At 34.8% G+C, this 72089-nt stretch overlaps 2 protein-coding genes and 1 long non-coding RNA gene across 4 annotated transcripts; all 3 read left to right on the top strand.

Moving 5' to 3' along the window:
- Positions 1-15198: 15198 nt before the first annotated feature.
- On the top strand, positions 15199-47758 carry LOC18442362 (prolyl oligopeptidase family protein). 2 transcript variants are annotated; one of them, XM_088869713.1, is made up of 6 exons: positions 15199-15695; positions 16646-16840; positions 38630-38659; positions 38754-39869; positions 46326-46519; positions 47208-47758. In XM_088869713.1, exons 1-6 carry the CDS (start codon positions 15267-15269, stop codon positions 47563-47565), a joined length of 2322 nt encoding a protein of 773 aa, XP_088725839.1. In that variant the 5' UTR covers positions 15199-15266; the 3' UTR covers positions 47566-47758. The 2 variants fall into 2 exon arrangements, with proteins under 2 accessions (XP_088725839.1, XP_088725843.1); XM_088869717.1 differs by lacking the exons at positions 38630-38659; positions 38754-39869.
- On the top strand, positions 34305-35227 carry LOC148783891 (uncharacterized). The gene is made up of 2 exons (XR_016057744.1): positions 34305-34714; positions 34948-35227. It is a non-coding gene; the product is annotated as an uncharacterized LOC148783891 (long non-coding RNA).
- Positions 47759-63883: 16125 nt separating the features above from the next.
- Positions 63884-67777, top strand: LOC18442363 (phosphatidylinositol 4-kinase gamma 4). The gene is made up of 2 exons (XM_006852582.4): positions 63884-66144; positions 67000-67777. The coding sequence occupies exons 1-2, from the start codon at positions 64774-64776 to the stop codon at positions 67375-67377; spliced, it is 1749 nt and encodes a 582-aa protein (XP_006852644.1). The 5' UTR covers positions 63884-64773; the 3' UTR covers positions 67378-67777.
- The last annotated feature ends 4312 nt before the right edge of the window (positions 67778-72089 follow it).

The following is a 72089-nucleotide window of genomic DNA, read 5'->3' on the forward strand; positions in this document are numbered from 1 at the left end:
TTCGTGTTGAAGTGTTTTAATATTTCATTTTGTCCATCTTGGTTTTATGGGTAATATTTTGGTTTTAACCCCATGACCGGACTTTAGGGACTAGGTTTAAATCTGTAGATCCCCATAAATTTGTCGATTTTCCGTTAGACTTTGTTACTTACTTTCTAAATTCTTCATAATTTTGCTGACTAGGTTGGATTGTGTTCTTTTTTAAATTAGTAAGCATAAGAATATTCATGACTGGGTTTTTTGATGTATCATTTTATCTGACTTGGTTCTTTGCATTATCTATTATATCTAGTTTTAATTCAATGATTAGATTTTAGGGTCAAGGGTATAAATATGTATATCCCCATTTATTAATCGATTTTAGTTCATCTTTTCATTGTGTGATTTGAAACGCTATATAATTTTTATTAATTAATTTAATTCGTATCTATTTATTTTTATAATCCTAAAAGATAGTTTATGACTGAGTTATTTCTAATATCTTTTTATTTGCTTCGGTTCTTGAGACTTTGTTTCTTTCTTTAAGAATTTAAGCCTGAGAGCTTGCTTACCTAGGTTTTTTATATATCATTGTTTCCATCTTGATTGTTTGTATTATTAGTTATAACGAGGTCTTAATTCAATGACTAGATTTTGGGGTTAGGGGTGAAATCCGTATTTCTCCATTTAGTAGTAGATATTATTTCTTCTTTCAGTTGTTTGATTCGAAACGATACATAATTTTATTAGCCTACTTGTATATTTATATTTTTATAGTCCTAAAAAATTGGTATATTTTTGTTTGCCTGATTGGTACTTTTTTATTTTTATAGTTGACATTCGTTGTTTAGTTTTTAATCTTAATAATATTCATTACTATGGTGTTTTAAGGTATTCGTTTATCTTTCTTGGTTACGTGTATTGTCTTGAACAACTTGTGTTTAAATTTATTGATTAAAATTTGGAGGCAATGGTGAAATCTATAGATCCCTTTTACCTAGTCATTTTTCCTACTAATTTACTTTTTTTAAATTGAAATTATCCATAGTTTGTTTAATCATTTAGTTGGTATTCCTTTTTAATTTTTTAAGCCAAAAACATATTCATGGCAGGGTTTTTTAACATACCATTTTATTTGTCGTGGTTCTCCGCATTATCTGACATTAGGATATTCGTGGTTATGTGTTTTAATATTTTCGTTTATGCATCTTAGTTCTCTGCATTATTTGGCAATTTTTCGGTTTTAACTCAATGACTAGGCTTTGGTGCAAGGGGTGAAATCTATCGACCCCCAAAGATCTGTCAATTTTCTTTCAGACTTCTTTTGTTACATTTTGAATTTCTTATATTTTTGTTAACTTAATGGATTGATGTTTCTTTAAGATTTTTTAGCCTGAGAATTTGCATATTAGGTTATTATGTATCATTATTTCCGTATTGATTCTTCTTATTATCTGTTATAACGAGGTCTTAATTCATTGACTAGATTTGGGTTTAAAAGTGAAATTCGTATTATGTCCATTTAGTAGTTGATTTTATTTCTTATTTTAGTTGTTTGATTCGAAACGATACATAATTTTATTAGCCTAATTTTTATTTTTATTTTTTATAGTCTTAAAAAATTTGTTCATTTTTGTTGGCCTAATTGGTACATTTTTATTTTTATAGTTGATAAGGATATTCTTTATTGTAGTTTTTTAAGATATTTGTTTATCTTTCTTGATTACGTGCTTTATCTAGAATTGCGAATGTTTTAATTTATTGACTAGAATTTGAGGGCAATGGTAAAATATGTAGATCCCCATTAACTGGGTATTTTTCCTATCAATTTACTTTTTTTTATTTTAAATTTTCTATTGTTTATTTAATCTTTTAGCAATTAATTATTTTTAAAATTTTAAGCCAAAAAGTTATTTATGGTTGAGTTTTTTAATGTTTCATTTTATTTGTCGTGGTTATTTGTTTTAAAAATTTTGTTTATGCATCTTGGTTCTCTATAACAATATTTCAGTTTTAAGTCCATGACTAGACTTTGGAGCAAGGGATGAAATCTGTTGATCCCCAAAGATCTATCAATTTTCCTTCAGATTCTCTTTGTTTTTTTTTTTAATGCCTCATAATTTTATTGACTTATAGAGTTGGTGTTTCGTTTAAATTTTTCAGACGAAGAGTTTGCATAACCAGGTTTTTTATGTACTTGTTTATTTGTATTATTTGTTATAATAAGATCTTAAGTTAATGACTAAATTTTGGGTTCATGGGTGAAATCCATACATTTCCATTTAGTAGTTAATTTTTTTTCCTGTTTTGGCCATTTGATTCGAAATGGTACATAATTTTATTTGCCTAATTGGTACTTTTTTATTTTTATAATCATAAACAATTTGTACATTTGTGATGGCCTAATAGGTACATTTTTATTTTCGTTGAAGATATTTTGTGTTTAATTTTTAAGCCTAAGGATACTCATTATTGTGATTTTTTAAGGTAAGCCTAAAAGATAATCATGGTCAAGTTTTTTAACGTACCATTTTATTTGTCATAGTTCTTTACATTATCTGAATATTCGTGGCTATGTTTTTTACCAATTTTGTTTATGCATATTGGTTCTCTATTGTATTTGGTAATATTTTGGCTCAATGACTAAACTTTGGGATAAAAGGTGAAATTTGTCGCTCCCCAAAGATCTGTCAATTAGTTTCAAACTTTTTTTGTTTCATTTTAAATTCCTCATAATTTTGTTGCATTTATAGATTGGTCTTTCTTTTTTAGTTTAAGCCTAAGAGTTTACATAACTAGGTTTTTCAAGTATCATTGTTTTCGTCTTGATTCTTCATATTTTCGGTTATAATAAGGTTTTAGTTCAATGACGAAATTTTGGGGTCAGGCGTGAAATCCGTATATCCCCATTTAGTATTTGATGTTATTTCTTCTTTTGGTCATTTGATTCGAAACGATACATAGTTTTAATTGCCTAATTGGTTCCTTTTTATTTTTATAATCCAAAAAAATTGGTACATTTTTTGTGACATAATTAGTACATTTTTATTTTATTGTTGATATTCTTTGTTTAGCTTTTAAGCTAAAGGATATTCATCACTGCAGTTTTTTAAGGTATTTGTTTATTTTTCTTGATTGCGTGTTTTGTCTAAGATAACTTATGTTCTAATTTATTGATTATAATTCTGGGGCAGGGGTGAAATCTGTAGATCCTTATTAACTGGTTATTTTTCCTCCCCATTTTCTTTTTTTATTTGAAATTTTCCATAGTTTGTTTAATCTTTTGTCTTGTAATCCTTTTTAAGATTTTGGCACTATTTGGCACTGGATATTCATGGTTATATATTTAATATTTTTGTTTGTGCTTGTTGGTTCTTTGCATTATTTAGCAATATTTCGGTTTTAACTCAATGACTAGACTTTGAGCTAGGGTGAAATCTTTTGATCCCGAAAAGTTTTGTCAATTTTTCTTCAAACTTTCTTTGTTTCATTTTAAATGCCTGATAACTTTGTTGAGTTAATGGATTGGTGTTTGTTTTCAATTTTTAGGCCTAAGAGTTTGCATAACTAGGTTTTTTATGTATCGATGTTTCCGCCTTGATTCTTTGTATTTTATGTAATAACGAGGTCCTAATTCGATGATTAGATTTTGAGATCAGGGGTGAAATCCGTACATCATCATTTCGTAGTTGATTTTCTTTTCTCTTTTGGTTGTTTGATTCGAAACAATACATAATATTATTAGCCTAATTGGTATGCATTTATTTTTATAGTCATAAAAAATTGGTAGATTTTTGTTGGCCTAGATGATACTTTTTATTTCTATAGTTACTCTTTGTTTAGCTTTTAAGCCTAATGATATTAATTATGTGGTTTTTTAAGGTATTTGCTTATCTTTCTTACGTGTATTGTCTAGAATAACTTATGTTTTAATTTATTAACTAGAATTTGGAGGAAGGGGTGAAGTCAGTTGATTCTCATTAATTGGTGATTTTCCAATCGATTTCCTTTCTTTTATTTTAAATTGTCTATAGTGTGGTTAATAATTTAGTTGGTATTTTTTAAAATTTTTTCAAGACAACAAGATATTCGTGGTTGAGTTTTTTAACATATCATTTTTTTTCGTGATTCTTTGCATTATCTGGCACTAGGATATTCGTGGTTATATTTTTAATATTGATGTTGCTTCTTGGTTCTCTGCATTGTTTGGCAATATTTCGGTTTTAACTCGATAACTAGATTTTGGGATAAGGGGTGAAATTTGTCGATCCCCAAAGATCTGACAATTCAAACTTTTTTTTGTTTCATTTTAAATTCCACATAAAATTTTGCTGACCTAATGAATTGATGTTTCTTTTCAATATTTAAGCCTAATAGTTTTCATAACTAGTTTTTTATGTATCATTGTTTCCATCTTGATTCTTTGTATTATCTGTTATAACAAGGTCTCAATTCAATGACTAGATTTTGGAGTCAATGGTGAAATCCGTGTATCCCCATTTAGTAGTTGATTTTATTTATTCTTTTGGTTGTTTGATTGGAAATGATACATTATTTAATTGGCCTAATTGGTTTATTTTTATTTTTATATTTATAGTTTATGTTCTTTATTTAGTTTTTAAGCATAACGATATTCATTATTGTGGTTTTTTAAGGTATTTGTTTATCTTTGTTTGTAACGTATTTTGTCTAAAATAACTTATGTTTTAATTTATTGGCTAGAATTCTAAAAGAGTTGAATTATGCAGTTCTCTATTAACTGGTTATTTTGTCTACCTATTTTCTTTTTTATTTGATATTTTACATAGTTTTTTTAATCTTTTAGCTGGTAATTATTTTTAAAATTTAAAAACAATAAGATATTTATGGCCGAGTTTTTTAACGTATCATTTAATTTGTTGTGGTTCTTTGTATTATTTGGCACTAGGATATTCATGGTTATGTATTTTAAGATTTCTGTTTCTTTCAGATTTTTTTTGTTTCATTTTAAATTTTTCATAATTTTGCTGACTTAATCAAAATTTTTATTATTTTGAAAGCAAAAAGAAGGAAAAACTATTGGGAGAATTGGTTCCTTATCATATCTAACTTAGTACAATGATTTGTGATCTAAAGGTCCCACATTACATTATTCCTATCACACATAGCAATAGTATATATAACTACCATGGCCTCACCATTATTCCTATCACACATAGCAATAGTATATATAACTACCATGGCCTCACCAGTTCTATGCAAGATGGGAATAGAGGAACAAGAAAAAATTTAAAGGCACCTAATCTTCATTCTCCCTCAAGGGTTTCTAATTCTCACCTTTCAAAGGGAGATGTAGAGAAGCCTTTGGGGAGGGTGGATGCTAGGTGTTTTGCCTTCTTTTAATCCTTCATTAAACATTGCTATGCTACATAGTTCATAGAATCATGTATATATTGCTGTAGTTGTTCGACCTTTTTTATCATCCCATGACACTAGTGTTCTTTTGCAGTGTATAAGTAAACTCAAAATACTTGCCAGCTTCAAATAGTTCCAAACAAGGTTTAGAAAATTGACTTGGTCAAGGTTATTCGGATTTTGGCCGAGGCAAGTTCTTTAGCGAAGTCCAAGTAACTCGGTCGAGTCTAAAAATTGTGGTTCCAAGCTAGTAAGCAATGAGTCTTGATTGGAAAATTGTGGGTCTCTATGACAAATGGAGTAAATTAGTTCTATTTGAGATTAGGATCTCATTGTTATTTTCCATGTATGTCGTGATAGTTCTCCTACCATTTAGGGTTAGAGTGTGAATTCACTAAGGGGCTGTTTGAATAGAAGGAAATTACGAATTTTGGATATTAGAAATCTAAAGAAATCTATGGATATGGAATACCAAGGATTCTTGTCATAGATTCGTCAAATCTCTTGTTTGGATATACAATACAAAATTCATTGATGCCTTACAATCATTTCGATACAAAATTCATTGATGCGTTACAATAATTTCGATGTCCATCTTTTTGTAATAAAATTTGATATAGTTTCTCTATCTAAAATTGTAATATACTCTCTCTCTAAAACTCAAGATTTTGAACAGTCTCTCTAAAAATTTTGAGATAGTTTTTCTTTCTAAAATTTAATATGGTTTTCCTCTCTAAAATTTTAATATATTTTCTCTTTAAAACTTAAATTTTGAAATTATCCCTCTAAAATTTTTGAGATAGTTTCTCTCTCTAAAAATTTGAGGTGTTTTTTTTCTCTCTAAAATTTAATATAGTTTATCTTTCTATTATCTTTCTAAAATGTTAATATACATTCACTTTAAATTTTAAAATTTGATATAGTTTCTCTCTATAATAATTTTGAGGTAGTTTCTCTCTCTAAAAAGTTTCAAAAGTTTCTCTCTCTAAATTATGATATGGTTTCTCTTTCTAAAATTTTATAATACTCTCTCTCTCTCAAACTTAAAATTTGAATAATTTCTCTCTATAAAAAATTTGAGATAATTTCTCTCTTTAAAATTTTCAGATACTTTCTCTCTAAAACATAAAATTTTAGGTACTTTCTCTCTAAAACATAAAACATAATATACTTTCTCTCTAAAACATAAAATTTGAGTTAGTTTCTCTCAAAAAATTTTGTGACAGTTTTTCTCTTTCTAAAATTTTTTTTGTAGTTTTTGTCTCAAAAATTAGATATAATTTCTATATAAAAAATTGTAATATACTTTCTTTATCTAAACAAAAATTGGAGACAATTTCTGACAGTTTCTCTCTCTAAAATTTTTTTGACAGTTTCTCTTTCTAAAATTTAATATAGTTTTTCTTTCAAAGATTTTACTTTCTCTCTCTAAAACATTTGAGATAGAAATTTCTATCTCTAAAATTTTTAAGTATTATCTCTAAAATTTTATATAGTTTCTCTCTCTAAAAATTTTAGCTACTTTTTGTTGGGTTTATGTGACCTTTAAAGGCCTTATGAGAGTTTGTATGAGCATTTTATATAGTGAAATATAAACTTAGTGGGCGTGTGGTCCTCTTATGGACCATACTAGGCAAATGTGATTTGCCGATACTCAAACAAGACTTGGTGTGCTAGGCCAGCCGAGTTTGGAAAAACCCAAGATTTTTGGGCATAGGGATCTACCGATAAAGGCTTAATGGGTTAGCCCTTGATGAGTTCGGAGGATACCCAGATGAGAGCCAAGGGACTGTATGGCCTTTGCGTGTGATAAATAGCCTTTAGGGACAGGGCTAAAACTCATCGTTATATCATCACATCGTATGTACATAAATAGTCGTTTTGAAATTCACCAATTAGGGTAAAACGTGTACATGTATACACCATAGAGTCGTGGTTGCATCATGGTTTTGAGGATCATGATTTTTTTTTGTCTTTAGGGGAAAACCTAAAATCCATAAACTGGGATCACATCCTCTAGTCTATTGGCTGACTTTGATGGTTTAATCATGAGCCCATACAATGGATTGTGGGTCCTGAGAATTGCTGTGTCAGTTTGAGAAAGTTAGGTGGATCACGGTCCGCAGTTGAAGGTAAAGTGCTCCCGTATATTGATAAATTCTTATATCTAACGAATTCGATTCCCATTAAAATTAATTATTTGTAATTAATTTTATGATATATAATTTTTAAAATGCTTTTTGAATTTTGTGAATCTTCTGATATTTTATTTTTGTAATTTGGATTTATAAATTAAGATAAATTAATTTTCAGTGTTAATAAAATATAAGATTCAAATATTCTAAATACAAAATAAAATATTTTCCAAAATTATATAAGGCTCTCCATAAATATATTTAGAACATGTGGGATTGGGTGGGGCCCACGTGTAGCTACCAAAGGGTGGCACGCTTCACCCATAGGGAATAACTTGTTATTGGGTGATAGTTATTGTTTGTTGGCTTATCTTTTGGGTATAGCCAACCTACATGATAAGGTTGAACATTTGAAATATTTAGTAAATTTTTGAATCAATATTGCTTAATCTAGGAAATAATGATTGGATATACTAAAATAAAAAGTAAGATATGTACTTTTTTTTATTTAAAGATTTGATAGGAATAGATATAAAAAAGGGAAGATTTGACCCTACGAATTGAGGTAAATCCCAAAGCATAGAAAATCTATATAAAGAGTTCTCCCATCACATAAAATCTGGACACCTATTCTCTCATCACTTTAAGGGTTTATTACTCTCTCTCAATCTCTCCTCTCATCTCTTTAAGGGTTTATCTCTCTCTCTCAATTTCTATAGGTGGCACGCCCCACCTAGGGCTTCAAGATCTCTCTCAAGTTTTTCTAAAAGGGCACACCCCAACCAAAATCAAGATCTCTCCCAAGTTTTTCTAAGGGGTGCCCCCCAACGAAAATCTCCCCAACGAGGGACACCTAAGTAATCTCACTAATCGAGCAACACTGTCGATCAATACTTTTTTTACCACCGCAATACTGCTACTAGAAACATAACCTTGAGAGCAACAGAGAGATTTCTCTCTTTAGAAATGAAAGCTAACCAACCCAAAACTCATGAGAATACTCTTTACCACCGCAATACTGCTAACGGAAATATAACCTCGAGAGCAATCGAGAATTTCTCTTTAAAGAAGTGAAAGTTAACCAACCCAAAAGTGATGAGAATATTGCCTTTCTTAGAAGCCTTGTGCTCTCTCTCTTTCTCTTGGAGACCTATCTCCTTCTTGGAGATCCATTCCCATAACCCAAAAAAGGTGACCCTCAAACTAATGGGTATTATGTCTTCTTTGAGCTCTTATATAGATATCACTTTTTTGCTTATCAAGAAAATCTATTTTCTTTTTACAATAATACCTTTAATCTTTTAAAAGAAAATCCATTCTCTCAATGTTTCTCTCTTTACAAAATCACCATAATTGCCTTGGAGATCTTCATTAGATAAATTTTTTAATTTCTTCATATTTCTCCACCTCAAACCATGTATTCATCAAACTTTGTCATTCATCCTTTTTTTATTCATAAACCTTAGCCATGTACACACCTTGTGCTCTAATACCAATTGTAAGATTCTCGAGAATTCCTAGCTTGTGAAATCGTGAATCACAAATACTGGGATCCCACCCAAAATCGTATACTCAATTGGCAAATACAAAGTAGATGAATAAAACTATAAATCGAGTGCGAGAAATAAAGCAAATATAAAAAAGCACACCACTACAGCACATAATTTACGTGGTTCACTTTGTAGAGCTACATCCACAGCCTCGAAAACTAAAAATCTACTATTACAATGAATAGTACAGTTTCAGATAATACCTATATTACACGGTGAAGATGAGAAATGAACGGTAGATTCTACATGGGATTCTTCATGCCCATGAACACAATTGGAAACACTTTGTTGACTCCGAGCGGTCTCAGCCTAGTGCCACCATTGAGTCAGTTCTGCCGCCTAACCGCCTCCCGACCTGACGATGAGGAAATGAACCTACCGCACTTCCAAACTTATCCTTGCCCGGCAGAGATGTGAGTGAGGATGCTCCTAGGGGAGTGATGCGATACTCTTACCCGGCTCAAATGTTTACTCTCTCTCTCCACACTTTTGCACTATAAAATGTTTAATGTCTCTCTCTCAAGCAATTATAATATTAAAACTTATTCACTAGATTTATGTATATAAATAAAAAAAAGAAAAATTTTATATAAGGTTATAACTTTAAAATGTAGAATTATAGATGCATTTAAAAAATTTATCGAAAAAATTATTTTAATGTTGAAAAACTCATCTCGACATTGACATGTATGAATATGAAAAAAAAGTTTTTTGAGTCTTGAAAATAATGCACCTTGTAATACATTACTTAGACCGTCAATTTTTAAGATTTTAATATGTTTATAGATCTACTTGATTTTAACCATTTTTTACATTTAAAATTTTTTAATTAGATATTAAAATAAATTTTCAAATAATTTTAAAAAAAAAAATTCACCAAAATTGGATAACATGATAAAATTTGTAAGTGCATATTAATTGGATCGTTTAAGGTTGAAACCTTTTATAAACCACGAATGCCGTCTTGTTTAAGTAATCTTGCATTGGGAAGTGGTCCCCCTCAATCTCTTTATTTCCAACGCAATGGAATTATGCCTTGTGCCTCCCATTACTAATTTTAATTCCTACCAAACCGCGTAGTCTGCTTTTTGAAGTGGCTGCAATCCGTCATCAATGATTACGCTCCAAAGCCTCCTAAAGGAGTAAGTGTACAAGATACTCGGGCAGAGCACTATTTCATTCTTTTGTGGTAAAGTCAAAATCCTAATTTTAGGAGGCCCTTTTACATCCATGTAAAGCAACCTTTCCATCTCTTTTTTGTTTTCTTTTTTTCATCTGATCTTGGTGGAGAAAGCATGTGATGTCGTGGAAGAATCTGAACCCTTTATCGCATCCCCTCTCCCCTCTAAGTTCGTAACGGGTCATAACTTTTTAAAAAGCTTTTCAAACATTTTGAAAAGGACACGTGGCGGTCCGATTTACACAAAACCTTCCCTTGTTCGGGCCTTAAAAAGGTCACATCCTCGAAGGCGAAATTTTACCGCATCGTGGATGTCGACTTGACGAACTTTTCCAAAATTTCGGCGAAATTTACCTGCTGTTTCCTATATTTCGTCGTGTTGGGGATAAAATGGGCAATTGGTACATTTTGTTTTCTGTTTTTGCCTTTTTGATAAAAAACGTTATAGATTTATTCATAAAAACGAGGTCGAGAAGAGTTTATAAATTGGTTTATTTAATTGTGAGATTTTCGTTTTTTTTTTTACCCTGGATGCCCATTCAATTTTTCAAAATGACTGATTTATGCCAAAGTTGAAAATTGTTTCATGCCGGCTACACTGCATTTCTACAATATGCAAACCCAAGATAAACAGCATCCATCTTAAAAATAGATGCAAATAGGTGATCCATCTAAAAACAATTGAAATTAATGGTCCAAATGTCTTTTTAATCAAATTAATATTTTTCATTTTTAAAATTTATTTATTTATTTATATTCATGATTTTCATGTTAGTTATTGAAACTAACGGATCAAATGTTTTCTTAATTGAATTATTATATTATTTATTTATTCATATTCATGATCTCCATGTTAGAGATTACATGTCTTTAAAAACTAAGTCGAAAAATCCATCTCAAAATTAGATTTTAAAGAGGTGACTCATTTCGACATGGACTCATAAGAACTGTGTCCTTTACAAAATGGTGTGAATTGTATAAAGTTGTCGACCTTAAACAATCCAAGTAAGTGCACATCTAAATTATGCTAAAAGACGTATTTTGGCGGTGAAAAATCTTTAAGATGGTCAAAAAAATATTTTTGCCCATAATCGTGAAGTTTAAAGTTCTAAAAATATTGGAGATCAAGTAGATCTACAAATACTTGAGAAACTTAAAACAGACGGTCTAGATAATACATTATAAGATGTCGCATTATGAATACTTGAAATCATTCTTTTCACTTTTTATATATATGTATTTTGAGATCAAGATGATCAGGGATTTACTGTGTCAAAACAATCTATCTTGGTGGGTTTTTGAGTTGGATCTAACTTCTATAGTAAGATCTTTTCCTTTAATACATGGCCTTTATTTTAGTATGACAAGTTTGATGTTCATTAGTCCAGATGTTAGGGGCCGTCTACTTAAATGGGCTATGCTGATTCTTTGTCCCTTGTAACTTTGGATTTTCTCGTTGTGTTGAACTTTGAACTAATAAATAATTACTTCTTTTATGACTTGTGCTTTTCTCTTTTAACTTTTTATGTCAAATATTCTCTATTTTGGTATGTAGTCCGCCGCTTTATCAGTATTTTGAATAAAGTATTCTCATATAATCATACTTAAATGTCCAGAGTCGCATTGGCCAAGTCTTTCAAGGGAAAAAATAATAGTGATATAAAGTAGTTTCATCAATTGAAGGGAAGAATACAGGAATAATATTACAAAATATGACTCCCGAGTCTTTCTCTAAACAACTTTATTGTCTTGTTTGAACTTTGAAGTCCATGTTATTTGTGGTCCATCTTTTAGGCGGTTCTTCTTTTAACCCATCCCCTTTATTCTCTAAATCTTTTTAATTATCTTCTCTCCTTTCAAGGGTTTTTCTCCTTCTTATTTTCTTTATCCTTCCTTCCCCTCTGTTATATATGATTGTACATAGAGGTCGCCACTCATTAAATGTCAAATTGGTTGGCTTTGTGGTACGTATTGAGAAAAGTTTTTTTTTTTTTAACTTTGTCTCTATTCAATGACACTTTTACAAAAAAATGATTGTGACCTTCATATACAAAAGATAAGGGAAAGATGGTCTATTTTTACAGACAATCCCCTCTTATATCCTACTTGAGTTTCACCCATTAATTTCAATTGTCATCATAATGGATATACCCTGGACATCCAGACTTGTCTCTTTTTTTTTTGGGGGGGGGGGGGGGGGATAAATAGCCTCACCTATTTTTAAGTGTTTACCAAAAAGAGATCCAAACATAACAATTTTTAACAAATATAAATATCAAATTTCAAAATGATGGGGTTGTGTTCATCAGCTCACACACATCATCCAAGTGTAGTCTTCTTCCTATATAATGGATTTTGGCTCGGAATTTAGCTAGTTGATTATCTCAACCTCAACAATTACAAATCTCAAAAAATGGAAATAAATTTGAAATCTTAGATTGATGTTTTAAAACTTTTTTTTTTAATCATTGTTTGACCTTTCATATATTTTTTTATTTCATTTAGAACAATCTATATTTAAAGTTTAAGTTCCATATTTTAAAATTTGCTTGGAGATGTCGTTCGCGTGGCAGAAAACTTATGGTGGCTTGAAAATCTATTTTCATAATACCTACTTATGGAATTTAAAGTATAAAAAATGATACCATATCAAATAGATCTATATTTGAAAATCATAATACTAACAGGTCTTACAATATACACAATTATTGTAACTTGAACTTCTTGTTTTTCTTCCATAGCTATACATCTCGAGGTCGAGATGATCAATTGGAGGTTCTCTAACATCGTTACACTCCCTCATCGTACAAGATTTTTGAGGTGCACTTTACTTCAGTTGCAACCTTATATAAACTATTTCCTCTTCAAAATTATGGACTAGATTATCACTACATGATATTTTAGATCCCAAATTCATATTTAAGATGTGTTTTGATCTTCTTAGAACATTAAATGCGGCCATAGTTTCAAAAAGTGCTAGGTGGGTCCTAGGCCCTAGGCTGCCCAGCTCAGCGGGCGCCCAGAACCTGGGCGGCTCAGTTGAATCCAAATAAGGATTCTGGCATTCTACAGTTATGTCAGTATTAGTTATATGTATCGCAATACGCAATTCAAATTATACTACATATTATTTAGCATTTAGCACACACTCCATAAGTATAACTATAATCCATAAGTCGGTTCATACTCTATATCCAATTAAAACTTAAAATTTTCCAACCAACCAAATTATCAAATCGTATCACACAAGTACTACAGTACACCACCATGAGGAAGAAAACAATATAGTTTGAGTAACTTTGAGTAACCCTTTGATCCTTAAAAATTCACTACAATGTAGTTTTTTGGGTGCTTTTTTTCTCTAAATTTGGCTCCAACAAGTTTTCGGTTTCAAATGAACCTACCATCCTAAATTTTGCCCCTTAAAAACAAAAAAACGAAAAATACTCTCGCCGAATGGTTTTTCTGTCAGTGAGCGGGTACAGGCCCTGGACGGCGGGCACCTAGGGATTGACTGCCTAGATTGCCCCCTAGACGGCAGGTGATGTGCCCAAGCCTTCCGGACCGCCTAGGTCTAGGCGCTAGTCGTCCGTCAAACATTTAAAACTTATATTCATAAATCATTCGGTTTAAGGCAAAGTAACCCATTTTTAAGTATTAAATTAATAACTAAACCCCTATTAAGACTTCATTATTTGTAGTTTTAGCATTTTGTATTGGAAAAGTTTATATAGAGCCGAGCCTCTAAACAATCAAATTTGAGCTTATCCCAAAAATTTCACTAAAAGAGGTTGTTTTGATGTCCAAATATCTTCAAATCGACCATCTCGACATCAAGATGCATGGACATGAGAAAAAAATAGATTTGAAGTTTTGAAAATAATGTATTTTATAACACATTTTTGGACGGTCAATTTTTAAGATTTTCAAGTTCTCATAGATATGTCAATCTACATTATTTTTTAAATTTTAAACTTTATAAATAAATATACAAATATATTTTAAAGCTATCACAAAGATTTTCAATATTAAAACTATTTGAAGGTAGGCTTTAATTTGATTGTTAGAGCCTAGGCTCTATACAAACCGCACCCTTTTGTATTTATCGATCTATACTTAACACCAGCTCCAAATCAGTGCCACAATTTTATTCAAAAATGGGAAAAATTTCCAGGTTGTCATAGGGGGGCGTGTTTTCGATCTTACTGAAAATGGCAAAATTGTGCAGTCGTTGTAAAACTCTATTGACTTGCGGTGTAGCTAATGGTGGTTCTTACTTCCGAGACGCAGTTTTTAGTGGGTAGAATTTTTTTTTCATACTTTTGAATTTTGATATTTTCTTCTCTTTTTCTTCGATTTCTTTCTTGTTTTGCCTGTTTTCGTGATGGAATTGTGGTGATATTTAAGTCTTCAATAGAATCTTGAAAATTTTTATGGTAAATGGGAAACTCTGTGTTTCTCCCTTGTGTTTAAAATGCTTAAATTGGGTTAATTTTCTGTTTTTTATGGTAATCGGTTGTGTTTCTTTCGCGTGTTTCAAGTCTTTGATTTGTGTTCGTTTCTTGTTTTCTGCACGGAGGTATCTGTAAATTGATTGATTGAATGTAAAATTCTGAAAATGGAAATGGACACGCAGTTATGAGTTAAATAGAAATGATTCTCCAGAACTGAATGTTGGTCTCAGTCAATGATCAGTCTATGGACCAGTGCTGCTATGTCTTCTAATATTGTTTTGTTATTTTAGTTCCTCCTTTACAATCGTTTGAATGACAAATTTCACCAGAAATGGTTTAATCTTGGAGCCCTGTGTTCATATGTTTTGATTGCTCTTTAATTGGGCTAAGAATGTCGGCTTAATTCTTTAATTTTTAATTTAATCAACACATTTTTGCAGATATGAAATCAATGGACCAGTGGATTGAACAAGATCAGTTTCTACAGCAAGTGGCATTTGCATTCATGGGTTCCATTCAAAACTGAACCTCCCATCTCTTTATCTTACCAAACATATATGAAAATTATTCGGTAATGCATTCCGTTTCAAATAAGAAGCCAAAGTTTGATATACCTTTGTTACTAAAGATGCCTTTAACTGATAGCCCGTCAAACCAGAGCACAGAGGAGTGTTTCTTGTTCCCTGTAGAAGAGATTGTTCAATACCCGTTGCCAGGCTATGAAGCTCCGACTTCTATCTCTTTTAGTCCTGATGATCGATTTATCTCTTATTTGTTCAGTCCTGATAATACTCTTAATAGGAAAGTTTTCGCATTTGATCCTTCAACTTGTCAAGACAATCTTATATTCAACCCTCCTGGCGGTGGGCTTGGTGAGAGCAATCTTTCATCAGATGAGAAATTGAGGAGAGAGAGGCTTAGAGAGAGAGGGCTGGGTGTTACTCGATATGAGTGGACAAAGTCTTGCTCGAAGCCTGCAATCATGGTCCCTCTGCCTGATGGGGTTTGTTTTCTTAATCTCATAAACTTTAATTGGTTTGTGCTCTATTGAGAATTTTTAATATTTATTACATTTTGCATATAAAGAGTAGCAACTGACTATTGAACAAACAAGGGAGAGAAACTAAAGAAAAATCATTGGTCATCATTTGAATTTTGTGCAATTCTCTTTTTATTGGGATATTTTGTGTATAGATATTCATTGTTGGAATGAGGATGGGTCTTTTTGAGAGCAGCACCTCTTGAGTTCATGGGGAAAATCATTGATTCAAATGTGGGTTAGTGACTTCATTATATCATGTTCTTTGAATTTTCTCCTTTTCATTTATTCATTCGTCCATTTTTTATTTTGATTGCCCATTTATTTCCTTCTGAATTTGTTGCATGTAGTATGTTGGTATAAGTGCTGATGTTTTTTAAGTTCTTATATTTGCATGACTGATTGAACCTTGTTTTGAAGTATAAAACTGAGTGGTATCAAGTATCAACATTTTCTTTCCTTTTTTTTAAATTATTTGTTTTCATCATTCGTCTTCTTTAGCTTATTGCCTTTGTATGATACTATTGAAATGGGGCCTTTGAGTTCTGTAATCTCCCCCTATAGTATGAATCTTTGGAAATATGGAGCCTCTAATAATATGATTATGGAATTCCAAAGCTCACTTCGATCTAGTTTGTAAAGCTATGCCCTGCCTTATTGGAGAAAAAGCCAAAAAAGAAAAAAAAAAAACATCTCTGATTTTTCATAGGAATCAGAAACTGATTACTGTTATACAAAAGCATTTCTGCATTTTTATTAGCATATTTGTAATCAAAACCTTAATCTTACTCAAAATGTTTATGGTTGGAAGCAAGGATATTATCTGACATGTGAGGCAGAATAATAGAACTAATATTTCTTTTTCTCCTTTATCATGTCATCTATGAGTAATGCATTCCTTTATGGTTTGACAGGTCTATTTCCAAGATGTTACTAGTTCTAGTCCAAAGCTTAAGCTGCCCAGTACATCTTCATCACCGATTATCGATCCTCAGCTTTCTTTAGATGGAAGTATGCTTGCCTATGTTAGAGAGAGTGAAATCTATGTCTTGAATTTGTCATTTGGAGAACCAAAACAATTGACTTATGGGACCAGAGAAAATTGTAAGGTAAGTACGATTTACAAGTGTCTTTTGATGGTCTTGACACTCTGTTTTTTAAATTGGTTACAGGGTTTTTGTATTTTAATTGGGATCTTGGGGTTTTAGAGTTAACACTATTTTATGTTAATGTTTCTTGATTACTTGAAAATGGACTTGAAGATACAAGCTTTCATTTCTGCTTCTCCCACAAGCTATATGGTGTATCTGTCCTATCAGATTAGGGTTTATGTAGAGATAGATTATTACTTTTAATATTCTCACGTGTATTGGGCCCTCCTTTGCCTCTTCTATTACTTGAAAGAATTCTTTATGGCTGTGGGTGGCTTATCTTGTCTGGGAATTTACTTACAACAACATATTATCTAGGAGTATAGGTTTGAAATTGGTGCTGATATAATTTAGGATCATATAGATTTCTTGATACAAGTAAAGCAAGAAATATTAGAAGGTTCTCCAAATAAACAATCTCGATTTGTCGCACATTAATCATGCCCTTAAGTTAATGCTATCTCACACATCTTTTACTAGACATGTGAAGAGAGCATCATTTCCTGTGACCTTGTTATCTGAAAAAAATGAAACTACTTGATTCACTGTGCATTTTGTATTGGAAATTTTGAGTTTTACTTCATTTATAGCCCTAAGAGAGGCAGCATGGTTCCTCTGGGCTGGAGGGTTCTATGGGTAATTTATTGGAATTGATGAATATTTAGTACGAAAAATCTTGTTTTCACTGCAATTATTCTCTGTTCAGATCATACTTGGATAAAGTGTATGCTGCATTTATATGATGGTAATCTGAGGGCGACCAGGCAGCTCTTTATGTTGCCAAAGTCTTATTTGATAGTGCAATAGTTGTCAAATGCGGATGCATAATGCATTATGGGGCCGCATAACACGTTATGTGGCCTTATGGGGCTGCATAACATGTTATGTGGCCTTATGTGCATCACCGCCACCCGCATGCAGAAATTTGCGATGCGGCCACATGTGCCCCGGCTCATGGGCAAAAATTTAGTGCACGAGCAGGGTTAAAATGGTAAATCCTCAACTCCCATCCCCCCAACAACAAAAAAAAAAAACAAAAAGAAAAGAAGGGAACCATACCCACCATAAAAACCCCTACAAATTTTTTTTGCTTCCAGAATATTTGAAAAAAGTTGGGGTTTGTTCTTGAATTTATGAAAAATATTGTTTTGAGCTTGATTTTAGAGATTTTATAGTTAAGATTCAAACAAGTATTTGAAGCATTCAAGGCCCTAGAGATTAAATCCTAGAAATTGAACTTTTTTCAATTTGGAGTTTGTTATCCGAACCTTGGATTATTATTTTTGGTGCATTTTATTTCCTATTATTATTATGGGAACAATGTCTTCTTCATCATCAACTAACAGAGATCTGGCTTGGAAACGTTTGAGACTCAACAACCCAAAGGATCGAACTGGTGTTTTTTGTATGCTATGTGAGAAAACATATACAAGGGCGAATTTTCCAACAAAAACGACGCTTGCCAGAAATGCTGGGACTATGAGGGCATGCCCTTAATCAATGGATGAGATTAGAAGAGAGACTAGGGCATTTTTTGATAATAACTACTTACTAAAGTTTCCTGGAATGTGCGGGCGTGCCCTCAAGCAAAAGTAGAGATTAGAAGAGATTTTAAGGCATATTTGGAATCCCTTTGTATTACCTGTAAGACAACAAACTCTGTTACTCTTTATCAGACTATCATGCTATTAGATGACTCTCAGCTAATATATTAGAGAAAGTTATTAAATTAAAATTTCTGCTAATACGTAAATAACACATTGTTTTTCTAGGCATTCTTATAGTTTATTATTTTTCCACCTTTTAAATTTATTGACTGCATTGCATTTGATACGCCTGCCTCGGGACCTCAACGAGCCACATTTTGCATCAAAGCCTCGACTGCATCGAGTTCGTATACGCATTTGATAACATTTAGTACCCTTTCCAACTTGATTTCCAGTACTGTCCTATTTAATAATTTATACTAACTTTAGAGGATGGACAATTGAGCATCTTGACTATTTGGAGGTCAATCCTACTTCTCAGCTTTTGTATATCATTGGCATCTTCTACCAGCTTGTATACACATGGACCTAGGCATTTTCCCTCGCTACCTTAATTCATGGGTTAGGCTCGTTAAGTGATATACTTGGAGATCCTGGCTTCTTCATCTCAATATTTGAAAGCTGAGTAATGCATTTTGGTAGGACGGAATTTATGGCCCGCATGGGAGGTATGTTTCTATTTGTTTTGCCCGTAGCTTCTTGTCTTATATAGTTGAAGATTTTGTATGCAATTAAAAATGCAGCAAGCAAGTAGATAATTGATAAAACACGAGAGATAGATTGAAGTCTAGAAGGTCAGAGAGTTTATGAGATAGAAAGAGTGGGAGAGGGGAAGATAGAATCGCGTTGAGGAGAGGAGACAATGGGAGAGAGAGAGGGGCATGGTGGTGTCGAATTGAACCCCATGCCCACTTTAAATTTTTATATATTATTACCAAAATATTATAAGAACAAATTTTCCCTTGTAAAAGGAAAAGACAACTATGTCTGTATAAAAGGAGAAAAGACAAATAAGTTCTTAAGAACTTAAATATGAGAGATAATAAATATAAACTCTGGTAATCATAACACTCCCCCTCAAGCTTGTACATAGAGATCAGTCATGCCTAGCTTACTTATGATTACTTGTAATTTAGGTTTTCCAACAACCTTGGTAAGAATGTCTACTAACTGGTCTTCTGTTTTAATATATGGTAGATTTCTCTGTTGCAACTCTTTCTCGAATAAAATGTCAATCTACTTCTATATGTTAGTCCTATCATTTTGGACCCGATTGTTAGCTATTCTTATAGCTGCCTTGTTATCACAATTCAAGGACATTGGCCCCTTTAGAGGAACACCAAGTTCTCATAAAATAATTTTTAGCTGGAGTAATTTGCATGCACTATAAGCCATGGATCTATACTCAGTCTTTGCACTTGATCTGGCTACGTCTGACTGCTTTTTACTCCCCCAAGTTATGAGGTTACCTCCAAAAGAAGTGTAATAGCCTGGTGTTGATCTTTGGTCCATAATAGAACTAGGCTAATCTGCATTTTTATAAGCCTCAACTCGTAAATGCTTATGATTAGCAAATAACAATCCTCTATCTGGTAACTATTTTAAGTACTTGAGGAATCTGACAAGCAACAACCGTAAGATGGATAGTCCATGGGCATGCATAAATCGCCTAATCACAATCATAGCATATGCAATGTCTAGGCATGTGAGTGAAGCATGATTTTAAAATGCAGCCGCATCGCCGCATATGTGGCAGCATAATGCGTTATGTGCTGGCAACCGCACCATAATGCACTTTGGAGGGATGCTCCCGCACATGCGCCGCATCTCGCATAGCCCGCATATGCGCCCAGCGAGTGATGTGAAAAAAAACCCCCTCGAAAAGGGTATTTTTTACTTTTTAAGCCCTAAGAAAGGAGCGAAAGGGTTTGGGGGGTTACTAAACCCCCCAAACTACCAAAACAGCCACATCCGTGGCCTTTACTTCATCAAATTGATTAAAAAAAAAAGTGGCGAAAATTTAGTTTTTTGAAATTCTTCAAGGTTTCAAAAAACACTAGGCGGCCCGTAAGCAGCCTTCTTGGCGCCCAGTGCCTAATCGGGCACCTAGGCGGGCGCCCAAAACCTCGGGTGCCCTATGGTGCAAATTCTTAGCATTTTTTTATATATTTGCTATCCAAATGCACATATATGCATAAATTTGTGTCAAATTTTGTAATTTATTTCATTTGAAAATATCACAAGTTCGCAACATATGTTTTTATATACAAACATATTGCATATCTCAGATTGAGAATAAACTTATTCAAAATTTCAAACCATACAAAACATTTAAAAGTCTAATAGGCTATTGTAAGGTCTCCAACTCTCATATTCTCCATATTCCATATCGAAAAATTCCTTACGGCCCTAGGCGCTCGCCCAGAACTGGGCGCTGGGGGCTTGCCTAGCCCGATTTGGCCCCTGCCCCGGTACAACTGCCTGTGTCAGGCTGCCTTGGTTGAGGCGTGTCGTTTTTTTGTTCGGGCCGCCTGGCGGACTGTTTTTTAAAACATTGAAATTCTTATGTTTTTGTCTTGGTTGATATTTGGTTGTTGATTTGTTTCTTTTGAGTGTTGATTTGGGGAAGTTTAAGCGAAGTTTTGACCACAAATCGAGGGTTTCAAGGGCCGAGAAGAAATCGATATTTGCTTCAAGTTATTAGTGACATTGTTTTCCTAGTACAGTAATACTTTTTTTTGGGGCGATGTCTTCTTCACAATCTTCTAGTAACAAGGATCCGGCAATCCGAAAGACTGAAATTTTGTTAGTTGTATGCTTTGTGGGAATACTAATATGGAGGGTATTTTTTCGGCAAAAAGAACACTTAGCCGATATTTCTTATTAGGATTTGAAGTTTACAATCTCAAGACTTGAGAAATGATGATAATTTGTCTTGACTTTTGAACTTTTTAATCTTCATAGACTTTTAGTTTGTATTTTGTAACTTTAAAGTTTGTGGTTACAAATTTGTGATTATGGTTGTTGAATGTTTTATGAAACTAGTTTCAAGTTTCTAGTTTCTATCAAGGGATAGTGGATACATAATCTCTGACAACTGATACTTTTGGAGTTAATGAATAAACTAAATACCTAGTATCACATAAATCATCTCCATATTTTTTTCTATGCATTAATCTATTTTTTTAGATTTTTTAGATTTTTATTTATTTATTGACCGCATCGGGGTGATGCACCAATATTTGGACTGCATTGAGCCGCATTGCTGCAACAAGTTCCCCAAACGCATCGGGCCGCATCCCGCATTTTAAAACACTGAGTGCAAGATATATTAGTCTATCCGGTATTCTTTGAAACATACCCACGTGTTTAAGAGTTACACCCCTTTGATGGTCAAGTTGTGATTTGTTCTCTAAGAGTGTCAGTGGTTCAACGCTGAGCTTTCTTGTCTCCTTAAGAATGTTTGGTACATACTTATCTTGGGAATTAAAGACTCCTTTGCTATACATAGTTATGTAGAAAGAATTTTGCGGGGAAGGAAATCAAATAATCTATTATTTGAAAATTAAAGAGGAGGCTTACAAGCTAGATTTTAATGGCTTTTCACTAGTTAAACCAGAAGAAAGACATAAATACTCCATCTCTCTACGAAAAGCCTAATAAAACTCCTATTTATAATAAAACACTTTACTTAGAACCCACGAAATCTTAACTCTAATTAAACTAAAAACCTAATTAAAATAAAATTCTTAATGACATTTTTATCCCTTGTAAAAACAAATAATTCCACAAGCACTCTAATTACTTGTCTAAACAACTATTAAAATCCTAAAAATATTTGAAAACACAAGAATCCCTAAAAAAAATAAAAAACCCTAGAAATAAATCCTAAAAATTTTAAAAATACATCCCTAAAATTGAATCATCATCATCGTCAAAGCCTTTTCCCAACTAAGTGGTATTGGCTACACGAATCCTGGTCCGCTATTCTGCTCTATTAAGGGCCATACCTCAGTGAGGCCATAAATCCCCGTATCTTTTCTTACTACTTAGCCTCTCCTTTTGGGGCTACCTTTTGCTATTTTTGAGCTTTCCACTTGAACAAACTCACACCTCCTAGTAGGTGCTGTATTGGGTCTGCGACATACATGGCCAACCTATCTAAGTCTATTATCTCTCATCTTATAACCTATTGATGCCATACCTAAATTTTTTCAAATGTATTAATTTTAAATTCTATCCCTTCTTGCCTTGCTACTTACCATCTTAACATCCTCATCTCCGCTACACTCAATCTATGAGTATTTTGTTTTGTGACCGCCTAGTATTTTGCCCCATAGAGCAAACTTGGTCTCATAGCTGTCCTATAGAACTTGCCCTTCAGCTTCATTGGTATGCGGTAATCACATAAAATTCCAGTTGCACATCTCCACTTCGCCCACCTAGATCTAAGTATATGTGCTACATCTTCTTGAATCTCTCTATTTTCTTGGATTATCGACTCAAGTTATCGAAAGTGCACTCTTTTTGGTATTTCCTAGTCATCAATATTAACTACGTCCTCGTCTCTACTCCGATTATTATGGAATTGGCATTCTATATACTCTGTCTTAGTCTGACTAATTTTAAAAATTTTAGATTCTAGAGCATCCCTCTAAAGTTCTAACTTTGTGTTGACGCCTTTTCGGGTATCATTGATCAAAACTATGTCATCTGCGTACAACATGCACCATGGTACCTCATCCTGTAGGTGCCTAGTTAAGTCGTCCATAACAAAGACAAAAATGTATGGGCTCATTGCTAATCCCTGATGTAGACCTTTTGTCATTGAAAACTTATTCGTCGCTCCGCCAGTTGTTTGTACACTAGTTAGCGCTCCATCATATATATCTCTCACCAAGTCGATATAGTGTCTTTCTTTTCCAACGCCTACCAAATCAAATCTCAAGGTAGTCTATCATAAGCTTTCTTTATATCAATAAAGATCATGTGGAAGCCTTTTCCCTTCACCCTTAACTTGTCAATCAGTTGTCTAAGTAGGCAAATAGCCTCGGATGTTGATCTCCCTGGCATAGAACTGAGTTGGTTTTCTAATACACTCGTTTCATGCCTTAGTTGTTGCTCAATCACTCTCTCCCAGAGCTTCATAGTATGACCCATAAGTTTGATCGCTCGATAGTTTGCACAATTTTATATGTCTCATTTGTTCTTTAAAATAGGTACCACAATACTTTTTGTCCATTCATTTGGCATTTTTTTTGTTCTCAACACCTTGTGCAATAGCTTGGTCAGCTAATCAATGCTAATCTCTCCCATGGACTTCCAAACCTCTATTGGGATACCATCTAAACGTAAAGCCGTTCATATGTTCATCATTTTCAAAGCTTCTTTCACTTCTGATATCTTAATCCTGTGAATGTATCTATGACCTCTGCCCTCATTTATGCCAACGATTTCTTCTACCGCTATGTTCCTATTGTGTTCGTCATTTGATATTTTTAAAAATAAACTCTTCACCTTTTGTTGACTTCTTCATCCTTCACCAAGACCTTTTGATCCTCACTCTTAATGCATTTAATATGGTCTAGATATCTGCACTTTTTTTCTCTTATTTTTGCTATTTTAAAGACATCTTTTTTACCTTTTTTTGTTTCCAGTTTGTTGTATAGATTATAATATGCCTTACGTTTAACAATACTTTCTATTTGTTTAGCTTTTTTTTTAACATTTTATATTCTTCTGAGTTGTAATCATCTATAGTACAATGCCATGTTTTATAACATGATCGTTATTCGCTAATGGCATTCTGAACCTTATTTACTCCACCACCAAGTTTCCTTGTCGAAATTTTTTTTCCCTCTAGATTCTCTTAAAACTTCTTTTGCCAATTTCTTAATACAGTCAGCCATCTCATTCCAAATAACATTTACCTTATGTTCAGAGTTTTATTTTCCTTCTCGACTAATTTATCCCTAAATAAATCTATATTTGCATTTTTTAAATTCCACCACCTAGTTCTTGGACACCTATTAATTTCACCCTTTCTCTTCCATGTCTTTATGCAGACGTCCATAACCACGAGCCTATGTTGTGTAGTCAAACTCTCTCCCGAGATAACCATCCCTAAAATTTAATAGAAAAATAAAAAAATTTGCGGCATCTTGTCCTGCATCAATCTCTCCTAGTTGGAGAAAACTCATCCTCGAGTTTTGAAATAGGCTAAGATGTTTTTTTTTCTATTGATCTTCAACCCAAATATTACAAATAGGATCATGTGACTTGTAGATTATTGGACTATCGTGCATTGTAATTAGGCATTTGCAGTTAGTTGATATATTTATAAACATTTTTGAGAAACCTCGATGAATGGGTCATTATTTGTCGATGGAATAACCGTGATACCATGCTTGGTTCAGTAATATAAACTACCTGAAATTGCATCACCTCAGCTATATAACCTTGCTGGAATTGCCGTGGCTCAGCCCTAGATTAGAGCAAACAAGAATCTTCTAGATGAGCACTGGATTCAATGATCCAACTGTACCTATTGATTTCCTTGGAGCTATCTTTCTTTTTCTTCATCAAAGATCAGTTCAGCTACAAAATCTTGTCCATCATCGTAGATCATATCTTCTACAATACCTTATTCTTTATCTAAACATGTAGCAAAAATTGGTGGTGGATCCCAATCTACAACTAACTGATTTTTGATGCAACCTGTGTCAAAATCGGGAATGTCCACCTTTAAATCGAAAATCCTAGAGCGATGTCTTCCACCTCTAGGTCTTCTATCACTTTCCTTGTCACTTGACTCCTCACTTGGAGCCTACAGTGGAAAGGGTTGTAATTGACATCTTCTTGGGCAGAAAGATCACTGTCTTTCCATGCAAGTTGCCGTACAAGCTATTAAAATTACCTCCTGAAATATTCAATTTCTTCATCTTTGGCATCATGGTGTAGATCTATGAGAGCTCCCCCTTCATGTCCCGTTCTTGCTGCTATAGGTTCACAGAAATCACAAACTCTAGGCAGGAAATCAACAAACCCTACACTGAATTCCATAAGTTCTAGGCTGAAATTAGTAAACTCTAGGCTGAAACCAACAAATCCTTGGCTGATATCAGTAACCTTGGTCTAAAGTTAGCAAAACCTAGACTGGACCAAAGATTCCTGTCCTTGTTGACCGTGAAATCTTGGATCTGATTCCAATTGATGCATAAAGAATCTCGCAGGAAAGAAAATCGGATAATGTATTGATTTAAAAATTAAAGAGGAAGCCGACAAGCCAGGCTTCAAAGGCTCTAAACTGGTTAAATTAGGAAAAAGATAATAAAAAATCAACTCTCTATGAAAACCTACTAGAACTTGTATTTCTAATAAAAAACTTCACTTAGAAATCCTAACTCGATTTGAAATAAGAACCTAATTATAATAAAATTCGTGATGACATTTTTACTCTGCTAAAATAAATTATTCCATGAGCCCTCTAACCACTTTTCTAAACAACTCCTAAAATCTCTAAAATAATTAAGAAAACCCTGAATCCATTCGAAACTTAAAAACCCTAAAACTTTAAAAAATAAATCCCTAAAATTTAATAAATAAAAATTCAAAAATAAGAGGCATATTGCCAATTGTATTCTAAGAAAAGATCTTTCAGCAATCGTAACTTTGCCTCTACAAGAACAAAGGGAATAAGAAAAAAACAAGGGAGACATATGAGGCATATGATTTGAAGCTCAGAAATCAATTATCTAGAAGTCTAGACGGATAAAGAGAGACCTGATTAGCAGAAGTATGATGACTCGAGTGAGCAAAAGATGAAGCAGATGTCGTGGATGGGCCATGTAGGCTCTCACTTTCCTCATTAGGAACTGAATCATCTCCTTTGGGGCAGAGGGTGAGGGTTGAGTTGCATTAGGTAGTCTTTAATCCTTATTAATAACTGTTGAACTCCCAGTGGATATGCATTATGTGCATTAAAGTGGTCAGGGCGATTAAATTTTGCTGGCCAACCTACTAAATCTTAACCATTTTCTTTGATATGACCATTTCTACCGCAATGATCGCATTTCAACTTGCTTTTTATCTTCCTAATTGGGACCCCTTTTCCAAATTTTGTAGATCCACCCCCTTATTGTTTTTAGGAAGTAATGAGACTGAGTCAATGGGAAAACGATCCATTACTTGTGTAGGCAGCATGATACTCTTCCTACTTTCTTCACTTTGCATAAGGTTTGGGTGATGGAGGATCATCCCGGCTGAGTATCTAAACTCTAGCTAACTCAAACTCGGGGTTTAATCCAACCAGGAACTCAAAGATACGCTTTTGTTCCACAAATTTCTTGTGTTTATCCTCATCTTCGTTACTGACTGGTTTACACATTTGATAATGAAACTGTGAAGTAAGGAACAATATGCTACAAGAGACCGTTCCCCTTGTCAAAGATGGGATATTTCTTGCCTTAGTTGGAACACTTGAGACCAGTGGTTTAAAAAAAGGATCGGTGCCCCGGATCGAGCACCCCAAAAATCCATCCGGATCAGGAATCGGCCGAATTGCACAGATTAAACTTTAAAAAAAATCCAAAAAAATAATTAAAATTCATTATAAATGTTGTTTTTTAGGAATCCAATAAGAAATGGGGGTACTACATTATTAACTTTCATTTTTTTTTATCAATTTGCGAATATTGAGATGTTTTTTCCCTGTATGAACTTTTATTAACCATTAAATTTACATCACACAAAAGAAAGATCATAGAATTATCATGGATGAAGTATATAATCATACATGGACAAGCAAAATATGATACTTGTTGTATTACCTTTTATTTTATTTTTTTGACAAGAAATACTTGTTATATTACTGTTTATTTTTTGACGAGAAAAATAAGAAAATAACAAGAAATACTTGTATTAAGAAATACTTTTTTTTTACAAGAAATACTTGTTGTAGTACTTTTATTTTTTTGAAGAGAAAATAAGAAAATCACAAGAAATACCTTTTACTTTATTTTTTGAAAAGAAATACTTGTTGCATTACCTTTTATTTTATTTTTTGACAAGAAAAATAAGAAGATATTTGTATTGCCTTTTTTTTTTTTTTAGTTTGACAAGAAAAACAAGAAGAAAATGATGGATTTTGGGGTGCCCGATTCGGGGCACCGATCCGTGTTTTAATTATAATATAATATTATAACTATTAGTTATATTATAGTATTATAATATTACATCAAAATAATTTAAAATATTAGAAAAAACTTCCATATAATTTTAAAATAATTTTAATGTATATAAAAATAATTATATTGACATAAATTTAACATAATTATATTTAAGTTATTAACATAAACAAACAACAATTTCATATAATTATTTTAATTTTTGAAAATCATTATTCTTGTGGACATCAACTACACCTAAAAGTAAACAAAATTGATGAAGGATCACTTCAGTTGACTAAAGTTCACCCTCACGGACCACACAATTAGGTGAAGTTATATTAGAATAACGGTTAGTCAATAACCCTATGGCAACCCATTGCATGATGGAGCCCTTGCTGGGAAATACCCCACCTCTAAGCCTTAAGGAAGAATGATGTGGTATAAATTGTCCGTGGCAAGGACGCGTTAACGTGTGCGTGTGTAGAGGCTTTTGACGTTGTCGCCTTTAATGATGCATGAGCTTGGGAGTGACGTGTCCCGTGTCTTTGCTGACCATGGACAACTAACGTAAATGCCCCTAGTTTTTCAAAAAATTTCAGACTCTACCCTTACCAAGTCGAAATCGCCGGTCATTGTTGCGACTCGCCGATTCACTGTAGCGATTCGCCGAGTTATCGTCAGGGATCGCCGGATCGCTTCTAGACATGCCCGATTTTCGGTTATGTGTGAGAATCTGCACGGGATGACTGATTCTCGGGTCGGATCGATCGATTCTGACTCGACTCGACGAGTTTTAAAACACTGCTTGAGACACATTCTTGATTTGAGAGTGAGTTTGGTGTGCTGAGTCACAAATCTCCTTCGTAGTTTGAAGGAATAGAAAACCCACACTAATTGAAGGTTAAATTAAGAGTGTAACAACCAAGACAATATTGTCAAATTTTCAATCTCCCGCATCTCATATAAGATTTGTTTTTTCCGATTCAATAATTTTGCCATTGTTATATCCCAACTTCCGCATTCGACTACTAAATTTTTTGCAGATTGTGACCATTCCAAATAGTTCATCCTATCAAGTTTAACGGTTGTAATTTACAATCCAGGGTAGTAGAGTTGGTAAAAAATGTTGAGGTTTTGTGGCCATTTAAAGGTCTTATAAGAACTTGTGCTGAAAATATATAATGAATTATTGACTCCAGTGGGAGTATGGTTCAGCTTGGACTGTAGGGCATTGATAATGCCTTAGACTCACACGAGTTTTGACTGGTTATGACTCAATGTGAAATCCAAAACCTGTAGTCTTAGGCATCATGTAAGCACAACCGATAAGTATTTTGATGTGGGGGTATCCCTAGATGAGGTCGGAGATGTGCCCAGGACAGTTGACCAAGGAACATGGATTTGACCCTTGTATGTGATGGATGGCCTGAGAGGACAAGGGCCTAAATCATCATCATTACTATTACACAACATGTATACTAGATAGTCATCTGGGAAGTGACCCTTTGGATAAGGGTGTGTAACATGTGCATGTACGAAAAAGATGACTCCCTGCAACAGTGTTGGAAGTACCCATGAAGCATATTACTGAAATGGGCCCTGGATTTGTCCTCAGGGTGGGACTTGTAATCTATGGTCTAAGATCATATCTTCTACAATCATTGACTGACTTTGATGGTCCAATCATGAACCCCTATGATGGGTTGTGGGTTGTGGGTCATGGGAGCGGTTAGTGGTGAGAATTGACCCGATCCGGATCCGAAACCCGAATTTTGGACCCTATTCGGATCCGGGTTTGGACCCAAAATTTGGATATGGATCCAAAAATCAGATCCGAATTGAAACCTGGATTGGATTTGGGTGCAAGTGGATCCAATCCGGATCTAACCCGATTTTCTTTAATAGTAAATTTTTATTTTATATAAATAATTTTTTTAAAAATAGTATATAAATAATTCAAATTCGGATCCGATGTATCCGGATTCGAATATCCAAGATCTGGTTGAACCCGGATTTTAGCCCGATCCGATGTATACTATTTAGATCCGGATCCAGATTTGGTCAGATCCCGCCCCGATCCTACCGGTTCTCACCCCTAGGATTGGTTGGGTCAGTTTGAGAAGGTGTAGTGAGATGGAGTCCTCAGTTTATTTGTTGTAATTCTACCTCTATGGATCCAATTCCCAACAAACTTTCTTAGATATGTTTTAATTATTTTTTAGATAATTAAAATGAATTTTTAGACCTCGCTAAGTATTTTATGTTATTGAAATATGATTTTAAATAGAGAAAAATCAATTTCATGTATTTATTTTAATCAAAAAGAAAAATAAAATAGTTGGAGGTTTTATAAAAATTATTTTATTATCTGAACATTATGTTTAAGATATTGGGGGCCCATTAGGTTCATTGGGCCCACCATATTGTGGGAGTGTGGGGCCCACATGGCCACCCACTTCCTCTATACTTTCCTAAATTGAAAGATGGCAATTATGCCATATGTTGACTTGATATTTTGATTGATTTCAAAATAGGAAGGTGTAAGAAATTAATTATGATTCATTTCAAAATAGGATGGTGTAAGAAATTGATTGTGATTGATTTCAAAATAGGAATGTGTAAAAAATTAATTTTGATTGATTGATTACATTCTTTGCACAAAATATTTGATGGGAATAGAGTTATGGAAACTGAGGGATAAGGTTCCACATCATTCTTTTAATCATGATGGCTGATTTAAGGAATGAATGGTTGAGATCTCTTAATTACCCAAAAAAAATGGTTGAGATCTCTTCACCCCATAGGTCTCCAAGATCAAGGGTCGAGATTAAACTTCATGATGATGGCAAAACCCTAACCCTAGAAGACCTTGCCTCTTGTCTATATATATTACTTATGGGGTTTTATTTTCTAATCTCTCTATCTTTCTCTCTATCTAAGCAACCAAAGGGGGCACACCCCACTCAAGCCTTCCCTCGCTTCTTCTCTCATATAAATTAGGGTTTAGGAAAGAGTTAACCCTAAGGGGTGGCACGCCCAAGCCTCATATACCCTAGCCTTAGGTCCTTGCCTCATGCTCTTGAGCTCTGGTCAAGGAAATCACATGTGATGCTCTCTAAGAGTTTTGCCTAGGCTTCCCTAATCGTGAGGTGTGTTCTTGAACCAAGATCCCGTGCGCCATTGGTGGAGGAGACCCGGTTTGGGGTGTACGAAGTCCTTGGGCATAACCTGAGGCAAGGTACGCGTTGTTTCATATTCTGTGCTTCTGTTGCTTCCATTTCTTTCTTATGTAATTTTCAGTTCTACATGATGAATGTGATTTTCTTGTAATGGCATGCAGTGAGTGGTCTTGGCTATTTCATCTAAGTCAAATTGTATTTTAGACACTTTTAAGTGATCCGGGTGGCAATACGTATAAAAGAGTAAAAAAATTTTAATCGGTATTGACTTTCCCGGTCACCTAGTCCACCTTTCAAAAGAATGCTCTAAATCACTAATATCAGACATATCAATCACTACACAGCTTGTGCACACCACAAAAACCTGCTGATCAACATAACCGGCTACTCGAAACTTGCTGATTAACACAACCAGCCACTTGAAACTTGTCGATTAAGAAAAGAACTTGCCGATTAACAAACCCAAACACTTGGAACTTGCTGATTAACCAAAGAACTTGCTGATTAATACAACCAATCACTTGAATTCACTCCCCACAGAGATTTAAGACTATCCATACAGGGGATCTCAATAAATTATGAGTTTGACATCTCAAAACATATTACAGGGTCCAACACAAATTTGAAACACCGAATCATCCCAACCAAATCTAGGGTTATCATACCTCTTTTTTAGATTTAGGATTTCTTACTATACGGTTGATGAGGACCCACATATAGTCAGATTGGATTATTAGGATTGTAAAAAAACATCCCAAGGTCTTCGCTTTGATACCAAGTTAAAAATACAACAAACAAGTAGATAGGTGATAAGAAGAGTGAGAGAGATTGAGATCTAGAAGGTGAGAGAGTTTAGGATATAGAGGAGTGGTAGAGGGGGAGATAGAGTCATGTGGAGGAGAGGAGAGAATGGCGAGAGAGGGGTCACAGTGGTGTCTAATTGACAAAACAACACCCCCCCATGCGACTGCCCCACTTTAAAGTTTAAATTTTTATATATTATTAACAAAATGTTCAAGTACAATATTGCTCTTACGAAAGGGAAAAAACAGCTGTCCTTATGAAAGGTGAAAAGACAGATATGACCCTAAGAACTTGAGTACAAGAGAAGATAAATATAAACTTGGTATTCACCCATATGCATCTATCGATGGTAAGTTGTTGGTTGTCCCAGGCCTCCTGGCCTCCCAGGTTTGTTTATTTATCATGTGAAAGTATTTATTAATTGGAGCATGAAGTGTGTGAGCGTGATTATGATTCAACCTATTTATTAATTGGAGCATGAAATATGTGAGTGTCATTACGATTCAACCTGATGATATTTTAATCATTGGATAAGATATCCTTGGTCCAAGTCTAAGTGATGCATTGACTTGTATATTTTCCTAACGTGACGAAAATGTCTTTGGTCCCATTTTCCAGATTTTAAGATTTTTTTAGTCTGTTTTGATGGAAATCATAGACAATGCGTGTAACATGGCACCTGCATGCACTTTAGGATTAACCTGAGAGGTTTGTAGGGCCCTAAGGCATACATTTGTACTTTTCAAATGGATGTCTTACCACTACACAAAATTCTAAAGACCCTTTTAGATACAACTGTAATCTGATATCTCGACTCTCAGTCACATGCAAAGAGTGGGAAGGCTGTGCAATCCATGTGCAGCGTGTAGAGATGATTTGAAACTGGTAGTTCATCCAAGCTGATGGTGTGGCTTTGCATTATTTGTGTGACAGGACATAACATAAACATACACAAATAATGCATCCTCATTTTCTTCTGGTAACAGATGCTGGAGATCCTGTATTATGGCAATGGACTTTCCATTCATGCCATGTTTCATCTTCTCTAGGAATGAAAGGTGGATGGGCACTGCTTGTCTATGGTTATAACATACACAATGTGTATGCTAGGTAATAATACATGCCAGTTGGATTTCATGCATCAATTACCCCTTAGGCAATAGTTTTGTTATGAAAAGTGCCCCTATTCTGTAACTAAGACTTTGCTCCAAACTGCACTCATTTTTTTTACAGATAATTTTGTTTTGAAATTGTTAAAACCTTTGTTATCTAAGTTTTGGACCTATGTGTCCTAATTCTATTTGTATGGGCAGTTTTGTCCATATCATATTTTATTTTAATAAAAAAAAAGGCTGAGAGGTGCGTGGGTATTTGTTAGACCTCACGGCACTCTCTCCTTGCTTGTCTTTCATATCTTTTCTTCTTCTTCTCTTCTCTTTTCTCTTGCTATATTCCCTGACATGGTATCCGAACATAATATGAACTGATCTTTTCATCGTCCCCTTGTTTTTGGAACCTTTTGTCTTTTAATCTTCCCCTTTTTTGGAACTCTTTCCTTTCCCCAAAAAAAAGAAATTGTGATCTCTTTCCCCTTTCTTTTTGTTTTTTGTTTTAATCATAAAACCCTAAGACTGTTCGATCTAGGATTGTTTGATCTAAACTCTAGCGCTGTTTCCTAGAGTCCTATGTGAAAAAGGCCATGTAGATCTGCAATTACTGTGGTGATGCTGCTGTGTGTATGATTTCTCTTCTGAGATCAAGATCTATAGAGAGATCGCGACCTAGTTTCAAGTTGCTGCCAGTCTATGCTGTTGTGGGTGTATTTCTCTTTCAAGATCAATGTCTACACTCTACAGAGAGATCATGACTAGTTTCAATGTTGGCAGCGTGGTGATGCTCATGTGTTCAATGCGGTGTTGCACTAATTTGTTGAAATGTGAAAATGTGACCAGATCTGAATTATAATCATCTCTCTCCTTTTAACATTGTGCTAGTCTTGAGTGATTGCAATTTCCTGACTGTGGTGTCCTTTTTCTCCATATTATATGCCCATGGATAAGGAAATTAAACCTAGAATCCTTAGTCTTCTTGAAACTGTATGAATACAAATCACCTCGGTAAAATTAAATGAGTCTAATTATGTTGTATGGGCTCAATTTGTCAAAGTATCTCTTGGTGCAAGGGAGAAATTGAAATATTTGATTGAGGAAAAGTTCAATAAATTTGGTTTTCGATATGAAGAATGGATGAGAGTGGATGAGAGAGAATTACATAATTGTAACCTGGTTGTAGTGTAGTATGGAACCCCAAATAAGTGCCAAAGTGATGTTTCTTGAAACAACTAAAGAAATTTGGGACACTTTGAAAGAAACATATACATCTAAAAGAATATCTCTTGGGTATATGAGCTGTTTGAGAATATTTTCACTTGCAATAGGGTAATAAGAGAGTCTGAGTGAGTATTATAGTACCCTTACGAGTCTGTGGAAAGAGCTGAATCTACATCAGCTTATACATGGTGATGTGGAATTACAGAAGAGGCTGTGTGAAGAATTTAGGGTCCCCGAAATTTTATTTGGCCTTCATCCTGAGTACCGTTATGTACATGGATAGATCTTGGCAAGCAGTGAACTCCCATCTAATATTTACTCATGCATTCAATGGGTAAATATATCTGCTTCTCCCTCTCCTTCTGATACTAGTAATGGATCGGCATTGACTACAGTTGTAGGGAGAGGTGATGGAGGCAGAGGTAGGGGACAGGGTCGTGACTCAGGAAGACGTAGAGGTGATGGTGGAAGGGGTGGAGGAACTCGCAAGTGTACACATTGTGGACATACAAATCATACACTTGATACGTGTTGGGAAAAGGTTGGTAAGCCTACTTGGGCAAACCGGGTTCCTTGCACATCTAAGAGTGATGACCTTTATCTGAATGGACTCAGTTACTGCCAACAACAGTCAAATTCTGCTGGTGATTCTGTTGTGCTCTCCAAGTTAAACAAATATAATCATCTATGGTTCCGTCTTCCTCTTCTACTGCCACCCTTGTCAATTCAGGTGCTTATGTGGTTCTAGCCTCTCAGAAACCTGCTCCATGGGTTATTGGCTCAACAGCCTCTGATCAAATTACTGGTGAGTCATTTGTTTCTATATCTTTAAATAAGTGTATTCCTAATTCCTTTGTTACCCTGGCTGCTGGATTGCCGTCCAGTGTGTCAAGTACCGTACAATTATGCCTAATTCCCTTTCTCTATCATTTGTATTATATGTTCCAAAAGTTCCCTTTCAATTTATTAACTGTGAGAAAATTAACCAAATCTCTTCATTGCTCTACAACCTTTTATCGTTCCCCGTGTTTCTTTTAGGATCTAAAGATGAAGAGGACGACTGTGGCGGGTATGAGTCAGGTGGCATGTGCTACTTGGATCATAACCTTATTGGTGCTGCACTTCACTCTGCTGATTCTCCTTATAGCATTGTCGATTGGGTCAGCCTTCTCTCAATAACTTGAAGTTGTTAGTCCCTTCTTCGGAATCTGTATCTGCTTTAGTGTGTGAAGCATGTAAGGAAAACATCATAGGGTGTCATTTTGTCCTAGAGCTAACAAACAGAGACTTGTTTCTTTTACTGTGTTTCATTTTGATGTATGGGGTCCAGCTAGAGTACATATTTTGTCTGGTCATAGGTATTTTGTAGCTTTTGTAGATGATTATTCACGATTGACATGGTTATACTTGATAAAAGAGAGATATGAGATTTTCTGAATTTTTAAATTGTTTCCCTAGGTGATTCTGAGTCAATTCAATAAAAATGTGTATATTTTATGTTAGGGTGTGGTTTCTATAAGGTCGCAACCTTAAACAATCCAATTAAGGCGCACCTTAAAATTTTATCATAAATGTAATTTTGTTGTAAAAAATTCTTAGTATTAACTTAAAATCTATTTTCACACCTAATAGGAAATTTTAAATTCCAAAAATGGTTAAAATCAAGTAGATCTATAAATATATGAAAATCTTGAAATTAGACGGTCTAGATAATGTGTTGCAAGATGCACTATTTCCGGGATTGAAAAACTTTTTTTTTTCATGTTCATAGATCTCGATGTCGAGATGATTGATTAGAGGGCTTTTTCAACATTAAAACAACATTTCTGATAGATTTTTGAGGTGTATCTGTGATTCTACATTTTAAGGTTGCATCCTTATATAAACTTTTCCCTTTATGTTATCTGATAATGCTAAAGAGTCTCTTTTTAGAGAATGTTAGACTTATTTTGTGCGCATACTCCTCAACAGAATAGGGTTGCTGAAAGAAAATAATAAACATTTACTTGAAGTAACTTGTTCTCTGCTCGTTAATATGCATGTTCTAAAGGGTTATTTAGGGAGATGCCTTACTGATTGCAGGCTATTTCATTAATTAGATGCCCTCTTCAGTCTTAAATAAAAAACATCACACTCAGTCCTCTTTCATGATGCTCCACTATTTGTTGTTCCTCCTTGAGTGTTTGGGTGTGTTTGCTTTGGTAATATGTTAGGTACCGGAAATGATAAGCTAGATCCCCAGGCTGTCAAAAATGTCTTTCTATGGTATTCATGCTACCAAAAAGTCTATCGTTGTTATCAAAAGAGATTCATGCTAGATACATATATTTTTTATCCTATTTCTAAAGAAGTCTCAAAAGTCCTCGCCTTCTATGTTTCCTCTTCCTGCTTTTGTTGATACTTCTTCTTCACCCCTTGAATCTAGTACACCTACACATCATAATGTTTCTCAGGAGCAACCATAAAGGTTTACACCAAAAGAAGAATGCAGGGTGGACATCCACCAACAACTCAGCCAACCTCTCAATCATCGTCTTGGTCTACTGATCCACTTCCTTCTTGTGATTATGATGTCTTCAGTAAAGGTATTAGGTCTTGTATTGAACATGCGATTGAACATTTTGATACCTTTACAAGTTTGTCTCCATCATATCAAAGCTTTAGCCATTTCATCTTATTTCTGTTCCTAAGATCTATCAGGAAGCACTTTCTCATACTGGGTGGAAGAGAGCAATGGAAGAGGAGATGGATGCCCTTCATTCAAATAGTACATGGGAGCTCATCAAATTACCCGCTGGAAAAAGGACTGTTGGGTGTTGATGGGTTTATGTAGTTATATATCAACTTGATGGCACTGTAAAAAGATTAGCCGTTGTGGGAATTTGATGTCAAAATACTGTCCTCCATGGTGATTTATAAGAAGAGGTATACATGGAGCAACTATCTACGTTTATTGCTCAGGACGAGTGGGATAAAACGTGAGGTAAAGAAAGCGATTTATGGTCTGAAACAATCCGAGTAAGTTTACGAAAGCCATTTATGGCCTGAAACAGTCCCCATGGGCATGGTTTTTAATGTTCAGTGAAATTATCATAGCATATGGTTTTCGGTAGTGATGCAGATCATTTATCGTTTATTTGGAAACATGATTCTAGAATATTTATTTTAGTTGTCTGTGTTGATGATATTGTTGTTATTGGCAATGATCAAGAAAGAATCAGTCATTTGAAGAGACATTTAAAATCATATGTTTAGATTAAGGATTTAGGCTAACTATGAGGTATTTTGTAGGAATTGAAGTAGCCAAATCAAAGCATGGCATTAGTTTGTCTCATAGAAAACATGTGACTGATTTGTTGACAGAAACTGGAATGTTGGGTGCTGGACTAGTGAATGCTTCTTATGGATACAAATACGAAATTATTGGTTGATCAAGGGCAGTTGTTTGAGGATCTAGGAATGTACAAAAGAATCAGTTTGTGTTGTGAGTCTATTTATGCATGCTCCTAGAATTTTCCTCAGATTTTGTTCGTAGAATTTTAAGGTATCTGAAGGTAGCCCTAGGTTGAGGTTTAATTTACTAGCTAAATAATCATATAGTCATTGAAGGTTACTTAGATGCTGATTGGGCAAGTTCACCATCTGACAGGCGGTCTGCCACAAGTTATTGTACTTGAGGGAAATTTGGTAACATGGAGAAGCAAGAAGCAAAATGTTGTCTCTTGATCAACGCAGATAGAACAATGGCTCATACTACATTTGAATTGATGTGGCTGAAAACAGCCATGTAGAAGATGGGGTTAATTGATGAACCTATGAAGATGTATTGCAATAATGCATCTGCCGCCTATCTAGCTAGTAATCTGGTGTTTCATGAAAAGGATCACTTCATATTGAAGTAGCTTGTCATTTTATCTGAGAGAAAGTTGCTGATAAGCGTCTACTCCATATGTAAAATCTAGGATCAGCAGGGAGATATTTTGACCAAAGGTCTTCGTTGTAATATATTCCAAACAATTTGTTCATGCTCGGCATGGGCAACATTTATGCTTCAGCTTGAGGGGGAGTATTAAAACCCTTTGTTATCTAAGTTTTGGACTGAAGTGTCCTAAGTCTATTTGTATGGGAAATTTTGCCCATATCATATTTTTAAATGAAATATAAGGCTGAGAAGTGCGTGGGTGTTTGTTAGACCTCACGGCACTCTCTCCTTTCACATCTCTCATCTCTCTTCTTCTCTATCTCTATGCTTTGGAAGAAAGGTTGAATGATGAAATTTTCAAAATTTTTAAGAGTTTTTGTTCTTAACAGAAGGAACAAATACAGTGGCAGCATTACTGGAAAACTTAAAAAGTATGAAAAGAAGAGTGGCTGGTTTGAAATCCTAACTCTGGTTCTGTCAATCATCTTCACTCTTCAAACTCCAAATGAGATTTGTCTTTCTCCTGGCCCTAATAGAAGGTCATGAAAGGGGAGTGCTCCAATCCTACTGCTCCAAGGAAACTTAAAAAGGATACATTTCCACACCACTATCTATTTGACAGTTTTATGTAAGGAGTAAGTACTTTGTTTTGGTATGGAAGGAGCAACAAGATTTGGAAATTTGTTGGGAGTTACTTATACGATGTCTATGATATTCATCAAATTAGATATCATCATGTAGGTATTTGATAATTCCGAAAATGCAATATGATTTGATGATCCTGTATGTATTTTGCAGGCTCATGGAATTGCGGAATATATTGCACAGGTGAGACTATTTCAGTGTTGTTTTTCGTAAACCATGATATGTTAGCATCTTTTCCTAGTGTTTGATTCTCGTGCTCTATTTTGGCATACTACAGGAGGAGATGGATCGAAAAACAGGATTCTGGTGGTCCCTTGATAGTAAATACATTGCATTCACTGAAGTTGATGCTACTGAAATTCCCATCTATAGAATCATGCATCAAGGCAAAAGCCATGTTGGCTCTGATGCTGAAGAAGATCATGCCTACCCATTTGCTGGAAAAGCAAATGTTAAAGTTCGCCTTGGCGTGGTTCCATCTTCAGGGGGTGAAATCACTTGGATGGACCTCCTCTGTGGAGGACTGGATGTTCCTTGTAACAGCGAGGAATATTTGGCTAGAGTATCATGGATGCCGGAAAACATTCTCATTGCTCAGGTTTTGAACAGACCTCATTCAAGGCTAAAGATTCTTAAGTTTGACATCCATTCAGGCAAAAGGGAAACACTCTTTGTTGAGGAGGCAGAGTCAGATACATGGATTAACTTACATGACTGCTTGACTCCTTTGCTAAAGGGTGTTGATAAGTTTACAGGGGGGTTTATTTGGGCCAGTGAGAAAACTGGCTTTAGACATCTTTATCTTCATGATAAGACTGGGACATGCATGGGACCTATCACAGAGGGAAACTGGATGGTTGAGCAAATAGCTGGCGTGAATGAAAATACAGGGGTTGTATATTTCACTGGAACCATGGATGGACCTTTGGAAACCAACTTATATTGTACGAAACTATACCCGGATTCAAGCCAACCTTTGCAGAGACCACAGAGATTGACATTTGGTCCAGGAAAACATGCAGTCATCCTAGATCATCTTATGCAGAGGTTTGTTGATGTTAATGACTCTTTGGAAACTCCACCTAGGGTCTCGCTTCATTCATTACCTGATGGAGCCTTATTAAGGATCCTATATGAGCAGTCTTCTGTTATCTCGCGATGCAAAAGACTTCAACTTGTGTCCCCTGAGATTGCAGAGATAAAGGCAAATGATGGAACAACTCTTTTCGGGGCTATATACAAGCCTGATGCCAAGAGATATGGACCGCCTCCATATAAAACCTTAATCAGTGTCTATGGAGGCCCTAGTGTTCAGTTCGTATGCAATTCATGGATCAATACAGTTGACATGAGAGCTCAGTATTTACGAAGCAAAGGCATCCTGGTCTGGAAGGTTAGTAGTTTCAGTAATGTGCAGTTTTGAGAAGATTCAAAAGTTTTTCGTTGAATTATCCTATGTTCCTAAGGGCACCATATGTGTCTATGTGATGTGCGCCAAATTATTACCTTGTGTTATTTCAATCATAATTGTTTGCCTATACAATAAATTTATACTTGTTGTTTTTGTGTAATTTAACAAGCGATTTGCAGCCTCTCTGAATGCTGTTGCTTCACTGTATTTGGGGATGGATGCTTATGAAGGACCAATACTTAGCAGACCAAATGTTTGCTCCAACTTTCTTTCTAAATTGGAGTTTAATCATGTAGCTATTAGTGCAACTGGTTTTCATGCATGCTTTACTACATCTTTTAATGTGATCCGTGGTCTTTGAGGACATTCTGACGAGAAGATACACTCATGTTCTCATCAATATTGCAAGTTTGAGAAAAGCATCATTTTATCTCGGGAAATTTATGAAAAAATACTATTTTATTATTGAAATTAAAAGTTAGTCCTCCATATTTTATTTTTTACATCAAGTCCCACTTTTTAAAAGTGTGTATTGTATTTTAATTTTTATATTCGTTTCTATAAGCCTGATTGAGCTCAAATTTGGCCAATTCTATTTAACTTATTATGTTTTTAATATTTTTTTAGTGTATTGTGGTGGGAAGTAATAATGCCCAAAATTTGTGCTTAATCAGATATATAAGAAAAAAAATAAAATTAAAATAAACATTCACTATAAAAAAGTGGGACTTAAGTATAGAATATAAAATACATAGGGCTATTTCTAAATTTGAAAGATAGAAACGGATTTCTCTATTAATTTCCCTTTGATCTATTATAGCCTCGAAAGCCCTTGAAAGTCATTACAATCACTGAATATTACTTTTAGATGCTATGTCCTAGTGTCCATTTTGCGGTTATACATTTGGATCACCTTGGGTTTGTGAACTAGCATGAGTAAAGATTGGAAGCTTTGGTGTGGGGATAGAATATGTAGATCTCCTTCACAAAGTTTTGGGTGCAATGTATTTGGGTGCAGGAATGGAATGTGGATCTCTTTGGGTCTATAGGGTTAAGGAAGTTTCCATTCTTAATGAGGTTGTAAATTGGGCTGGGGCAGAGAAATTGAATAATGACAGGTGGATATAAGGTCAGGTTCTCTCCTGTTCTGGATCGATAGTACAAGAAAAATGTGTAGAGATTGCAATACAGCGCACATCGGTTCTGTCCTGCCTGTTAGGATTGAGCAGATACAAGACCAAGAGGCCAAAAAACCCTAATCCATTTTGTATGCTGTGTATGTAGCTTCCCCCTTCCCTTGCCACCTCTCTATAGTAATTGATTTCTCCAATAGAAAGAAAAATACTTTATCGATTCCAATCATCAAATCTCTTTAACCCCACTTTTAAACCCTAGTATTTACTCTAGCACTTCTTTTCTTGCTTAGTATGTCTTGCTGGAGGAGCTATTCTACAAGGGCCTAATTTAAACTTAGATTGAGGTGTTAAGGAGGTTTTCTTGAAAGACTAGGAAATTCATGATCGCATTTATTGAATACTCCATGGCTTGTAATCATTTGAGGTGGGATCTCTTATGGAGGGCAAAATTATTCGTATTTTTTATTTTTATTCAATTTTAAAAGATGTATATTATTGTTTTAGTTTTAGGATTTATTTTTAGAATTTGTAGTTTTTTAGGAATTCTAGGGCTTTTATCATTTTCTTTGTTTATTTCATGGGTACTATTCACAAGTACTGTTTACGGGTACTGTTCGCAAGGGTAAAACTGTCATTACAAAATTTAAGTTTAAGTCAGAATATATAAGTCATTTTAATCAACGTATGCACATGTAGCGTCTTGAACATTGAATTATAATATATAAGAGGTGTGTGGGGCCTTGAGAGGGTCAATTCCATATGATTTTTAGAAATGGAAAGAGAGAAGCTTAGGCTTTTGGAACCCTAGCTTGGGGTTTGAAGAAGAAACCCGAGGTTTCTTCGACTTGTGCTTGTGTTTGGTTTGCTCCTTGCTATTTTTATTGTTTCCTTCAAATTCCCCTGCATTAAATTGGTATCAGAGCCCGCGATCTACACAGAAATCATTGTAGCAATGTATACGGAGTCACTATAGCACAGTACAGAGTTATTGTAGCAGTGTTTGGAGTTACAATAGCACTGCGTTTTTGGTGCCCTAGGTCAACAACAAAGAGGGGAAGTTACAATAAGTCTAGGTTTTGCTGATTTTGGCCAAAGTTTAGCCAAAACAACATAGATCTTGTTGATTTCAGCATTTTTGTCGATTATTTGTCTAGGGTTTATGATTTTGGCGAACCCATGGCAGTAAGAAGAGGCCGTAGAAGGGGGATTTTCGTAGATCTACTCTGTGATTGCATAGATGACATAATTAAGGAACTTGAAAGGCAAGTACAACAGCTATCTCAACAGTTCGTGAGCTACATTAATAGGCAAGACGGTGATCTCTTAGACAAAGAGGATCTCGAGTACAAGCTTTTTCACTTTTGCGCTTCGTGTGTTGAGCCGAATGATGAGGATAGTGACAGAAGACCTATATGTGGGAAACATCACTATAGGGTTTTTGATTTGAAGGATGAATTTTTTGTTTTGACATGGATTGTATGGAAAGTTAGCAAATTGTAGATTGGGATTCATCACCATTCTTCAATATATACTCAGATATACAACAAGATTTCTTAAGAGATCCGATCTATGATAAGGATCAAGATGATGATGAAGAGATTTTGAAAGAGGATGAAGAATATGGAGAGCAGGTAGAAGGAGGGCTGATCAAAATCATGACCTTTGAAGATCTCATTAAGATCGAAGATGTAGTGCATTCAAGAAATTCAGGATATTGGAATTAGAGTAGTGCAGTGGCAGCATCGTTGAACCAGAATTTGTAAAATGTGGCCCTGATTCCACAATATACGTATTAGGATCCATTTCTTGAGGAATTATTTTTAGCATGAATAATCAGTGAGCCAACAAAGAAGAAGAAGGTGGTTTTGACATTGAGTTCACCTTATCACACTTCAAAACTTGAGGACGAGTTTTCTCCAACCAGGAGAGAATGATGAATGGAAAAATTATTCTTATTTTTTATTTTTATTCAACTTTAAAAGATGTATATTATTGCTTTCGTTTTAGGATTTATTTTTAGGATTTTTAGTTTCTTAGGAATTCTAAGGTTTTTATCGTTTTTTTATTGATTTCATGAGTATAATTCACAAATACTATTCATGAGTACTGTTCACAAGGGTAAAACAATCATTACGAAAATTAACTTTAAGTTAAGGTATATAGGTTATTTTAATCATTGTATGGACCTATAACGTCTTGAACATTGAATTACAATATATAAGAGGTGTGTGGGGCCTTGAGAGGGTCAATTCCACATAATTTTTAGAGATTGAATGAGAGAACAGGCTTGGCTTTTGGAACCCTAGCTTGGGGTATGAAGAAGAGAACCTAGGTTTCTTCACCTTGTGCTTGTGTTCAGTTTGCTCCTTGCTGTTTTTACTATTTCCTTCAAATTCTCCCTACATCACTCCCACTCATGCTGAACATGAATGGAGCTTTTGGCCCTTTTGTATGGAGAAGTGGCAATATTGGGTGGCCTTATTTTGAGGGGAAAGATGAGGGAGTGGCTTGAAATAAATTGCCAACCCCTTGTGGTTGTCTTGCTTCCTTTTCTTGGCCTTGCCGGGAGGAAATAGAACAAGGGCTGGAGATTTTTAGAGAATACCATTCTCAATCTACAATCATTCTGATGTAGTGCTGCTTTTTCTTTCCCTTGTTGGTTCTGAGATGAGTGGGATAGAGATACTTAGCTGGCTCAAGATGCATTGTATAAATTAGCAGCTGAGGTGTTGGTGCTAACACAAGAAGTAATACCGAACTTTTCATTCCTTGTAAGGGAGGCTTTGTGATTGGACTTCAAATTTTGTTCTTTTAGTGGTCCACAAGGGAATCTGTTGTATGCGTAGTCTTATGAGAAGTAAAAATGAGCAGGTATACTTGGTCTCATAACATATACTATAGTTGTGGGAATGTTGGGGGTAAGGCCATGATCCCACCTTAGGAACTCGATCCCACGGTTCGTCTAAGGAATCTTAACGGGGAGCTGTGTTTAGAGAAGTAAGGATCTCGCTCCCTATAAAATGGGATCTTTCTACATGCTTGTAGGATCTCTCCAATGAGAGGAGCTATACTATCAATTGAGCTACTACTCCTCTCCTTAGTATTATTTATTTATGTCTTTATGTTATATTGTGGTGCATATTACATCATGTATACTAGAACAAAGGTATTAAAAAACTACAGTTTAATATCATAGTAAGCCAATTTATGATACTATTAAATCATATTATTGCTGTAAATGGGAGTACTATAACTGCTGCATTGGTAATAAGCTAAGGTGTATGATATTGGATCAATTGGGCATTGGTTCGATCCTAACTTTATCGTATACTATTAATTAATCTCATTTTATGTATAGCTATACTTAGATCTCCCAAGTCAAAACCTCAATCCCAGTGACATGGGATCTTGCTCCCAGGTGTCTTAGGATCTAGCTTCTTAACTTGTTGAATATACAGATGTTGATCCAAAAACCGATCCCGCTGCCGAATTCCCTCTCTCCTCCAACACCTATGACGTAAACCTTAATTTGGTGTTAGGTCTTTAGAAAGTATAAAACTAGATTAGAAACATGCAAGAATATGACATCAATTTTGTGTAGATATTTGCCATTGTAGCAAAACTGACCATGATTTATACAAGATCAACATTGCTAAGTGAGTCACTGACGTTTATCCCAGATGGTTGTGGAAAATGTTTTACTTCTTGAGAACCTGAATAAGGAGACACAAATGCAACCTCCATCAAGGACAATAGTGGAACATGAGTGTGTGGTGTTTTGCCTTCAGAAGAAGTTTTATGGACTCAGCTGATTCCTTGAGCGTGGTTCAGATGTTGAGAGAAGAAAATACATGTGCAAATTCCATCAAGGATAACAAGGGATCATAAGTGCATGTTGTTTTGCCTCAGAAGGCATTTATGGGTTTACTTTTTTGCTCGAGAGTGGTTCCAGATGTTGAGAGAAAAATTAATGCGTAGTAGTGTACTTTCAAAACTATAAACCATAATGATTCCAGATAGTATGGCTAACAGTCTGCTGTAATGACTTCTGAGATGCCGAGTCTTTTGACGTCTGGACAATATTTTGATGGTGTTGTACCTGGCATGTCATCCGAAACATCTGTAAAATGCAGAGCTTCAGATGAAAAACTTAGTATAGATGCGGCACTTCTTAGGTATCAAAATTTATTGGTTACCTTGAGGATGCTTCTCTCAGCTCAAATACACATAGGGCATCAGTGATAAGACATTTTGCACTGACAGTAAGAGGATAGATACCCTGCTTGTGTTGGGTGATTTAGTGGCCTATTGAATTGATATTGCCACACAGTGGGGAGCCTTACCTGGGACTGACATCTCATATGACATTTTATTTGTTCTTAGATATTTGTTTGTTGGATTATTTGCTTTCTTCGGATGACACCAGGAAAGGGCTTTATGCTCTTACTCTAGATAGAAGGGATTGGTTATAATCTTCTCAAGTTTGGACATAGTTCAGTTTGGCGGAGGAAGAGAATCACTTTGGTGCTTTAGCCTTTTGGTAATTTGTAATTAACTAAGTAATTAAAAAAGGAAGCCTTTTATAAAAGAAAAAATTGTCGGGATGAGAAACCAAAAAGCGATTCAGAAAAGCATTACACATTTTGAAAGTGGAGTTATGTTTTTACATAAAATTAAATTAAATTAAGTCATTTGCATAAATGACTTATCTATCATAAAAGAACAAAAACTAACATTTTTGTGTGTATCAAATCAAGGAAAAATGAATGAGAGGTTGTAAGGTGTATTAACTTGAACTTACCCAAAAAACAAAGGTGTATTAACTTGATCAAGTGTTAATACTTTGGGGGCATATTCTGTCACAATGATGGTATGATTTTCTTGATGAGTATTTAGAAACTATTATTAGCTGCATTTTGGAAGTGTAAAGCTCTCTCTCTCTCTCTCTCTCTCTCTCTATATATATATATATATATATATATATATATATATATATATATATATATATATATATATATATGTCTATGTTCATACACAAACAAGCATGTTTAATTACTTCTCTCATTGACAGCTCATAGGAGAGTGTAATCCCCTGTTGAACTTTTTCAGTTTCTCATTATTGTCCAATTGTTTAATAATTAATACTGTTCACACAGTACCCTGAGAAATCGTCAAGTATGATTAGACTATATAGATGAATTGGGTTAGACATGTATTTATGCCTTTTCCTATATCAACTGAATACCTACTTTTCCAAAAATAATCATTCATTTACTTACTCTTATTTCCTCCCATGTTTCAGCTTGATAACCGGGGGTCAGCACGTCGTGGTCTCAAATTTGAAGGGTTGCTAAAGTACAACTTTGGGCGTATCGATGCTGAGGACCAACAGACTGGTGCAGAGTGGCTTGTAAAGCAGGGCCTTGCGAAGCCTGGCAGGCTTGGCCTATATGGCTGGAGCTATGGAGGCTATCTCTCCGCCATGTCTCTAGCCAGGTGCTCCTTCCTTTTCGTTCCCTTATTGTTTGGGCTATGGCGGTTACCTCTCAATGCTCAATGCTCAGTAGTGACTATGCATGCTCTTATTTTATTTTTTATGCTCTCTTCTAACTGGTCCTGTTCTTTTGAGCGATGGAGCAACCTCCCAGCAAGAAGTGTTCTTCTTATCTCCTTTTCTTTTCTCTAATTAGCCTTTTTTGAGCTATAGGAAATTATCTTTCATCAGTGACCCTTGCCTATTGTTGTTCCTATTTATTTCTCCTTTACTTGGCCCTTTTGGGTCTTGGAGGCAATCTCTTACCACCCATCACTCTGGCCTGTTTCGTAAGCTACCACTTACACGTGATATTTTCCTGGTTCTCTTCCTCTAGCTTTAGAGCTCTCTACGTTTTTATCTTCAGCACCAATGAACCAACATATTTCTTTATGCCATAATACAATGGAGTAGCATCCACCATCCATTCCTAACAATAGGCGGTGGAGATTGCCCATATCTGGATGAATTTCCCCATGGGCCCCACCATGTTAATATCCAACCAACCATAATCAGGAACAGACAGTGAATACCCCTTTGGAGTATTTTATACCATGCTTCATTGAATTATGCTATACTTTCCTTTTTGTTTTTCTGTGGGCAACTCAAAATTCAAAGCTCTGACATCAGTGTTGTGGACCCTGACCCTAGGTTCCCGGACACATTCAGCTGTGCAATATCGGGAGCGCCCGTCACAGCTTGGGATGGTTATGACACATTTTACACAGAGAAATATATGGGTTTTCCCACTACGAATGTGGCTGGTTATGAGTACAGTTCTATCATGCACCATGTCCATAGAATAAAGGGTAAATTGTTATTGGTGCATGGAATGATTGATGAGAACGTGCATTTTAGGCACACTGCAAGGCTTGTTAATGCCTTCATAGCTGCTGGTAAGCCTTATGAATTACTGGTTTTTCCTGATGAGAGACACATGCCTAGAAAGCAAAGGGACAGGGTGTACATGGAGGAGAGAATATCTGAGTTTATAGAGAGGAACTTGTGAGAGAATCCATTACTGGTGAATTTTTTGTTGATGTTGTTGATCAGCGTTTTAAAACTCGGTCGAGGCAACTCGGACTCGACCGAGTAACTCGGTCATGAACCGAGGTGAGTTTTGGGTGAGTTAGTTATACACATTATTTTTAAACGTTAAGTATAATATCTCCGCTACACTTTGGCTGAGTCGATTTTTGAAACATTGTTGTTTCAACAAAATTGGTTTTTCCTTTGTCAGCAAAAGGAGTTTTTCCTTTGTCAGCTTAAGAACGAGTGATTTGTCTCTTTAACACAAAACATACGCGCAGACGTTCACAAACACAAACCTATTAGTTTGCGACAACGACGGGCCTCTCTTTTCTGTAATGCATGCGCAAGATACAACATGCACAATAATACACATTGACGACATCCAAGGTTAGGGGTTGCAATTGGGCCCAGGACCCAACCCGGGACCTGCTAGGTATACCCTACACAGGTCTAGGTATGGGTTTAAAATTTGGACCCGGTGGATCGGGTCTGGGTCTAAAACCTAGACCTGAACACCATTCGGGTCAGGGTCCAGGTGCGGTTGAACTGGATTCGTATTCGTAAACGGTTGGAGATAAAATATTTCAAGCTCTATTTTTGTGGGTGTATTAATGATCTTATACAATAAGAACTTATAGACATCTTTAGTTATTAAATGACAAATCAAACGGTTTGAAATCTAATAGCAGGTGATTGTAACATTCTTGTCAATAATGCGAATATATTATGGTAAAAAAAGGGTAAAAAAAAAAAAAAAAACTCATAGTGAGCATAGCAATGAATTTGATTAGACTTAGGACCCAACAAGATAGACCTCGGACCTGACCGGTACAGGTATGGGTCCAACTTTTGGACCGACCCGACCCATACTTAACGGTTGCCACCCTTAATCCAAGGCACTCTCTCTATGTACTTATGCTTATCGTGAAAAAGTTAACCCTTACAAGATTCTTTCCATCCTTTTATTGAAGTAGCAGATTTGCACGTGGGGTGTAATTGGTGTGCCCTCTGGAATATGAGGCATTTCTAATTCCTACAAATTGGAGATAATCATTCTACCTTTATTTCTCTCCTTTTCTCTTTGCATAAGATTCTTTTCCCTTTGGTCCCCAACAAGTGTATGGGTGCCCCAATACGAGGCCAAAAAGGAGAGTACATTTTTTAGGCCAAAGGAAAAGTAACATAGATCACAGGTGTGTGCTATAAGATTACACTTTGAAATACCCCACCTTTCTGTTGTGGATTATCTCGACTGTACACCACTTGAGATGGAAATGGACTATAAGATCTTTTGAAGTTTTCTCTTTGAAATGATTCAATTATACTAAATGTTCGTAGGATCTAGATCAGATAATTTCCAATTTTTATCAGATGTCTTCTAATGAGGCATTGTTATGAAAATGGAAGTGGCATTTGGGCTCTGACACCCCTCAGCTGTGGAAGGAGGTCATGCAATCAGGGCAAAGATGGCTTGCTGATTGAGAGACTCGATAGTTGGGCCTAAGCCTCCTCGGATTGGAAAGGGATAGATTGCTGTAAGCCTTTTATATGAGGTATTGTAAATGTGATAGGGTTGCTAATGGGCTGGGTGTGGGCCGTGCCAGCTTAGGGTGAGCCCGGTTTGGAACTATGCAACGTAGGCCTGGGCTAGAAAATTTGGTCTGGGGCTCAGCCAGAATCCATGAAGACAAGGTCAAATGCGGCCCTAGTCTGAAAAAATCGGGGCCACATCTTATATAAGGGTGTGGTTTCTATAAGTTGCAACTTTAAACAATCTAATTAAAGTGCGCTTCTAAATTTTATCATAATGTAAGTTTGGTGTAAAAAATTCTTAGGATTATTTGAAAATATATTCTCATATCTAACTATAAAATATTTTAAACTCCCAAAATGGTTAAAATCAAGTAGATCTATAAACATATGAAAATCTTGAAATTGGATGGTCTAAATAATGTGTTGCCAAATACACTATTTTTGGGACTCAAAAGTTTTATTTTTTATTTTTTTTCAAGATTAACACGTCTTGATGTCAAGATGATCAATTAAAGGGTTTTTCAACATTTAAACAACATTTTCTGATGGATTTTTGAAGTGCATCTTTAATTCTATACTTTTAAGGTCGCAACCTTAAATAAACTTTTTCCCTTATACAAAAATGAGGAATTATTTTAGTATGTGTAATATATAATTTAAATTTTTTTAAGTTGGGCCAATGCTAAGCCGGCCCTGGCCTGAAAGTATTCAAGCCTACCAAGCTTGGCCCAACGCTAAAATATTTTAGGCATGCCAAGCCTTACCCACAGGCCTTAAGATGTGCCTCAGCACCGGGCCTGGCCCGGAAGCCTGCAGGCCATCCCGGGCCCTTTAACAGCCCCAGTTGGTAACAACATTTTGACTCACAAAGTGGCTGAGAGCCTGCCCACTCAAACTCCAATTCCCATAAATGTTCCAAATGTTGGTAAATTGAAAGTGAGCTTGAAAGAGGTGGTTTCCGGTGAAGCGTTCGACACAACTTTGGAACATCATTTTTAAGATATTAAAGAATTAACAAGGAGATAGCATCTAGTTTGCCACAGTACTTTCCTTATTTTCTCGATTCTATTACTATCACTTAAAGAAGATTCAGGCATCTAGAAATTGACGTTGTCCTCTGAAAAACTTAGGGACTCTTGCCACGTCTGGTTCATGTGAAATTGTTTTCTAAAAAACATTTTTCCATGAAAAAATTCACTCATATGGACAAGTGTGGGGATATTTTTACATCAATTAGTTGCCAATCTTGGCACGTCTGGTTCATGTGAAATTGTTTTCTAAAAAACATTTTTCCATGAAAAAATTCAAGTGTGAGAATATTTTTACATCAATTAGTTGTCAATTGGTATAAAAAGATGTACTAAGACCAATTCGTATGAAAATATTTCTATATTTGATCACGTGAGAGAATTTTTCCACGTGAAATATTTACTGAAAAACATTTTCACGCGAACTAAATGTGTCATTATCGATGACTATACCTTGAACATGCATCTAATAAATCTTGGAGGCTGCCAGACATTCATTGAACTCAAACTTTACCCTCGTCATAAAACATTTTTAAAAAAGAGGCTTTCCTCTCCCAATCATTTAAACATTTGCGTGATATGTAAGTGAAATGAAGAGAAAATGACCATATCTTCTTCCATTGTTCTTGCAATTGAGTGCTTTGGGGTTGACTCCTTTCAAACTTTGATCTCAATTGGGTCGAGCCAAAATCAATTAGAGAACTTCTATTGCAGCAGTCTTCCCCCCATTTATCATGATGGTCATTATGCTCTAAAGGACTGCAATTGCACATTTGGAAAGAAAGAAATAATAGAGCTTTAAGTTGTAAAGTTGAACAAGTATATTTAGTGAAATCTGATGTGGTGGCCACAATAGTTTCCTAGGCTCAAGCTAGGAAGGAGTTCAAGGGTATTCCTTTGAATTAGTCTTATGTTAAGAGTCGTATGTTTCTCTAAAAAAAAGACTTTTTATATGTATTAATATATAAATATACAAACTTGTCTTATATAAACAACTAACAGATGATAAAATTACAAATAAATTATAAACCCCTATACTACACCCACACTTGCTATAAAATACAGGATACAATACCTACCATTCCCATACATATCAATTACAATAAGAAAAATTTTATATAAGGTTGCAACATTAAAATGTAGAATTAAGGTGCACCTCAAAAATCCACCGGAAAAGGCTCTTTTAATGTTAGAAAAAAACCACATTGATCATCTTGACATCGAGATGCATGAATATGGAAACAAAAAAAATTTCGAGTCCCAAAAATAGTATGTCTTGCACCACATTATTTAGACCTTATATTTTCACATGTTTATAGATGTACTTGATTTGAATAATTTTTGGAGTTTAAAATTTTACAATTAGTGATGAAAACGGATTCTCAAATCATCCTAAGAATTTTTGACACCTTATTTTGATCGTGTAAGGTGGCAATCTTATACAAACCACACCCATTACAATTTACACATTCCGTACTAACTCTGTAGACAATAAACGCTTTCTTTAATACTCCCCCTCAAACTCAAGAAGCTACAAGAGAGAGCAGATGGAGTTTGAACAGCCGGAGCATGCAGCACTAAAGCCCAGCAAGTGAACCCGGCCCTTCAACTTGAAGATAATGGCTGATGCCAAATTGTATGGAAGCAAAAATCAAGAAACAATTTATTGTTTTATATTTTGGAGGCAATTCCTCGAACAATTGGACGACATGCTCATTGTCAACGCACTCTCAGAGAATGGGTCCCTCGGGGGCCTCGCAACCTGTCTCATCGTGCTCCATGTTTTTATGTCCTCTGATGGCGACAACAAAAGATAAAAAAGCAGCACTCCTCTGCGTATAACCTCCCTCTTCTCTCTCAAAGGAAACCTAGCAACTAGAACAAGGGGCATCGTGAATCAATACGACGTGGCCAAAGTTTAACAACAAAAACCCTATCTCCCAGGTGACGGAAAATTTGCCGAGAAACACCTAAATTGGCCGGAAACTTTTGTTGGTAAATCACAAAAGAGGAGAGGAGAGAGATAGTGGAGGAGGGTTTTGAGGGAAAGGGCTGGATCTGATATTCGAAAATGATCTTTACAAGAACTTATGAAATGGTACAATCCAAGACTGATTAGAAAGCCTAAGCATTTAGCAACAAAAGATATGAATAAGGCAAGGTCGAGCAATGGCACATCCAAGTTTTTGAAACAGAAGGCAAGAAGAGGGCCAGCTCAAGTAACAGTAGATCAACAAACTCCAGCAGTGGGAAAAAATAAACTTCAGGTTTTTACTAGAAACATAAAAACAATCGAGACGGTTAAAAGAACAGAATGTGCTGCTCGTAGATAAGAAAATATAGGATGGAGCAATAGTGGAACAACAAACTCAAGCAATGCAAAGATGATCTCTGGTTCTGATACCATGTTATAGCTGCAGGTTTTTCTGAAGAGACTCTCAGTATCTACTAACACATAAATATGCGAACTTGTCTTATATAAACAAATAACATATGATAAAAGTTGAAATAAATCACATAAACCTATATGATACCCATATTTATCATAAAATACATGATAGTTTATCTACCTTTACCATGTATATCAAAATATACCTTCCATACTAACTCTGTAGACATTGTACACTTTCCCTAACACTTCCCTTGAGGATTAGAGTCCATGTTTTATGTGCTGCCCCAAAGGAGCAAAGGGATACAATTAGGGTAATTGCGGAGAGATGGAAACTAAGCATCTAGGCTGCTAGATGGGACCCATGTTGGTTCCTCATGGTTCATGTAACTCCAAAATCTAAGCCTCTAGCTCGAATTCTAGGCTCAAGAGGAGTAGCCATCTCCCCCATAGGGCGACAAGCCCCCACCCTTTAGTCCATCAATAGAAACTTGCCAAGGGATTTAGATACAAGTGCTCTGATTTCTTGTTAGAGCATCAAGTTTTTTTGAAGTGACTCTCTTTATCCATTAATGTATGAATATACAAACTTGTCTTATAGATAAATAACAGAGGATAAGAATAGAAATCAATCACATACACCTATACTATACCCATATTTACCATAAAATACATGATATTGCACGTATCTTTCCTATACATATTAATTGTAATATACACCTTCCATACTAACTTTGTAGATAATATACACTTTTTGAATGATATCATTAACAACATGAAGCAAGGAGCCTATTTAATTTTGAAAGGGTATTAAAAGGAAGAACATAACAGCTCCCTCCACTCCACTTGGGTGGGTCAAGTTGAATTTTGATGGAAGTTCCAAAAGGAATCGGAGACCGTCAGAGACCATTGATCTTCTATGGAATGATCTACACAGCTTTGTTTTAAAGATTTTTGAGACTTACTAAGTAAGACACTACTAATGAAGCAGAACTTGAGGCACTGTTAGAAGGTTCTAAGTGTATCCCATTTCAATACTGAAGAGTTATCTTTGATGGGGATTAGTCCAATGTTATTCCAATATTATTCTTTGGTCTTAGTAACAATGAACTCAATGGAGGCCTATAAGATCTATATTTGATGAAATTAGAAGCAAATTAAGAGACGGAGAGGTAGTTTTTTAGCATATTAATAATAGGAAAAGGATGCAAGAATCTGATAACCTAGTGAAAGAAGGGGTTCAAGTGACAGTAGAGTCATAACTATTGATAGTCTGCATACATAGCTGACTGCTCCAATTTGGTCCATTGTAATTCATTTCATCGATTCACATCAATTCTGATTTTTTATAAAATTGACTTCTCTGCTTCTTTATTCTTTAACTTTTTATTTTTTTCCTTTTCTTTTTTTGTTTTCTCCTTTTATTGTACTCCTTTCATCTTAATGTTCAATATATATATATATATTCATAAAATTGAGTAAGTCAAATGAGACCAAAATCACCGGGTTCGGTCGAAAACGCTTTATTCGACTTGAGAATCGGTAGGGCCATTCTGGTTCCGACCATATATCAAAAACCAGCTAATCTGGCAGCACCCTTATTTTTTATATTATTTTTAATTTTAAATTTTAAATTTTTTGCCTGGTTCTCTCAACCGGATCGCCTATCCGACACACTGATAACCTAGGTTGCTTACTACGTGCAATTAGCTCATAAAACTAAATGATAACCTCAATAACCTAGGTTGCTTACTTACAAAGGCAAACCCATGCGTTGGGGACCCTCACATGTGATATAGTGGTACATAATGCATGTTTAATATAGGAGGTCTTTTACATTTTTTTAATTCATCCATTCATTAATTTGGTTAGGTTCATGGACACACATCCTTGAACCTTTAGGTGCATTAAACTCTAAAAGCATATTATCTCACACGTGTACTGACCATAGATTATCACAAAAACAACTCACTATATTAAATATGTCCATAAGGCCTATATTCATTGAATGTGGTCATGTAGCACATGATCCCACATCCCTATGAACATAATTTATTAATATATAGAGGAAACGGCTCACATTTATCTTATAAAACATAAAAAGGAGGTAGGTAACAACTTTGGGGCCTCATGATGCCCCCTAGTTTGGGGACACAAGAAGGATCATGATAAATTATTTCCTTTATCTTACTGATTTTTTATTTTCTAAGTGACAATGCAAGTATTTTACATTGCCTTTAAAATGTTGATAAATTTTTAAATTCCTTGTATGAAGGAGAATCTTTTGCACTGTGCCTCCCCTCATAATAATTTTTTCTTTTTTTTTCCTTAAGAAAAGAGGAATTATGCTATGATCTGTGTACCAAGAAAATCCATAGTCCTAGGAGTCATCACTGTCCATTGAACTCTAGGTCCACATGGAGACTTCTTACACGTGTGTTATGTGGGACACAATCCTTTCATGATACACTACTCCTCTCTCTCCCTCTCTCTTCTTTTGAGTTTTTTTCCGTGGTGCATTTATCAAATACATTTGTTAGATGTGAAAATATTTATGTCAAAGTATTATCATATTAAAAAAATCCCTCATGTCATTAGTTATAGGAGTTATTGCGCATCATTTGGCTCTTAATTGGTGTGAAAAAATGTGTTGGACCTAATTAGTGTAAAAAACTCCTACACACGAGGGAGTTGTTTCATGTGAAAGTATTTTCACGGAAGTATTTTCATGTATACCAAGTATGTCCCAAATTGGTTTTTTAATAGGGAAAATATCTTCGTACCTTTTATTTTTTGTTTTCATATCTTAATAGACCCAAAGATTCAAAGTATATATCTTAACCTCATGACTAACTTTACCTACTTTTAACTATTTTTTTGGCCCTAACAAATATAAAAAAGATATGCACGTTCTAAACCCTTCTTCTCTTTCAGTGATATATTCCTCCAAATTGCTCTCTCTCTAACATTCACCTTCTTTGTCTCTCTATCAGGAGAGAGAGAGTGAGAGACACGGGAGGAGAGAGAGTGGAAAAATAGATAGAGTGCGATAGATATTTAGGAAAGAATCATGTGAAGAGAGAGAAATGATAGTGTTTAGAAAGGATATGTTTTTATTATATTTGTTTGGGGTAAAAAAATAGGTTTAAAAGAGATAAAGTTCATTTAAAGGGTAAAAAGAAATAAAACTTACAAATTTTATGACTCAAAATATGTTTTGAAACTTTGAGTTTAAGAGATATAAAATTTAAAAATAGAAAACATGAAGATATTTTTCTTTTTTAATATTGGTTTCCCCGAGAGAAGGCGTGCAAAACCTTGATGAAGATATTTCCTTTCTATTTCCTACTTAGAAGGTCATAATTCGTGCCTTACATTTTTAATGCTTGGACAAAGGACTTGGGACCTTACACTTTTAATGCTTGGACTAAGGACTTGGGACCTTACACTTCAATCACTAATGCCAAACGGCCGAATTGAATAAATATAATGGAAAAAATTAGCATAGTGTTTGGCTTTTTAGACCTGCCATTCAAATATCATTTTTCTTGTGAAGAAAAGCATCATCTGGCCTTTAATGATTACAAATATGGAAAACATGGATTAAAAGCTTATTTTATAACTCATTATGCGCACTATTTAGTTCCAAGTGTCTAGAAATATGTCATCTCCGCCTGATTTATAGTGCTTCAAATTTTATAACAAGACGCAAAGATAGATTTTCAGGTCACTATGGTCTTCCAAAATAGAGATTTGAAAATAGATGCCCTACTTATTGGGTAAAATTCAATTTAGGATAAATTTTAGGATCCTAAAAGTTGAGGATGTAACATAGTTAACCCATAGATTAACCTCCAAAAAGAAAAATTCTAAATCGTATTCTTGAAAAAAAAAAAAAAAATCTCAAGATTGAACTGTGACCGTCTAATTTCTTAAAAATTGTTGTTTTTCCTTTCTTTTTAATTCACTAGTACACTTTATTAGTCGTTTAAAAGTGGTCAATCAAAAATGTCTTCACCGAGCAAAGTTATATTTCTTCATTAAAAAATTAGAAAAGTCTACATTCTTAGAAAAAAAAAAAAAAAAGGCAAAAAAAATAGAAATCCTAATATTTGACCAAAGGCTAGAAATGCTTATAATATTAAAGTTGGGATTGTATAGTATAAGGCCATTTATTTTGGGTACAAATAAGCTATAATTATTTGTAACCATTGGATGTGAAATTCAATAGATGAAAGTATATCAAAACATTTGAGAAATTTTATTTTGAACTTTTCACCTAAACAATAACACATCCTGAATCTATGATTTTAAATCTAACAGTCAATGATGATTGTGACATCCTTGTATCAAAAAAAAATAGTCTCATTGTATACATTTCCATGTCCACAACTACAGATAGAAAGGTAGATGAGACCAAATTACTGAAATGTGCATAAGAGGATTTCTAAGCTTGAATAAAGGTAATTTGAGATTTCTTAGACAAACTTTTTGAGAAGTTACATTTAGAAAATGAAGTTCAAAATTAATCTTTGCAGTACTAAAATGGGATCATCTACGCATTTTTATTAATTTTGCAAGATAATATTTTCCCGGATGTTTTAGGCATAACCGGACAAATGCCGATTTTCATACAGGAGAGAGCAAAACTGATATCTAGTTGGGTTTTTGTGAGCAAAGGTTATGCAAAAAAGTACAGCAAAAGTTATGCAAAGAAGTACTCCAAGTTGGCTTAGATTTTGGCAAGAGGATAGATACTGCAATCCACATTTAAAATGGTAAAGATAATAAATTTAGAGAATTTTAACAAAATACACCTCACATTTCTACTCGTTAACATTAGATGAGGTTTCTACAAGGCCCAGGCTTAATTAAAACAAAATGAAACTTCATATCAAATCGTTTTTTAGAAAGCACTTTCGGTAACGGAAATCTCTATAATGGCTCTAAAATCAATTCCCAATACTCAAAAAATAATACAGATCTATGAACACTTATACTTAGGGCGAAACAAACAGTTTAGTTAATTTGTTACAATATATATTATTTTTAAAGCTTGAGATCCTATTTTTTTTCACGACCATAATAATCAAGCCAAGATGATTGATGTAAAGGTTTTCCAATGATTGAATTGTAATTTTTGATGATTTATAAGGTGCTGGTTTACTTATTTTCTCTATCAATCAATTTTCTTTTAACATTTTACCCCTTTTCTAATGTTTAAAGTCAAAATCATGTGTATTTTGAGAAGCATTTTAAGAGTAATTCAAATGGAAAAAGTTTATATAAATTTATATAAGGTTGCAACCTTAAAATGTAGAATTACATATGTATATTTTAACAAAAGAAAATTAAATGTTACAGTCCATTGTTCTAGGCTGAAGTATGATAATCCAAATATATTAACATGTAAAATTTATTAATTAATATGCAAAGTACACTGAATAAGCTAAAAAGAACAGATACCATGGGCAAAGAGTTAAACGTACTAGGGACGGTAAAACTAGAAACAAAAGCGTTAGTCTCTCCGCATATTTAAAAATTTTCGGATGTTGCGTCTCGGTGAAACTGGAGCCGTGTCGTACCCAATAGAAATCTGCCGCGTGCACATAAAAGTGCTGCCTGCGTATACCTAGGCCAACAGCTGAAAGCCACGTGTCCCGGTCATGGTATCGTGAGTTCCGACACGCTCACCGACTGCTTTAATAATAATAATAATTAATTCTTGGCACAAAGTGCCCCATTGAGTGTACGGCTGAGATTTATGATGTACATGTGTGAGCATCTGAGATGACATCCAGATCCTGCTGACGTTTTAAATGAGATTTGAAGACACCATAAATATGTGAAGGTGCCACTTCTTGGGAGACAGGGAATGGAACTAAGAAAAAAAAATTAAATTCGAATAATTTTTTGAAGGTGGATATTTATATCACAAACTTTGGATTTGGACCAAAAGATGAAAAAATTAAATTCAAATAATTTTTGAAGGTGGATATTTATATCACAAATGTTGGATTTGGATTAATCGCAAGGGGCCCGACGTCCTAGACTAGCTCATCAAATTGTGAATTAGTTGATTTGGTTCAGACTAAAACATTACAACAAAATCAAAGTTAATATTTTGATGTGCATGAGTTGAATTGATAAAAAAAAAAGGTAATTACGTTTTAAATATTTTATAGTTTAAAATTATTATTTATATTTTTTTGATACTTTTAAAATTCAAACCAATAAAACTGATCAGACAAAATTCCTCATCTTTCTATAAGATAGTTTAGATAGGATGGGGTTCCCTACCCGTTGTAGAATGAAACTTAATATTGTGTCACCCTAGCACCCTGTATTCATGGCGTTGAATCTCTCATCACTACGTTGGCCAGTTCGATTATGATAACATTCGTTCAAATCATTCAAATTAATGCATGCAATTATTAAAAAAAATTTAAAGTAATAAATAAAGTAAAAGCGCTCTAAAACCCTGTTTTCCACGAAATTGCTACAGTATTTATATGTCCATAACTTCCATAACATCATGGCTTTACTCTTTTTAACTTTCCTCTTCTAATCTACATATCCTAAGAAATTGCATTGTAATTTGTGTCTTACATTTTTTAAGGTTTACTTAAAAGAACCAGTAGAGAGAGAGGATGAACGTGTGGTTTGAATAAAAGCCATTATTGAACTTCCAAATAACTTGAAGCCTATTCTTTTGAGGTTTCAGACAAGTAAATGAGTTTTGATTCTGCTTGTCTTTTCTCTTTTGTTTGAGAATAGCACATGTTAGGTTATATTACGAGTTTCCGAAGAGGCTATCACCGTACATATGATTGATCACACTTGCATGAGTGTATGTACAAACTAATAGGCATGCATATGACACTCATATGCACACCTGATCCCGCGCGCGCACAGTGAAAGAGAGACCTATTTTACATTTTTACTAGAGAGAGTGAGGAGAGAGAAAGAGAGGAGAGAGGAAAAGAGGGAGAGAGACCTATTTTACAATTTTTATTAGAGAGAGGAGAGAGAGACCTATTTTACAATTTTTATTAGAGAGAGGAGAGAGAGACCTATTTTACAATTTTTATTAGAGAGGAGAGAGAGACCTATTTTACATTTTAACTAGAGAGGAGAGAGAGACCTACTTTACATTTTTACTAGAGAGACCTATTTCACATTTTTACTAGAGAGAGGCCAATTTTACAATTTAGGTGAGAGAGAGAGAGAGAGAGAGAGAGTTTTATTACATTTTCCTTGTGATGAGGGACTATTATTACATCTTGCAGCGTCATTTCAAGGAAGTTTCCCAGGTATTATTAGTCTTTAAATTTGGAGGGCCCAACCATTGAAATGTGAGTCACCGCACATGATAGACTCTTAACAATGATGCCTTACACTTGTATTTCAATATCTTAACAATGTAACGCATTGAGTGTTCATGTTTATCGATCACCATTATTGGGCTATATGACCTTTCTTTCTCTTATTATAGTTTTCTCAATTTTGTTTTCTCTACTTTTATAGAGTTGTTTATATATTTAGCGATTATATTATTATTTTTATTTTGTTTTAAAATGCACGCACGAATGGTCTCCTTTCAAATGCACCTGTTTTGTTTGAGAATGTGTAGCCATAAAACAAGCGAAGTTTGAGATTTTTTTTTTTTAATTTGAAACTTTGCTTATAGTCAATAACACTATTCAAATATGATGAAACAAAAGTAATTTTGACTCCTTGTATCGAAAAATAAATGGTTTTTTTGTACATTTTTCTATAAAAAATTATATTTAGGCTCTTTCTTAAGTTTTTTGTTTTTTTGAGACACAATCGATCCCCTTAACATTGGGAATTATAATTTATTTTTAATCCTTGGGAAGGACAAAATTACCTACCCAAGAATATTTGACATGCCCAAAATTTAATTAGTGAAAACAAACATAGCATGTGCCTTGTATGTGTTTGGTTAAAAATACTGATTTTATTGACCTAACCCCTTCCTCAAGTCTCAACCCTCAAATGCGTTTGCCCTCTTTTTACGCCTTCTTGACCTTGCAATGGCTAATAAATTCAGTATCCTGTGAATTAAATTCCAATTAATTGCATTTCTTTTCAATCAAGTCTAGATCAAATCCGGCTTTTCCCATTTCAACTTTTCTTTGAATGACCGCAATCCTCGTGCTCATAACAAAACGTTAAATTTCCACCATATATATGTTCCTGCTTCTTTGACTCTTTTGAGGTAAGATCATGTGCTCCGGCGAGAGCTAATTGTACATTTGCTCTCCCAGGTAAAATCCCTCCTTACCGTACTTTTAAAACCCAAATTTTAGGAACATAACGTATTCATCAAGCTAGTGAGGAACCTAAAAGCGAGAATTACATCACATCGTGCCATCCAATTTCAATGGTTAGATCTTGATGTTTATGAACTCAAACTCAATACCTATTTTCCTGACACAAATCTCAAGATCTAATTATCTATGAACTCAAAATCATTTCATTTTTATCATTTATCGGGTGATTCTTAAACGGATACCAAAATTTTAGAACAAAAAAAATCTCATACAGTAGCTGTTTGCCTAAGGGAGCAAGTGTACAATTTGTGGGGCACATGCCCCACCTTTTTCATTCTATGGGCAAGTAGTCTAATTTTCTTGTTTGAGAAGGTAAATTTGTTTGGTCTTATTATCCCAAGTACCCCCAGCCGAAATAAGAAGACAATCCCCCCTATCCTTTTCTCGCTGGGGCTAAAAATTAATCGGTTAATGTCGATTCTTTCAAGAAACAAAGACAGACATATTTAATTTCCCAATTTTTATTTAAACTATTTTACAAAAATTCTTAAAAAGGGTTACGAACTAGGTGCTCGCTATTGCTGTAGCCCGACACTAAAAAAATAGGGCTTGGGCCACAAACTGTAGCTCGATGCACACACTAAGGCCAGTGCCGACCCGGTTCTACCAGGCTCAATCCACTATTTTTGTTTTTTTTATTATTATTATTATGGCCCAAGCCGGCAATAGCTGGACTAGAGCCATGCTTGCCCGACCCAAGCCAGACCACTCGCGCCCTTATTAAAAACTTGGATTCCACGTTGGTCACACGTTATTCGAGTCAAACGCTGTGACCGCCCCCCTGCTTTCTCTCTCTATCACTATAAAAATACCACTCAATGCAATCCCTGTATTTATTTTGCTATTGCCACCCAAAAGATGGATTTCCATATTGTAGTTTTGGGCTTCTTATTTTTCTACCATTATTTAAGATGGGAATATCTGAAAATGGGTTCAAAATGTGGTCAGCTGTCTAAGCGGAATGGATGGGTCTGCACGTCATTCTCCGTTAACTGACGGCCGTTACAGCTTGCCAGAAGTCACGCCACTACAGTGATTTTGAACTATTACCAAACTACCACAGATTGGAATAATATATGAACCCGGTTTTTATGAGTCCCCGACTCATACTATTTTCATGCGTGGCCCCTTGACCACGGACCTTCGATCCAAATTTATAGTGATCTATAATCTACACTACGATGATCATGAATATATAAATAAAATATAATTAAATTAAATTTTAAAATATTTTATTACAATATTTTCCTATCCATCGGATATGAATCTTTAGTTGTGGATATTCGTCTTAAAGATTGGAGATGGGCGTTAGTGATTGTGCGGGCTAGTGAGTCCGTTGACCCACAAAGGGCTTTTTCATAAGGGAAAAGTTTATATAAAACCGAAGCTCTAAACAATCAAATTTGAATCTATCTCAAAAATTTCAATAGAAGGTGTTGTTTTGATGTTCAAATATCTTCAAATCGATCATCTTGATATCAAACTGGATGGATATGAGAAAAAAATGGATTTCAAGTTTTGAAAAATAGTGCATATTGTAACATGTTTTTTAATCTTCAATTTTCAAGTATTTCAAGTTTTCATACATATGTTGATTTATACTATTTTTGAAGCTTTAAACTTCATAAATAAATATAAAAATATATTTTAAAGACATTGCAAAGATTTCCAATATTAAAACCACATTCTCTATACTATTTGAAGGTAGGCTCTAATTTGATTGTTTAGAGGTTATCACTATCTTTAATCATTCGATATGAAATCTAATAGATTGAGAAATTCTACTTTGAACTATGTTCCTAATTAATCCCTATCCACCGGATTTTACATCCAATGGTTAATAATTTATTTAAGGATTGTATATGAGGCTATTTATCTTTCTTAAAAAGATGTTACAATTACTACTAGCCATTAGATGTTAAATTGATGGCTTGAAGCGTGAAAAAATATTTTTGAACTTTGAGTCCGGTCTCACAATGCCCAACTTAAAATTTATATTAAAGTAAATAGTTTCCATTTTGAATTTTGGGAAAATCATAATTCACCCGCTTGAGAAGAATGCATCTCTCTTCTTCACCAAGGTTGTTTTAGAGACAAATACTTTATAATTCATCTCTCTCTCCCTCCCTCTCTCTCTTTCCATTTTTTTTATGTCATATCAGATCCATTAATATAGAAATGTGGGCTTTTTAATAAATTTATTTTTAAAATAAAATTCAATTTTAATTTTAATTTTTTTGAAAATTAAAAATAATACTTTTATTAAAAAAACATTTAGATTATTAATTTCAATTATTTTTAAATAAACTATATATTTATATCTATTTTTAAAATAAATGCTTTATATTTCTAGACCGCATATTGTACAAAATGCAATCGAGCCAGCATGAAACAATTGTTCATGTCTTAAACTCGCACATCACGCAATTGGGTTTGTTCATGTCTTAAACACGCACATCACCCAATTGGGTTGCTTCGTAGAAATACTATAAAAGAGAATATCAACTCATTATTCATTTTCTTTGAAAAACCATTGTGATTATTGTCATCATTCTTGAAATCTAAGCCCTCCATCAAAGCCATTGATTGGACTGTGCTGATATCATGACCAATGAATTATGCATTTTGAAATACTGAGAAAGTGGTAGGGCAAGAACGTCATTTACTAAAAAGGGAAGGATCATCCGAACCTTTTCCTCCTATTTTTCATCCCGTCCTTGCATAAATATAAAACCAGAAAACCAGTTCTATCGAGGACCCGGTTTACCGTTCCCGTACTAACGCCGTTACATCCGACGTCCGTTTTGTTAAGGGCCGCAGCATATAAAAGGTAGTTAGCTCTAACAGCAACCCGGATCCGGATAGTTCCAGTAAATATCGGCGAGAAGACTGAGAACTCGATTCATCGCGCGTTAATCTGCTGAAGAATCGGCTTCTATTTCTATATCTGGTTCCCATTTAATCTCTCTTCTCGTGTCTTTTTCATTCGATTCTTCCTGTGGTAAGAATCCAATTTTCTCTCTCCTTCGTGAAATTTCTCTGTTTTTTTCCTGGTAAAATCGTGCATCTTTCATAGCTGTAACCTGTTTTTGCTTCTTCGTCCGAAACAAATCCTGTTTCTTTGTTTTTCGGCTTCTTTTTCTTTTAGGTTTTAGGATTACCAGAAGTCGTTGCAGTAAGGCCAGTTGGGGAACAATGCCTAATTTATCTTGACGTTTTGGGGTTTGTGGTGTTGATATCTCTGAATTGAGGTCCTTGATTTCTAGGGCAAGTCCTTCAAATTTTAGGGCTCAGGGCCTTAAAATTTTTAGGGCATGGTCCTTGGTTTTGAGGGTGGCGATTATTTGAATCTGATATTGAGGTTTGGTGTTTTGGTCTTCTGAATCGTGGTCGAGTTTCCATGATTTTGGGTCACTGAGATTGAGATTTTTAGGGCAAAGGTCCTGGAATTTTAGGGCCTTTTGTTCTTGAGATTTAGGGCAGCATTAGCCATTTGGTCATGCATTCTTGAGTTTTAGGTTTAGGGTTTGTAATCTGTAGGGGCGTTCTATTTGATGGGTTTGAAGGTTTAGGCCTTCTTCTTTCACAAGAATCTTCATCATATAGGGACGATTAGTTCCTAAGAATTTAGGGCAAGGCCCTCAAAAAATTTAGAGAGCATCGAGTCCTCAGAATCTGCAATGGATCTCAGGGTATAAGCATTTCTTTGCAGGTCAGTTCCTAAGTTCTTAGGCATAGGTGTCTGTGTGCTAATTTTTTAGAAAATGGGTTTTCTTTCTCAGGCCTTTCTTTAACTGTACATAACCAGAATTTCCTTGAGTTTTTAGCGTAGTTCCCTGTTAAAATTTATCTTTTGAGTTCTTGGATTTCTTCCAAAAATGTCCACATCTGGAGTGGTTCTAAGCCCCGTTCGTGAAGACCCAGTTTTCTTTGGTTCTTATTTCCATGGAAGGCCAATATCTTGCTCCAATGAATCGATCCTTATATACCTCACTGTATCTGGTTCCGTTATTCCTATGAGGGTTTTGGAGTCTGATTCCATAGCTTCAGTGAAATTAAGAATCCAGACCTGTAAAGGTTTTGTTGTCAATAAGCAAAAATTAGTTTTTGGGGGGCGAGAATTAGCTCGAAATGATTGTTTGGTTAAGGACTATGGAGTAACAGATGGTAAGATCCTTCATTTAGTCCTGAGACTATCGGATCTTCAACTTATAACAGTGCAAACAGCCTGTGGAAAAGAGTTTGAATTTCAGGTTGAAAAAAGTAGAAATGTGGGCTATCTAAAGCAACAAATTGCCCGAAAGGAGAAGGGTTTTGTTGATCTTTCAGAGCAAGAACTGGTTTGTAATGGCGAGAAGCTCGATGACCAAAGATTGGTTGATGATATATGCAAAGATCGTGAAGCTGTTATCCATTTGCTGGTTAGGAAATCTGCGAAGGTTAGGGCGAAACCAGTTGAGAAGGACTTTGAGATTTCGATCGTGGCTTTGGATTTAGAGAGAGAACAAAAGGAAGATTTGAATTTCACACGACGAAAGGAGTCAGAGATCCAGCCAATCGTTAGAAAGCCGCCTGATCCTAAGATCTCATTAGAACCTCTCACTGTAAATCCTAACATAAAACTATCCCATTTGCTCAAGGATTTGGTTGAATCAACAATTGCGGGCCTAGATAGAGGAAACAAGCCAATTCCATCATCTGAGGGATCGGGAGGTGCTTATTTCATGAGGGATATTTCCGGGGAAAACTATGCATCAGTTTTTAAGCCAATCGATGAGGAACCCATGGCTGTAAATAACCCAAGAGGTCTCCCTGTCTCTTTGGATGGAGAGGGATTGAAGAGAGGGACAAGAGTGGGAGAGGGGGCATTAAGGGAAGTTGCAGCTTACATTTTGGACCATTCAAGGGGCAAGGGCCGGAAAATTTGTGGGGAAGTATTGGGTTTTTCTGGGGTACCCCCCACGGTTATGGTGAGATGCTTGCATGAAGGGTTCAACCACCCTGAGGGGTATGATGGTAATTTGATGAGGAATATGAAGATTGGGTCCTTGCAGAGGTTTATGAAGAACTTTGGGAGCTGTGAGGATATGGGTCCGGGTGCTTTCCCTGTGGAAGATGTTCATAGGATCTCGGTTTTGGATATTAGGTTGGCGAATGCAGATCGCCATGCTGGGAATATATTGGTATGCAAGGAAGGAGGTCAGGTCGCACTTGTCCCAATTGATCATGGGTATTGCCTGCCTGAAAACGTAAGTTTACCAAATTATTTGTTTGAAATTGATTCGTTTATTTGTCATTCTTATTTTCACTGTCATTGTTGGTTCTATGTTGGTGATGCATTTGAGGCATGGCACATTTCCCTTTTTATTATTTGTGGCTTATATTTTATAGATTGAGCTGGGAGAAATTTTCCTTTTATTTTATAAGATCCTGTTTTCTTTTACGAGATCCTCATTTCCAATAATATATCTATTTGATATACTTTTTTTTCCTAATTGGTATCTACTTGTGACCTTGCTTGATAAATGTCTCTTTGAGATTATTTTCCATGAGAATTGCAGGCTTTGAGTTTTTAACAGACAGTGCATGTGCACTGTTTCTAAATAGTAACAATGCTCTTCTTGCTGCAAGAAAGTTGCAACTGCAAAAATGTGGTTCTCTTTTGAGAATAAAAATTATCAAAAAAAAAAAAATGTGGTGCCTAACGGCCTTTAAAAGGTTGAATTTAGAATTTGCTCTTTGGGAATGTAAGATATAATTCTGACTTTTCTTTGTCGTCCCTTTTGTCTCTTTTGATAAGCTTCTTTTATGTATATAAAATTTTGCTCAATTTTCTTCCTAGAACCTTCTGATTTATCCTTTCTGCAATATTGAAGATCTTCTTGATTTTTTCCCTGCTTGACATGTCAATCGGCATAATTGCCTGAGATTTTAATGGAGTCATACTTAGAATTCACCCTAAATCATAAATTCATATTTATTTTTGGGGACACATACATTGCATTTTCCCTGCCTCAGAGTATCTTTCGCTGCCTCAGAGTATCTTTTAAAGCAAGATGAGATCACTTTGTTGTGCTAAAAATTCTTGAATTTGATTGTTTCAGTTTGAGGACTGCACTTTCGACTGGCTCTACTGGCCACAAGCTCATCAGCCCTTCAGCCCAGAAACCCTTGAATACATATCATCTCTTGATGCGGAGCATGATATAGAGCTGCTTAGAAGTTACGGGTGGGAGCTACCTCCCCAATGTGCTCGTGTGCTCCACATCTCCACCATGCTCCTAAAGAAGGGAGCCCAAAGGGGCCTTTCCCCTTTTGCTATAGGGAGCATCATGTGTAGAGAGACCCTTAACAAAGAGTCGGTAATTGAAAGCATAGTTCAAGAGGCCCAAGAGGCTTTGCTTCCATGTACGAGTGAGTCCACCTTCCTTGAAACCATTTCGAATGTCATGGATCGTTACCTTGACGAGCTTAACAAGTGAAAGATTACCCCCTCTCTCTGTCTCTCCACCTTCCTTCTGGTGAAAAAGCCAGTATTACGTATATAATATGCATATGGGTATATATACCTATGTATCTGTGTATGAATTAATGTATGTATGTATTTGATGGCTGCTTGAACTGGCCCCCCCTCTATATGTGTTCATAGTTCATCATTTCGTGTTAAAAGTCCAAATGAGGTGAGAGGTTCTTGGACTACAGACTGCAGCATTGCTTTCTATTTGTTTCATTCCATTTTATTTTTTATATTTTATCTGCAATGTATCTTAAGACGTTCAGCAGCCAGAGAGTTTCTATAAGTATCCCATTTATTTGATGGGATTCAAGACATAATATCTGGAATAACTATGTTCTATTTTATTATATATTTATGCTTGTGGATATCTTGGAGTGAGCATGGACAGTTATTCATTATTGTAATGTCATTTGGTGGGTCAAGACTCAGGAGCTGCCTAGCTTCTGTTTATCTTATGGGGCTTTACAGCTGTGTAGGAATGAGTAACGTACGACCTTTGTTACATAGGTACGTATAGGTGTGTCGGCTTCTGACATATATACGAGTTTCAGAATTACTAATATAAAAATTTGCATTTCAGACAAGATATCCTAAACACCATGTAAAAGAGGCGATGGGATTTTAGTTCACAAGTACATTTACATCTAGATTTTGAGGAGAAAGATCAGGAAGTGTCGTTTTTGGAAGTATGTCAAACACAAGTTTTGTATCTTTGGTGTGTCTGACATGACAAAAAGCTATAAACATGCAGGTCCATGTCACAGTGTGTATGGCAATGGCAAGCATTTTCAATAGCAAGTATCAGAGGTGTATATTAGGGTTCCCATTATATGGCAATGACAAGTATTTGCTGGAGTATCATAGAGCTGTATATTATGACTCATTGTTTCTTCTGGGTAGGGCAGCTTGGTTGGGAATATGTAAACCTCCTGGCAGTTTGGAAGGAGTTTATGGACACAAAATGCTCTTACCATATATTATGAATAGTGGTATTTCTTTGCCAAATATAAGCAGCAAGATGATTTGTGCCTTTGACAAATGTTGACCCTATCTTATGGTTTTACCGAAAACGAATGGGAAATTAGAGCTGCGGCGGTTTGGATGCCTCCTAAACATTGAATCTGCGTCCAAAGGGGTACCAAGAAGCCCTGAACTATTATAATTTTATTAGAGATGTTTCCGTCGTTACAGATTTGCTATGCCCTTGACAATATGTATCCTTGGGACCAAAAAGGCATCCTCAAGAAGTTCTAGGAATAGAGCCGTTGTGAGGGGTGAAAACAAGGGCCAACAACCATGTTTGGGTTTTAATATACTGTCCAATGGTTTAAGAAACGGATCGGTGACTTTGATCGGGCTTCCAAAAAACCGATCCGGATCGGCGATCCGGATCGGGAATCGGGTGAATCGGTCAGAATAAAGTTTCAAAAAAATCCGAAAAAATTATTAAAATTCATTATAAATATTGTTTTTTAGGAATTCAATAAGAAATGAAGGTACTCCATTAAGAATTTTCATGTTTTTGAATGAATATGCGAATATTGATATGTTCTTTCCCTGCATGAACCGCCATTCAGCATTTAATTTACATCACACAAAAGGATAAACATATAATTATCATGGAATAAGTATATCAACATATATGGACTACAATAAAGCATAAAATTAGTAACATATGATCTAAAAATAAAATGATAGACGACGTTATTGTTCTTCTTGGTCACGCTGGTGCCATTGATTGAATTCGTTTAACAATTCATTGATTCGATCTAAAAACGAATCATCGATATTAGCAGGCGTCTGACTATTCTCAAATCCCTGAGTGTTAGTGTTTTGTTGTGTTCCCAATCTAAAATCCCTTAAGATTGTCCATCCTTTATGCTCACCTGCATTGTCGTGCTCATCCCTACACTGTTGCTGTTGGGACTCGATATGTGAATAATATGGTTGGGATAGGGTGGCCTCAGAATCATCCTCTCTCTCATTTTCCCTTTGAATAATATGGATTAAAAAAAAAAAAAACAAATTTTCAAAAAAATCGATCATGGATTAAAAAAAAAAATCACAAATTTTCAAAAAATTCTATCATGGATTACAAAAACAAATTCGATCATGGTTTAAAAAAAAAAAATCACAAATTTTCAAAAAATTCAATCATGGATTACAAAAAATTCGATCATGGATTACATAAAATTCGATCATGGATTACATAAAATTCGATCATGGATTACATAAAAAAACAAACATAAGAAAACAAAAAATTTAATCGTGGATTACAAAAAAAGAAAAAAACAATTCAATCGTGGATTACAAAAAATTCAATCATGGATTACAAAAAACTCTATTATGGGTTACAAAAAAAGCAAAAAACAAAAAATTCAATCATGGATTACAAAAAAAAAAACAAACATTTCGATCATGGATTACAAAAAAAAATCAAACATTTCGATCATGTATTACAAAACATTCGATCATGATTACAAAAAATTCTATCATGGGTTACAAAAAAAAAACAAAAAACAAAAAATTCTATCATGGATTACAAGGAAAAAAAACAAACATTTCGATCATGGATTACAAAAAATTCGATCATGGATTACAAAAAATTCTATCATGGGTTACAAAAAAACAAAAAATTCGATCATGGATTACAAAAAAACAAAAACAATTTGATCATGGATTACAAAAAAATCGATCAAGTATTACAAAAAAATCTATCATGGATTACAAAAAAAAAAAAAAAACCGTACGGACTCGCCGATTCACTGTTCCGACTCGCCGATTCCGTACAGTGAATCGGCGAGTCACTGTACAGAATCGTTCGGTTCTCTAGAACCGGACGATTTCTGATTTTTCAGCCGATTCGATCCACTTTTGCGATTTCCGAGTCGAACCGGGCGAGTCCGGTTCGACTTGGCGTTTTTTAAAACACTGATACTGTCACATCATAATAGTACGTGGTAGGGGTAAAAACATCATTTACGAAAAAAATTGGGGATTTTGGTGTAGCTGAAATATATACAATTGCATGGGATATAATTGATAATTTCCTAAAACTCATTTGGAAATTTGTGTTTAAAAACATTTAACAAAAATTAAAGGGTGAGGTTTGTATATTAAAGGGTAAGGTTTGTATAAGGTGTCAACCTTAAACAACCATGCAAGGTGCACCTCAAAATCCGTTAAAAGGTGTATTTTCGGTGCTTAAACTCTTATTATTGCTCTAAAGATCTATTTTTCACCTCTATTATGAAATTAACTAAAAAAATGGTGTAGATTTAGCATACCGATGAATACTCTAAAATCGTAATAAGAGACGGCCTAGATAATGTGTTACACGATGTACTATTTTTAATAATTGAAAATTCAATGTTTATTTTATATCCATACATATCGAGATTGAGATGATCAATTGGAAGATTTTCTAATGCGGAAATTTCCCAAGTTTTTGAGGTGGACCTTACTTGTAGGGTATAAGGTTGACGTTTCCCAAAATTAAATACTTCTCCACATTGAAAGAAGAATTTTCGAACACTTGTTGTTCCCTGCAAAAAAAAAGAAAAGGAAAAAAAAAATCTAATAACTCCCTCTTTCCCTATTTCCTTATTTTCTCTCTTTTTTAAAAGCTTACTAATTGTTTTTTAGGTTTCTTGGCTCTCCTCATGATAAACTCCTAATTTAATTAATTTATTTATATTTCTTCGGGATGATCCTGATTGATCAAGATTGATGATTTGGCACTCCGACTCGGATCTAGAGGCCAATACAAGTGCACAAATACTACGAGATCAACGGAGGATTGTGTAAATTATCTCGCCAATACTAATAATCCATCCAAGGAGAGGATCGTGTAAAGCAGGAAACTATCTTGCCAATACAAATTGCACAAATACCACGAGATCTAAAGCACTCTTTTGCACACACCCCTGCATGCGTTATCTCCCTTTAGGTCTTAAATACAAGTGAAGAAAATGATATCCTCATATTCAAACATGATTTCCTTCACTTCATTTTTTGATATTGGATAAATAACCCACTACTTCTCTCTAAATATATGACAAAAATCACTTTCTAAAACTCTATAGTTCAAAAGAGATATTATTTTTAAATAATATCTAGTATTTTCCACAGCAAAATAAAACAAAGCAAACTATAGTAGCTTCTTCATCTTTGGAGCTTTATAGTAGTAGTTAGTCATCAGGTTTTTATGATAGAGGTGGAGGAATCAGAGCTTAATTTCTTACGAAACGAATTAACACCCCAATCTTTCATCTTGTTATCATTATATAAACCAATGTGACTTTATTGTTCCATTTTATTTTAATTTTGGCTCCCGACATAACTTATTATTATTAGAGTAGTGATCCTATGAGACCCTTCCACATCTATGTGAGTATAAGGTTGACGTTTTCCAAAATTAAATACTTCTCCACATTGAAAGAAGAATACTCGAACACTTGTTGCTGCTTGCAAAAAGAAAAAAAAAGGAAAAAAAAATCTAATAACTCCCTCTTTCCCTATTTCCTTATTTTCTCTCTTTTTTAAAAACTTACTAATTGTTTTTTAGGTTTCTTGGCTCTCCTCATGATAAACTCCTATTTTAATTAATTTATTTATATTTCTTCTGGATGATCCTCATTGATTAGGATTGATGATTTGGCACTCCGACTCGGATCT

The sequence above is a fragment of the Amborella trichopoda genome, chromosome 1 (genome assembly GCF_054954075.1).
Source record: "Amborella trichopoda isolate Santa Cruz 75 chromosome 1, AtrichopodaSantaCruz75HAP2 v2.0, whole genome shotgun sequence".
Taxonomy (NCBI): domain Eukaryota; kingdom Viridiplantae; phylum Streptophyta; class Magnoliopsida; order Amborellales; family Amborellaceae; genus Amborella; species Amborella trichopoda.

Coding starts and splice junctions, on each gene's coding strand:
- LOC18442362 (XM_088869713.1), top strand. CDS start 15,267: ATGCATTCCGTTTCAAATAAGAAGCCAAAGTTTGATATACCTTTGTTA. Junction 38,660..38,753: donor TTGCGGAATATATTGCACAG/GTGAGACTATTT, acceptor GGCATACTACAG/GAGGAGATGGATCGAAAAAC. Junction 46,520..47,207: donor TCCGCCATGTCTCTAGCCAG/GTGCTCCTTCCT, acceptor CCCTGACCCTAG/GTTCCCGGACACATTCAGCT.
- LOC18442363 (XM_006852582.4), top strand. CDS start 64,774: ATGTCCACATCTGGAGTGGTTCTAAGCCCCGTTCGTGAAGACCCAGTT. Junction 66,145..66,999: donor GGTATTGCCTGCCTGAAAAC/GTAAGTTTACCA, acceptor TGATTGTTTCAG/TTTGAGGACTGCACTTTCGA.